At 34.5% G+C, this 72,089-nt stretch overlaps 1 protein-coding gene across 1 annotated transcript; it reads right to left on the reverse strand.

Moving 5' to 3' along the window:
* Positions 1-13,380: 13,380 nt before the first annotated feature.
* LOC128232163 (sodium- and chloride-dependent neutral and basic amino acid transporter B(0+)-like) lies at positions 13,381-49,262 on the reverse strand. The gene is made up of 16 exons (XM_052945568.1): positions 48,717-49,262; positions 44,902-44,967; positions 31,745-31,830; positions 24,227-24,396; positions 20,502-20,633; positions 20,063-20,357; positions 19,409-19,541; positions 19,052-19,186; positions 18,277-18,395; positions 17,328-17,452; positions 16,604-16,716; positions 16,276-16,407; positions 15,095-15,194; positions 14,414-14,514; positions 14,093-14,260; positions 13,381-13,960 (listed from the first exon to the last, which is right to left on the reverse strand). The coding sequence occupies exons 2-16, from the start codon at positions 44,965-44,967 to the stop codon at positions 13,760-13,762; spliced, it is 2,076 nt and encodes a 691-aa protein (XP_052801528.1). The 5' UTR covers positions 48,717-49,262; the 3' UTR covers positions 13,381-13,759.
* Positions 49,263-72,089: the final 22,827 nt, after the last annotated feature.

Consider the following 72,089-nt stretch of genomic DNA (forward strand, 5'->3'; position numbering starts at 1 on the left):
GTCCGTATCTTCCCGTTTCTATTCTTAACCGATGTGTAGAAGTTCTCATCTGGACGACTAAACGTCTCTTTTCTGAATTTCTAATGACGTCCAAATATTGCTCGTTCTCTAAGTTTAATTTCATATGTTTATACAATAAGTATAAAACGATGTTATTTTCTAAATCCCTATGCCATTCTTGCATGAAATTGTCGATCATGGTTTGTTTAAATTACACAATTAAATGATTGCAATTAATAGATTGGGGATCTTCCCACACATATGCATATCCATATCTGCATACTAATTCTTTAATTTTTGATAACCAATTTGATTTAGCATCATCGATACAGTCTTGTAACAAACAGTTATATATAGCATTTATAACACAATTTTTACTCTTAACCACTTCCAACCAATACTTTATAATTCTGGAAAATCTGTTTATATACAATGGGTATCGTTGCAATTCTCCATAAATAGCGGCATTGGTACACGATAATTTAACACCTAAAATGCGTTTACAAAACTTCAAATGTATGCGTTCGATCTCCTTAGATTTAACACTACCCCATATTTCACATGCATAGTTTAAAATTGACGCTACAAATGAGTCAAAGAGCTCACAACAAACCTTAGAACTAAAAGTTAAGTGTTTTGTTTTTAATAACAATGAGTTCATGGCTCTTAATCCTTTACTTGCCACGGTGCCTTGATTCGTACTGAATGTACCATTTGCACTAAACACGCTACCTAGGTAGTTAAATTCGTTTACAACATCTAATTCAACACCTTCATAAAACCATTGTTCATTGTTTAATTTTCTACCTCTCCGCTAAAAAAACTATTATTTTTGTTTTGTCTGTATTGACACTTAGCCCCTAGCTAGAGCAGATAGATTCTTTTATTCCTCCAACAATGGAGAGCATTACATATTTATAACATACAATACATGAATATACAGTTGATATATAATCATAACATAGAAAAGAATAGGAAAATGATATGCATGGCATCAATTTCAGGGTACACAACAATACAAAGAATGGGAAATAAATGACATGTCCCTACATTACACATCGTCCTGCATTTTAGATAGAGTTATGACAATGATATAAAAGGAGTGATATTTATAAGTAAAGTAAGCATAGTGAAATAGATAGTTACTTTTACAAAAAACAACCCAAATGAACAAGGCTTTAAATGAGGGTATGTTTACACACATTGTACATTTACTTACATATGCGGTAAAAAATGAGCCAGTGGCTTGCTGAGAAAATGTAAGTATCGTAGTACCGTCTTGAAAATATGTACTCAACTGCGGTCGCTGAGCGTAAAAGATCGGAAACCGGACATCATTTCTAATAATTGTTCGGAATAATGCATTTGACAAAATTCGTCATACTGATTTACTGTGAACATTAAACTTAATTTTCGACAAAGGCACTGCCTAGTAGTATCGTTCGAACGACAAAATAACAAAACATGTTCTGAAATGAAATACGTTTGATCAGAACATAGTGTGCACTTAGTAACGTAGAGTCTACTGAAAATTTTACTTAGAGCTAGAGCCACCGTCCAGGCAATATTTGACTTGCTCGCGATATATTTGACTGAACCTCCATATAAAACATGGTGATATTTCATTATTTATAGACAGAAAACCACGCAAACTGTCTTCACTCAATAGCCTTGATTGATATTCTGCGTTAGCAACTTCGTAGATAGATTCTTAACTAGGTTTTTCCACGTACACATTTCTGGAAACGTGCCATTTTCTAGACACTGGTTTACATAAACCAAAAAAATGTATTTGCATAATATTTTGTATATGTCGGGAAAAAATCCTGTTATTTGACTTGGATTCTCGAGGAATTCAAGAAGTCTGTATATGAATATTCGTTTAACGGTTTTGCGGGGTCCAGTTTGCAAAGTTGTCCGAAGAAGAAAAGTTTTCTTTTGTCTATTATGTAGCTAATAGATAAAATACCGATAGAGTCTAGTGCTATGTCTGATCTACATGCGCGTGAAAATCCTTTAATACATTGTTTATGGACACGATTAAGGGAGTTTAATTGTGTTATGTAGATGTAGATGGCATCTACAGTAGACAAGTTTCTCCTGAACCCAAATTGTGCATCGGTGATAATATTGTACTTCTCACAGTAAACAGACAAACGGTGGTGAATAACAGATGTAAACATCTTCGCGAAGCAACATATCAAAGTAATACCTCTGTAATTATTGACGTCATTTCGGTCCCCTTTTTTAAATACTGGTCCTATAATGCCGATCATCCATTCAATAGGGAATACTCTGCTGTGTGATTAAACAAATATACTATATGACCTATCAAAATGTCGCCCGCTTCAATAAAATATTCATTAATAAGAAAATCAAGACCACACGCTTTCCCTCGTTTCAATGTTTTCATTGCACGTTTAACATCGTCCACCGTGACGTTAACGTCTAACTCCTCGTGCGGAAGGAGCACGTCCTCTTCTATCACGGCAGCATAATGACCGTTTTCTGTTTCTACTGATAGAGATTTAAAGTATTTATAAAAGTCCGTCAAACTAATGTTTTCTCCCATCGGCGACTTTTTCTTGGAGAAATACCTACAGAAGTCTTTTGGGCGTTTACGTTTCAAACCTTCGATTTCTTTAATTTTATTTTAATGATATAAACGTTTAGTCTTTCGAGCTATGATTTTATACGCTCTCTTCTTTTCACTCAATATATTTCTATTTTCTGCACTTTTAGTTACATTAAAAGTGTGCAACGCAGTTTTATATTCCGATTTTTTCTCACGGCACTCGGCATTAAACCAGTCTGATAGATTATAAATTCCATTGCATCCCCTTCTATTTTTTCGTTCTTTATAGAAAAGTGGCAAAGCAACATCGTTAATTAATTTCGCAAATTTGGAAACACCTTCATTTATGCTATCCTGACTGTTTCTGTCAATGCGATTACATATTGCATTAAATTCAGGCAATGAAGATATTATATTTCTACGAAATTCGTCCTTTTTCCTTTCGTCCCATTTAACAGAATGTGACATATCTGCCTCCGGAGTATTTGTGATCAAGTAATAACAGTTAATTGCAAACATAATAGGGGCATGGTCAGAAAAGGTATTAAACACTGGACAGTTAAACTTTGTTATGACACTGAAGTTACTTTCCTGGAAAGATAATCTATCAAACTGCAGTCGTTTGTTGAGTAATACGTCACCGATTCACTGATCTCTAATCGTTCGTTACAAATACGCATGCTTGTCGCTTTACATAGGTCCATCAGCTGTATACCGTGCGAGTTATGTAGTGTGTCTTGTGTTACCCTTCTCAGGGGCGTATCTGGCACATAGTCATCGGGGTCGAAATTCGATACTGCATTGTCACAAGAATGTAGTCGGCCTTCCCACCGACCCGCGCATTTAAGTAACCCATAAGAGCTACTTTTCCAAACGTCTTGAAGTACAATATATCATTTTCAATGATTTCAAAAAGGTTATGGTCAGAAACATGATATGCAGGCGAGTTATTTCCCCAAACATATGTACCACAAATGTACAGATCTTCTATCAGTCTTTTGTCGAGCCGAATTCATGCTATTGTATTAAAATGCGATTTTACAATATTTATACCAGGCTGTAGCTTGCTTTTGTAATATATTGCAATTCCGCCACTATAACGCCTTGCGTTTCTGTGTTGGAAGCGTCGAGAATAATTATGCGATGTGTAACCATCTATTTCAATGTCGCTACTTTCACAAGTCCATGTTTCATATAAAAATGCGATATCAGTCCCCTGTATGATTTTAAGGAATTCGTCATAATTTAGCGTGTCTTTGGTAAGACCATTACAGTTCCAAGAACAAATTTTCAACTCACCCTCATATCTGTCCTATTGTACTTTACCCTACTTGCCGTCGGTGTACTCACGACCATTCACAAAAAGTTTGTTGTACTTAATGTACGCATCAACTTTGTCTTTTCGTGCTGCCAGCATTATTGGAATTAGTTTTTTCCGTTTTTTCGACAACGTCTCTTGGGTACTGATCATGCATGAAAGTTTCTGTGTCCCTGAGATTATCTCTGTTTGCCTTTACCTTTTCTTTATCCGAGAAGTACCTAAAATTACAAGCACATTTCTAGGTCTATTTCCTTTCGCGAAACCTATCTTCCTGGCCTTTTCAATTTTTATATCGTTTGCATCCTTTTCTGGTATTTTAAGCACTTCCAAAATAAATTTATGCACTGCCTTTTGGGTGTCCGCCATGTTCTCCGTGGGCGCCGCCGCACCGGAAGTTCCATCGTTTCTTGCCGTCCCCTCGTTCTCCCAGGTGGGTATTCCGCCTATGATTAGATTGTTTGCAAGCGCCTGTGTCTCGATAAAATTTAAATTTGCCTTGATACCCTCATTGTCTTTCTTAAGTTTGGCAATTTCTTCATTTTCTGTTGCCGCATGGAATTCTCGTCCTTTGATTTTTTCTTCTAAAGTCGATACTTTTTCTTCACTTTTTGTTACACGTTTTTCCAAATCTGACCATAGTTTTGAGAGTTTTGCGTCAACCTCATTCACCTTTGTTTCTAACTTTTCTAATTTATCGAGCCTAGTATTTACCTTTTCAAAGTTTGATTTAAGGAACTGCATTATATCGCTGTTAGATGGGCTAGTTGGGCTTGCGTTTGGATTGATATATTTGTCTTGTTGTGTATTGTGACTCGGTGTCGATGTCATGAAGTTTGTATTTCCTTGCTGGAGTTGCATCATCGACGGTGGGGGGGGGGGGGGTGAAAACATGGCTGCATAACGGGTTGCAAATTAGCCATGTTAGCCATGTTGACGTACTGTGGTGTACTGCTGTAATTGAGTCCAACTGTCATCCCCGGTGTTTGTGATAATTGCGACATATTTTTATTACAAAGGTATGTACCGTTAGCTGTATCGCTAGCCATTGAATGAAACACTGTATTATCCAGGTTTGACAAGTTTTCACCAGCAGGGAAATGCTGATTAAGTTCGATGTAATAATCCTCTGGTGTTTTTCCCGCTTTTCGCCTCTCTTTGTTTAAATTTGTTGTTTTTTGTTCCTCACCTTCACTGCTCTTTTTCCGCTTGTTTTTTCTTCCTACCATCACATTTTAATTTCCAACACTTTGCACACTATATAAGCTCCATACACATATATTTTTCTGTTCATTCACTACAGTAAGTCCATAGATAAATTCTTCTTTTTGGAGAGCCTCAAAAACACGTCCGATCAACGCTTTCACGGACCTCGGATATGTATTGTGTGTAAATAATCCCAGTAATCCAGTCAATTTTCGAAAAAACAACACTTTCAAAACGAATGAACACTGCAAAAAATGGCGTCGAAAGAAAATGCAGCTGCCGAGTTATGTTGCGGCCCGAATCGAGCTTAATGTAAAACTTTTTCAATGACATCACTCATGACGTCATACAAGCACTCGTTATAGAGGTTTTTTTGAACTAACTGTTTTTTTGCATTTTCGTGACATTTAACAGCCTTTTTAAACACAAACGTTTCTTCAACTGTTCCATCCATCATAAAATCATCTACATTAAAATCAATCAAATTATCGTTGCTTATCTTGTTTTAACTGCTTTACTGCAGTTTTGCATGTCGCCAATAATTTTACTACGATTTCATTGAAAAAAAAAATAGTTCCGTAGTAAATATGCCCAGCCCATTAGTATTATTGCGCCCAATGACAGGACAGAAGTATCGAACAAACGCACGTGATTTCGATGGGAAATGCCATTGAACTTTATACAGATATAATATGAAATTGATAAACAACAACCATCGTTAAGGAATGAAGTGTTAATGTAAATAAACGAAAGTAAACGTCCGCTATTTTAAATCAAGTAATCGGTTGAATTAAAGGACACCCAATCACTGTCACTATCGATTACACAAATCCGTTTACGTTTGTACGTTTGAACGAATATTTATAGGTATATAATAAAATTGTGTATTAATTGACGACTCGAGACGGATCCATATATATATATATATATATATATATATATATATATATATATATATATATATATATATATATATATATGAAACAACCCTCATATGTTTTATCAAAGCCTTTTCATTTTATTGAAAGATACAATCTATCATTATCACAATCCCCTTTAACGGTACATTACATTTTATCATTTAAAATTCATATATCTTATTTACCTTTATATTCTCGATTTTTATCGTTTATTTTTAACATAAAAGTTGCATTAAAGATTATGAGCTAATATAAAAAGAAGTTGAAATGCACTGTAAACTATAACTATATCTAACAGTACAGAATGTTGATGTTAGTATAGATATTATTTTTGAATTCTGTAATGCTATATATTATGGTGTATATACAGGTTTCATATTTAAATATTTGACTATTGGGTTTGTATTTGTATTCTACACATTGTATATGTTTTGCATTATTTAGTAACACTGTAAATTAAACGAAAACTCACATATTAATTGCTATAGAAGACCAGGAAGAATTAATCAAAATCATGAAAAATCATTTGCTTGCAAAAACTTTCACCTAAAAGATAACTTATTCCCGCAGACCAGTGGCGGACCCTTAAATTGATACCGTAACAGTTAAAACGCTGGTATAGATATTAATATCCATACACACATATATATATATATATCCAGTTCAATAATATCCTTCAATTAATACTTTTATATATTGTTAAAAGTCACACACACACACGCGCGCGCGCGCGCGCGCACACACAGGCACGCACGCACGTACCCAGACCCCCCCCCCACACACACACATAGACACACACACGCACATGTGCGTGTGTGTTTGAAACAACCCTTATACTTTTTATCAAAGCTTTTTCATTTCATTGAAAGATACAATCGACCATTATCACCATACGCTTCATCGGTACAGTAAATGTTATCATTAACAATAAATGTTACAAATAGATAATATTCTGATATTGAAATGGAACCGTGGAGAAACTAATTTTTTTCATGGACTACCCTGTATATTACCATTCATCTTTAATTAATCTCAAAGCTTATTTAAGCTTCACTCTTACAGATTTACCATTTTTACAACTTTTTTTATTTTTTTTTTGTCGTGGAAAGAGCATTTTTTTGCGTAAATATTTGCAAACTAGGGATATAAGACTGCTGCCAAAATATCAGGTCGCCGATTCTCCTATTTCCGTTCGAAAAATAATGTTACATGGCTCAAACCGTTACTAACGGTTTAAGAAAAATGCATAAAACATCATTTTTTTAACATAAATATAAATGTCTGCGATCTAATTTTTTTGTCAGCATTCTTATATATCTGGTTTCCATGCATTTTTGCATAAATTGGCTCGTTCCAAGACAAAAAAAATAAAAAAGTTCAATCTGTGAGAGTGCAGCTTTAAACACATTTTAAAAAGAAACCAGTTCAGACGGTGATCTTCGGTCACTGAACGATGAAAAATTGTGACAACAAAGCATCTTTCAGATTCAATAGAACATAGATGCGGCATTAAACATTATGAGCTAATAAATAAAGAAGTTCAAATGCACTGTAAGTAATAATTTTGACTAAAAGTACTTTGAATGTGTTTGTATAGATAGTCTCTTTGAACTGCGTAATGCTATATATGATGGTTTATATACAGGTTTTATATTTAGATATTTGACTAAAGGGCTTGTATTTGTATTCTTTACAATGTATATGTTCTGCATTTAGTAATACTGTATAATATACGAAAACACACGCATTGTTTGTTGTAGAAGACCCGGAAAAAATAATCAAAATCATGGAATGTCTCTTGCTTACAACAACTTTGACTTAAAGATAACTTCTACCCATATTCTTGGAAAAAACATCTGCTTGCACATTTACGAGAAAAAAAGATGAATAACTTTCGCGGTCACCTCATAAACCAGTGTTCTACAAAGTATTTATAGATGACGGTTTTAGAGTGTGGGCAGGATGCTTAGGTTAATTAACACATTTAAAACATATGCTAACTCAATTTATGACAACCTAAAATGTGGAACTTTGACAGTTACTATACAGGAATTTATATAATTACAATAAAACAAACTGAAAAGAACTGTATCTAGATTTACTAGAATACGGGCTTGAGAAGTGGTTGTGCACATAAACTAGTTTACCCCCCCCAGTAAATTATGTACATGAAGTTAGCGGCCTAGCGGCGTGAATTAGCGGCCTAGCGACCTAGCGGCGTGTAGTTAGCGACCTAGCGGCTTTTCTGTATTTCAAAGCAATTGTTTATGCGTGTTTTTGGAAAACAATGATAAATCAATGTTTTTTTATTCATTTATTAACATAGCAGCGTTAAACTGTTTTCAATTCAAAGCATTATTATACGTTTTCTTCTAAAACAATGATAAATTAACTGTTTTAATGCACAAATTATCAACCTGAAGCGATTATAAAACTGTTTTCAAAAAAGTCGATCAAGCAGTTTTACAAAGAACAAATATTTGTGATTTAAGTCCTTCAGTAAAGAAAATGAGTTCGTGAAATATCGTACCGGCACGAATTTTTTGTGTAAATGTCTTGAAACTGAGGAATTGAGATATGTTCTATTCTTGTTAATCTAATATCATTCAATTAAAGGCATTGAAACAAAAATCTTATGTTACTAAGACAAACGTCAAAACGTCAAAACATCTGAAGCTTTAAATCTCATCATCATCATCTATTAAGTTTATTTTAATTTTTAAAGTACAAGTTTGTGTCGCTAGTTTTATCACTCCTTCACTTACACGGATGAATTCGTAAAAATAGATGATATGGCCAATAAATCTAAAACTTGTTTAATTTTGATGTTTCTAAAATATTAAACATATTTTATTTTCAATAAAAAAGATAAAATTATTTCCATTCCCACACCTGCCTGGTTCTGTAAAGCAAGTTCGTAATAAATGTCTACGTGTAATATTATCTTATATATCGCCACCCGTACTTAATTTAGTTCTCAGGTCACCAGGCATAAGTTATTCGGTTATCTGGGTCACTCAAGCACTCACAGGTTGATTTTAAATCTATGTATTCTAGATTTCTTTAGTAAGTCGGTATGCTGAATACTTTAACCACTGTTTTATATAAGATATGATAAACAGTTTACAGAACTTTTTCATTAATTATAAGAAACAGTTTCTGAGGGCTGGCATTAATGTCCTCTTAATAGTATTTCTCTGTTAACGTTTCTTAACTAAAACATAATTCCTAAAAAAGCTATAAGACAGCTCACTACCTGATTGGTAGCTGGATATTCGCGAATAACCAATTGAAAAAAGTCGAGTATCTTAACATCAACTACCTTCTAACTTTACCGTCATATTTTATTCCTTGAAAAGTTATATTTTTAATCCTTAAAAGGGTACAATTACTCCAATACATTTTTTCTATACTACTACTGACTTCGTCTGAAACAGGAATTACTTAAGGAGTCATCTCCGGAAACGTGGGAACGTCATAGAAAGATAAAGCATCGGGCTGACAATATGCAACGGGTAAAACAGCCATGGAGGCTGATAATACGACTAGGATCACTCTCGTTCTTACCAACTCGCGCATCTTATAATCATTATATTCACTGAATTGTGGAAAGACACATTGGCGTATACCCCACTCCAAAAAATGGTATCAGTACCAAAAGAGCCTTTTTTATAAAGAAAATATTTTGTTGATTCAGGATTGCATACCAAAATTAAAGGACACATTCAACGGCGCAAAGGTATGTGCCAGGGTAGTTGTCCAATGTGCGCTGCTATGTCTAATGATGTCTTTTAATGACGCGAACAAAAGAATCGCCTAACGTGAACTGTCGACGCAGAAATGCTATGTATAGTTTAACGTGAAATGAATAAGCAAGTACAGAGTTAGTTGGTCAGACAGAATGTAAAGTTCGTGAAAGTATGTTAAAGCATCTCAGAGAGCATCGGAATAAAAAAATATATCAGTCCATATCGAATATACATGCCGGTCGCATTAAATGCCCCCTTATACTTACACCATTTCCCCAATTGCAAATAAGTCCAAACGGTATTGTTCCAAAGAAAGGACCTAATCACTTTATACTGATTCATCGTCTAAGCCATCCCTACAAATAACATGTAACTCGGTAAATAAAGGTGCGTGGTTTCGTTGGTGCAATTGCAATGCTTCTTTAACAAAATCGCAGCTGTCTTTATTTATTCAAATCATATAATTATAAATAATGCCCCCCTTCGTAGAAAAGAGTAATATAGCTTTGCACATGTCGGTCTGTCGGTCGATCAGTCTGTCGGTCGGTCGGTCGGTCCGTCGGTAAACCAAAGCTTGTTCGAGTGATATCTCAACAATAATGTTGGGAATTTGGCGCGACGTAATGCGATGTACGAGAGTGACGTAACGCGCGAAATGTATTGATACTTACGTAACGTAACTTCCTGTGTGTTGTTATTCTATGTTTTACTTAAAATAAAGGAAACGAACCTACACGACGTGTTTAACAGTGATCACACCCCAAACAAATTCTTTGACGTATGGTCATTAAACTTGACATAAAGGTTGAGCCTGACCAGTAGATGAACCCTTTGATTATAGAGGTCATCGGACCAATGGTCAAGGTCACAGTGATCTTGAATGATAAAAGGATGTCCGAGTGATACCTCGACAATGCCTGCACCCATGGCCCTCAAACTTGACTGTTTTTCGAAAGGGAAGCTTATAAGGCAGTAAATGTCTCCAAAAACAACAACACTGGATCTTAAGAAGAAAATCAAAGGAAAACAAGTGTCTGCATTAAATGCGCTGTTGAAAACTTACGCATTCAATTGTTGTGTGATGGACTCCCACAACTCCTTCTTCTCCTTCCCCCCAAGCGAAGCACCTCTAAAGGATCCAAACAGCTTCTGCCCTTTGGATGAAATTAGCTCAAGAGCTGTGCTCTTTTCTTCCTCAGACCAATTGGTCGAGCGTTTTTTGGCAGCCATACTCGGTCTATGCAGACGGTCCAATGTTATGACATATACTACTGGTCATTCTCCTTTTGAAGAGTATTCATGCCTTTTAAGCGAATCAACGGAAAGATAATCTCGATCAACTAATCACAGCTTCGTGAAATCGGATTAAAACAAGTGGATCAGCTAAATCGTTTAACGAATTTAATCCCGTTTTTAATCCGATCAGTTAATCTTTTTCGAGAAATCGGCCCCAGTAGATAACCCCTATTGTTATTAGGGGTATTCGGATCAAAGGTCAAGGTCACAGTGAACTTTAACGATAAAAGGATTTTAAAGCTTGTCCGAGTAATAACTCAACGTGGCCTAGACCTATTGTCATCAATCTTAACATGATGTTTGGGCCTGACCAGTAGATGACCTCTATCGATTTTAGGTGTCGTCGAGTCAAAGGTAAAGGTGACAGTGACCTTGAAAGCAAACTCGACAATTCCAAGCCATATGGTCAACAAACTTGACATGGTGGCTGGACCTAAACAGTAGATGACCCCTATTTATTTCAGGGGTCATCGGGTTAAAGGTCAAGGTCACAGCGACCTTGAAAGAAAACTCGACAATTCCTAGCCCTATAGTCAGACTTGATATGAAGGTTTGGCCTGACCAGTAGACCTATTGATTTCAGGGGTCATCGGGTTAAAGGTCAAGGTCACAGTGTCTTTGAAGGCAAACTCGACAATTCCTAGATTATGGTCAGACTTGATGAAGGTTGGGCCTGACCAGTAGATGACCCCTTTTGACTTTGGGTGTCTTCGGGCCAAAGGTCAAGGTCACAGTGACCTTTAACGCGAAAAAGTTAACAAAGCGTCTCCAAGTGATATCTTAACAATGTCTTGTCCTATGGTCATCAAACTTGACATGGAGACTGGGTCTGACTAGTAGATGACCCATTGGTTTTTGAGGTCATAAGGTCATGGTCATAACAAATTTTCATCATTAAAATTTCGTCATTTGTACTTATTCCCTGCTGCTTAGAGGATTCATTTTTATCTGCAAATATCAGTCATCATTGGATCTTGATTAAAAAAACGGTGGCTACTGTCCTTACTGGTCAGTACCTTAAAACTGCCTCAAATTTATCCTATGACAATGACTAATCAGCTGTCATTTCGGTCCATGCAAATTTCATTCAAATTATCCTGACAACATGGCGCTCGGGGGGAGGGTGCATAATGTTTGGCAAACATCTCTTATATTACTATTTAAATCAACGCTCTCCTTTCCTTTGCTATTTATCTTTTTTCAGTATGGATATACTGATGTAGATTGCGCTTTTATGTATTATACTGTGTGGTAAAATGCTACAGTATATTTAGAGTTTAAAGCATTGATAAGTCTCAGTGTGAACACCATGTAAGCATTTACTTATCACAAGACAATAATCTAAATTAATTCAGTTAATTTTACCAGCTAGACTGCACTGAAACTGATATCAAATGCTTTTGGTTGTGACACATTGCACGAATGTCATAAAGCGTGTTCACCCACGCCGTTTTAGAAATCCGTTTGATCTATTCAGTACAAAATTGCATTGTGAACTTGCTTCGTATAATAATCTGAAAAGCAAGCAAGTTTCGTTTCGATGCTGCTAAAAGAAAATGATTTCACAGTGTTTGTGTCCAGTTTTATTGCGGCTGTGTAGCTGTTTGGCGCCGTTGCCGTCAACGGCGCTCTGGAGCCGTTCAACGTTCATTCCGCGTGAACAATGGATACTCAATATTTACCAAACTTAGTTACAACGGTTATTGGCATATTATCTCAATCAACAACGAGATCGCAGTATCAACTCAAAAGCTATTGGTATCTTATTTTCGAAAATGACCAGTTTCCTCTAACTTGACACTTTCTTATCCAATCTGTATCAAACTTGGTTACTGAGCTTGTTTCTGTAGTTTCTCATATACATGGTTACAATGTTAATGGGCAATATATCTCGACTAAGATCGATCAATAGACATTTCGCATTACTAAACTGTGTAACGATGTGTAAGGTCATACTCTATCAAACGCATACGATTCACAGTTAGATAACATTATTTATGGCCCTTGAATAACCAGCGTTTGACCCGAATCACTTTGTCCTTCTTCTCCGATCATTTCATATCCAATATTTAGCAAATATGGTGATAACTGGAATGGAAATAAAAACTATATCGTCATTTTGTTTCACAAACGACCTGATCGCGTTATTAGTTGCAGAGTTCTGGTCAAAAAAATGTCGAAACTTCACCAAATACACTTTTCAGCTCTATGACTTGAACATTACATAAAATTATCTAATACTTAACAATTTAAGTGAAAATATTTAATGCATCAATATTTAATGCACACTGCATTTCGACATAAACACAGTTTCACGTCTATGCCATTTTAATAGTTTCTTATACAATCCTTAAAAACTTCAAAGCAATATTTATACTTGTAGGCATGCATACTGTAATTGGACAAGTTTGATAAAAGCCCGCATATTTTAATATTCTCTTAGACCTAACTGCATCAAATTAAATATTGTCATATATCGCTTTAGTTATGTGAGTGGTACTATTAAATCATTATTGTTCAATCACTTCCCATTTCGCGGTTGACATATAATTATACTTATTATAATAACCCATGATGACAAAATAATTGTAAGTTAAGAGTATACATGTAGGTGGTTTAACTGAGCCAATTTTCAACTTGATCAGAAGAGTCTTATAAATTGTAAATAAATTTGATTTTACGCAAACTCATTCTTTTAGGATCTAAGAACAGTCAGTTCATGTTCTAACAATAATTTCATGGCAGAATTATTTGGATATCGACCAAACACATTGAAGTAAAACAGATCCCAGAAAGTTCTCTCCGAGTATTTGATTCTGTTATTCCTGTAGTTGCAATCCATTCCATCCCCGCATGGTCCCCACGTGTCGGTGGGTCTACACAGGGAACTGATTCTCTAAAAATGGGTAAAACAAAGGATACAAAAATATACATTATAACTGAAAATAACTCAATTTATGTCATGTCTTAAATGCAAATGTTTATGTGCATAAATGTTATGGACACCTCCGTGGTAAACGACACCAACCTGGGTAAGGGTGCCTTTGGCCCGGTAGATATTGAGAACAGCGTAGCCGAATATCGGGGCCACGATGATCACCACCATTCCCCACCCAATAGCTTGTGCGTAACCAGGGTATTTATACGACCCGTAGTTTGGGGGAACGTACTTCACACAACTCATGAAAAATATAACCTGCAAAACTAAGAAACTTTACTGTCGACATAGAATAACATCGGATAGTTCTTTAACCCTAAATTATAAAGCTACTTTTTCAGAAAACGTGTGGAATTGGTATTTATGAGTCCTATAATAACACCCTTAACAACATCATAAATGTTTCCTTACCAGCACGATCGAAGGCGACACGAAAGCAAGGAGCAACCTATACACTGCATGAAGAGGCCGGCCAAGCATTAATTGTACATCTTCACTAAAACGGTCCAATCCTGCAAAAAATGGAAAAATGTACATACAATAGATGAACAAGTCGCACAGAAAGCAAACTACAGTAATAGTTTTTAGCACTGCTAAGATAGTTTTTAGATCTTTTTCCACGAGTTGACTAGATAAACTGATTTATAAATATTGAATTTTATCACGTGATATTTCATTCGTACTAAAACATTATACATAAGTTAAGGGACCAAGACTTCCTTTAAAACAGGATCATTATTGCTGTGAACAACTTATAATATTCAAATAAATATGTGTACGTAGTCAAACGGACCCTAACATGCTGATATTTTCTGGTCTTTTTTGTGTATTTATCATTTAACAGTTAAACTCTCATCAAGGTACAAGGACATACTAATATCTTTTTCTTTTCACCTTCAAGATCATATAGAGACCTTATCTCAATAATGGCTCTTGTCTAGGTAAAACATTAGTACATAATGATATGTTTACTTCTTCCTTAAATAAGACAATAACGCATACAGCATGTTTTTAATTAACTTAGATATGAATAACTTGAATGCTTCTTTATACCTATTTTAATGTTAAAACAATTATAATTATCGTACGAACCATATACCCAAGCAACTGCTATGACCTCGATTAAAGCAACGATGGGTCCCGTCCATGATCCGGCGTACCAGTCTACCAGCAAAAAAATGTATGCTCCGGCCTGGGTACAGAACAAAAAAATGTCTTCCGTGGGAAGCATTACACACAGATAGTGTACATCTGTGTTTTGATTTGGTAAATATAAGAACAAGTCCTGCCATGTTTCATTTATTCGTGAGTTAACACGTACATACAGTTAATGTAATTAATCATTGGTTGATATTTATCTATTTTGTTTCACAAATACTCCGCATGACACCAATTTTGATATGTATGGTATTTGTAACAATTGTTTTATTGCATTATCATGTATGTCTATAACGACTGTTTTGCAACTTCAGGTTAACTTAATCGTGGTACCGAAATATTTTGAATTAACCGCATTGCCAAAATCAGTGAAAACTAGTGTTTTCCAGTTTGACCAGCGATATTCGGTTCCACTCAAGTTACCGATTTTCGGTAGAACGATCGGTTTCTGTCAATATCTTAATTGAATTTTTATTCTTATTAACTATTCATATGTTTTGTCAGTTTCATGTCCAACCAATCTATTTTCGATTATAATCGATCATCACAACAACACTAGTGAAAATTAGGTAAGATGAAGATATCACCGGGGCTAAATGTACCTTGTTTTGTACGTTTGATAAATCTATTCACTTTTCTGTCAGTGTAATTCCGTGCAAGTGGCGCCATCAGTGTTTGAGTGTTCACGATAGTAATATTTATAAATTGAGCAAACGCTGTACCCTCTAAAGAAGGTAATGATTATTAATGCCAATATGATAAGCAAAATGACAGTCAAGGGAATACGTATTTTTAAATTTGAAGAGTTTTAGAAATATCAAGTCTATTTAGTATGACGGGAATAAGTAATAAGTACCTATCTTGTTCTATAAATTATGCTTTTAGTAAGACAATTCACGCATTTTTGTATTTTTTTGAATTGGTAAAACATATGTCGACCTTAAACACCTGTACAGAAGTCCACATAAAAGGTTTAATTATCTTTTTATTTCCTTTGTCTCGTCTGTCCATCATTTCTTAAGATATAATTATTTTTCATTCAGCATGACAGGTTAAAGATATAATAAGAATAAAATTCAGTTTACGAGATAAAAGTATAACTGCTAAATACATACGCCTGTGCAAGTCGGAAATGAGAGGACAAACATGGCTGCAGTTATAACAATCAAGGTTGGAATACGGAACCCAGCCTTTAGTCTCGGGAACAAGTCGCCAATCAGCTGAACCATCATTTCAATCGGAATCATCTGCAATAAGCCATGAGGGCCTCAGACTTATCTTACTAACAAAAGCAAGACAAACAAATAAGAACGAATTACATTCTCTTGAAGTATTATGATTTATTTAACCACTTTTATTTATTATCACAGTCATTGAATACTCGAAGTCTAGAAATTTATGAATGTCTTAAGAACTTTGTTCGGTAAAGAAAACAATTTAAACCTGCCCTTCCGTTCCATACAAGACTCCTGACAATAGGAATAGAAATGTCCAGAGTTGAGGCATGGGCAAAGTGCTGAGGGCTGTGATATACGATACCAAACCAGTGGAAAACCCTGGAAGAGGAATTTATGATAAGGACACGTTCAAACGGCACAAAAACTAACTATAACGCTATTCTTTGAATTGTTTTCGAATATCGAATAATTAAAGGTAAAACCGTTGTTGCTGATTTTTTAATGTGAGTCTTTCTCTTTACAATGGTAACACGTGTTAAATATCTGAATACATTTGCCATGGATAAATTTTTGTCGACCTATACCAATTGAATTATGTTAAGAATGCAGATGTCAATTGCATTAAAAAAGTGACATACATGTTACATTTGACTCTAATTAACATGATCTGAAACTATGTTGTTTAGGAAATTTCTGCTAGACATGTGTTAATTAACTTTAATTTTTGGTTATTCATTTGTTATTCAATTTATTCATAGTAATAAACATATAAGTATCTTAGTTTAATCAATTATTCTGTAAAGTAATCATACACAGAATATAACACGATGAAGTATTATTGTTCTTCTAAATTAATTGAATTATACCAGTTCAAATGAATAGCGCACAGTGTAGTTCAGCTCTATCTATCAATTCTATTGCATCCATATAAGTCTGTTCCAATATGCAGTATGTGATGACCTATCAAAACATCTCACAAACATTCCTACCTGCATTGATCACCTCGGTGACCGGGACCTCGAAGGTGTGTGCCATGTTGCCCAGAACGGAGAAGCAAACCAATCCATTAAAAGCAGCCATTCCCACGTCCAGGAAAGTACAAACAAACGCTGTCCTAGAATTGATAATATTTATACACAAAAGAATAGCGCCGCTATGGTATATAATAAACAATAGGTAAAACTTGCCCTATTTTAAGTTTATTGTACATAATTATAATTTTATTAAAGTACCATTTTGATTTGTAAAAATGACAAATTTTATTACCTATTTCATATTGAATTGTAATGCTTGCTGGTAAAGGGCCTTTCACAATACAAATTCGGCTGGTGTCAACATTTCAATTTTCATTCAGATATAGGGTATTATTTTTCGCAAAAATTAAACATACACCCTTTGCGAACACGTTTTACTTTAATTTTTATCTACAACTTTTTTTCAAATATTACGAAATAAAATGTTAAGATTCCGTTGACATTTCATCGAAAAAGTATTTTGAAAATATAAACATGTTGTTTTATTACACAAAATCCAGACAATCTAATCAACAAACTTGTGTGGCGTGTAGATTATGTACTTTGAAATGAGAAAACTTTAGAAAAACATGTAGCTAAATTCGCTTCCTAATTACATTTGTTGATTTTATAATGTCAAGCATTTTGACACCTAAAACTTTACCTTATATTGTGGCCCTTTTGTATTTGAATGCAAATGCTTGTGTTTTAAAAATACTTAAAAGCGTTTAAAGAAAAATCGGTTAAGCTTTCAAAACATTTGAAATAAATAAAAGAACACAGGAAATATGTATGAGACATCAAGACTTTTTCCATATTCTGTATATCTGTCTTACAATCTTTATAATTGGGCAATAATTTTTTAAAGCTCACGTTGATGACAATGCTTTGTCATAATCAAATGTACTTTGCGGAAACGTTTTACCTGTAACTATTATCTCCAAAGGATGCATGTGATCCCATAGTCATGAGCGACCCCCATCCAAAAGAAAGCGTATAGAACGCCATCAATGTAGCCTCAATCCAAACCTTTAACAAGGACAGCTTTAAATATATGTGTACATCGTTAGTTCTTTACATTTTTTTTTTAAAAAATCGCCTGAGTGGCTGTGCAAATGTTTTTGTTTGATTTGAAAGGTGGTAATTTGATTAAATTTGAGCAATTCATTTTTTTTCAATTTAATTCGATATATGATTGTATATATGATAAATACAATGAAAACCAAGGGACCAGCCCTGTTGTCAAATATTGAAAAAGAAACTCTCAGTGGTCCAAACGACACTAAACGAGAGCCACAGACGTAAAAACACCCCAAACAGACGACACACGAATCGAAATTGGTCAACTGATAAACGATGGGATTACCGCCTTGCAACGCCAAACAAAAACTCGAGTTCACTTGAAAATGAGTCTACTTGGGATGTAAATAAGTTTACGGCCATAACCTCACAATTTTCCCAATATTAAACAATAATTAAAAAAAATATGGCTGAAATATTCCTTTTTTTAAACACAATATTCTATGTGTTCAAAGCGAATTGAAGGAAACAATAACACGATCGAAGCTTTAGGGACAAGTCCAGTAGCAGTTACGGTATTGGTTGGCCACGGTCTATGTGTTTGCATTTATTACATTCGCTAATTCAACAGAATCAGAGAGCACAACATGTAACAAAGATAAGCATTGCTATATACCTACCCTCGGTTCCAATAGAAGAGCAAAATTAGGATAGAAAAAATAATATATTCCATCTGATGATCCAGGTAACAAAAGTGACCGAATAAATAACGCCACAGAAAACAGAATCGGAAAAATAAGCGTCACATAGATGACCTGAAATAATAAAACCACGTGCATTCATTAAAACACTTTGTTGGCATTGTACTAATTATTATTTATGCATAAACCATTTACAAGCAGAAACATTTCATTATTATAATTGTTGGAAGTTCTATTTAATCAGGTGTATTAACGGTACGCTGAGTGATTAAGATACAATGAACGTTGTTCGAGTTATAAGATATATAATTATATGTTTGACCAAATAACAAATACCTTTTCAATGGTTTTTATACTTTTGACGACAGTTAACGACACAAATATTCGAAAGACAAACATCACGAGGACGTACTTCCATATAAAATGCGAATAATCGTCGATACCTGATGATAGTTTCAATGCTTGGAATCTGTTGGAAATACATTATACAATAATAATGTCATTATGTGTAGAATTAGTGTTCATGTTTATTTTAATCTATACTACATATATAATCATATAATTGTCTAGTTGATCAACTTCGTTTTCTGATTTAATTAATGTAAGGCATTTTTGATCGAAGCTTTCGGACGAATGCACACTCTGCAAACCGTAACATGTTCATTTTACCGTCTAAACATCTGTATGTGTCCACTTACGACAGTCAATGCTAAATCTCCCAAAAGACATACACACAAAAACTGCATGGAAAATAAGATCATGAATAATGACGTTTTTAATTCTACAGGGTTCTTTTCGGATAAATGTGTGTCATCATTACATGTAAACCAATAGACATGTAGTCACAAAAACTAGAGTATATGAGTAAAATGGAAGGCGCTATTACGTTTAATGACCACACGTCTTAAAACAGGCTTGCAAAATGATATGTTCCCAACTTGTACACGTTCGTGTTTTACGATAACAATGTGCTAATGAAAGAAAACGCACTGCCAAAACTCCTCTGCAGCGGACATTCTTGGTATCTCGATCGTGGATGTATGGACGTCATTCTTCACATACATTGTTGACAAAGTAGTCATATTCATGTTCACCACAGAAGATTCATTGAAGTGTAGTTCGAATGTTTCATTCATGCAAGTTTTTGTGTTCCAATGGTTATTGCAATTTGTAAATGGGATCGGATTATTGAATGTATAATAGGCAAACTCAAAAAACCAGCAACGAAAGATACTTGAACCGACTATGTATATAAAGTACGCCATCGAAACTGCCATTCCCACTCCTGAAAGGAATGTTCATTTTATGTTTAATATTTTTAATAGCAAGCTGCCGAATTAATGCAAAATATTGCGAATTATCAGTTTATCATCGACATGAACTGTTTATACATTGCGACCGAATTGTGTTAACAAGCGAATGCCCTTACCTCTGAATAAGGGACAAAAGTCCCAGACCTGATATGGTCCTCTTCCAGAGAACTTTGATATCGAGAATTCCATGAAATATAACGGAACTCCGCAAACAAAGGCCATGATAAGGAAAGGTATTAAAAAAGCCCCTGAAAAAAATAGCTCTCTAGTCAACGACATATATGAATCTGGAAAACTATTGCAATATGGCATTAAAATACCGAAATAGTTTTTTCTTCTTGACTATAAACACAAAAAGGTTTGTTTTTTATAGTATATCATCTCTGTAATATTGGAATAGAAGGTAAGTATTATGATAATGAAACATTAGGCCACACCAAATTAATAACTTGTTCATCGGATTTCCCGCACCTAGTTCTTCAGAAAAGCAAAAAAATATTTTTATTTTTTTATCACTTGCGCCCGCACCATCTTAAAAAATGTTATATTTTTTACGAGCGCTAATTTGTTTAGTAGAATGTAGCCTCCCCCCCCCCACGCGTTCTTAAATAATTACAATTATCAAAGTACCGGCTCAATCATGCAGCCGCTCTAATTAGACTCAATGAACGATATAGACCCGGATACAAGCGTCTAGATGATCGAGACTAAATTGGCAACAGTTCACTTCCTGATTGTTGAAAATTAATACGTCAACAAATGGCAATTCTACCACCATTTAAAGTTTGATTACATTTTGGACAAATGTGTTTGTTTGAATTTGGCTCCCGCTAAAAGTAAACGTATATGTACTGGACAAGAAGTGCTGAATTTTATCGTGAATGACAGTGATTATCCAAAGTGAATTTGGTTCGGACATGTTTGACGGGAATTCGGATGAACCTTACAGTGAAAAGACAGTTTCCTATCTGTCATCTATACCTACTACACATGTCCAGGTAAAAACTTCAGATGTGAATTTTAACTTCTTTGCTGTTAATATAGCAAATATGATGTGGTTTTTGCATTATTTGTTTCCTTCAAAAATACAATATACATTTTATGATTTATGCATGTTTGTTTTTATTTTGCTACAGATTTGAGTATAGTGTTTATTAAATTCATATGCAATGCATGTAAATTAATAGAAACATAAAGTTTGGTCAAGAAACGAGCACCACCTTTCTTGTGTTATCATCAAATTGTTTTAGTAATGCATACTACATTATATTACAATGAACTTTTATGTATAATATTGCTTATTAAAATTTCAGATTCCTCCGACGCAGCCTAGCATGAAATTCCTATCCCGATGAGGCAACAACGGCATGCTTGGGTAGGAGGCCTTGATCACCAATGAGTCAATGTTCGTGGACAGTAGGATGACCCTAAAAATTAATCTGGCTGACATTCATGTGTGCTTCATTCAATACCATTCACACAAAAAGCATCAAACAAGCTAGATTGTGTATATTTTGTAATTATTAGTCTAAAAGAAAAAAAAAAGGGTCAGACTGCGTGATTGGAAAAAGGTATTAATTACACTTTGTGTTTCGAATAAATGTTTGCAGATTTTTTAGATGTTCATGTGTATATTTAAACTATATATGGAAATCATTCAAGTGTGAATTATTTATGCCGATTGTTTTGTTTTTTTCTATTAAAAAATATTGCATATTTTTGTATTTTCTTGAAATATTTTTTTGCTTTATTTGAAAATTGACACAATCAGTATTTGCAGTAGAACAGAAGTAAAAGTGTCTTTTAATTTTATATATATGTTTTCTTAATTACTTGTCTAAATTTGAACAAGATATCTAAAACAATAAGGAAAGTTTAAAAAAGATAGGCGTTAAATTCTGAAAAAGCCTAATATCAATCTGGCGCTGGCTGGAATTTTTTGTGACATATATTCAGTTGAAAAAATTTACAATACAGTGTAGGTTTTTTGTAAATTCTCTTCCAGAACTTAGATAGCTACCAAGGCCAATGATGTCGTCAATGCAGGAATGATAGCTGTAGTTTATATTTGATTGCAAATGCCTATATTCATTTTGTGAGTTATTTTTCAAGTCACCTTGTCTAGTCATTTCCATGGCATGAGATATGACAATGTATTTTAATAGGGAATTAGTTTTAACCAAGTTTTCCTAAGGAAAAGTGGAAACCTAATAAATAGATTTTGATATGCCATTGGGCAGGCAGATGGCTGTGACCATTGGTGTTTGTGTCCAGGCTTTAACTTAGCCATGCATAGGGTATTTTGAAAAAATAAAATAAAAAAGGTTTAAAAAACTAGAAAACTGGTTTGAAGTTCTCTCATTTATGAAATAGTTTAAAGAAATACATTTGCTTGATCTCATATAGCATTTGTTTGATATCAAAACTAATATTTGTAAAGAATTATCTTTTAGTGTTATCATTATTTTACTGGATGTTATCCTTTTACTATTAACAATATCATTGTTTAGTTAATAAGTGAATAAAATGTGAGCAAAAGTGAGTTAAATGACTATATATATATATTTGTTCGCTCTTCGCTCGCTCCTCTTTTTTGAAAATGCAAAACAAATATTTTTATTATTATTTCGCTCGCTCGCCCCATTATTTTTTTGAAAAAATCCGATGAACAAGTTATCAATTTTGTGTGGCCTTATCACTATAAGCCGATATATAAAATTCAATACATTTATATGTACGCCATTGTATTTCATTATTTGATCACAGGTCATATTGCTATATTTCAAATATGTATTGTGTTGTATATTTCTTTTGAACAAACTTTCTTTTTCTTCTTAAATTATTCATGATTCATGATACATGTAGCATGTGTCTCTTCTGATGAATCGAGCATTTGCACATCAGCCTTTGGTATAATTAATGCAATACCATAGTTTTTATTAATATCAATTTACGTTTCACGCCTTTAATGAATATAAAAAATTATTCAAAATAACGATCGAACATCTGAGTCTCTAAAACAATTCCTTCGTGTCACTTTGCTTTGCAATATCGCAAATGCGAAAGAACATCCATCCTTGATTTTGCTAAACTTATATCTGACTAAAGCCATGAAATGCCATGTCATATTCAAATGTTACTTGTTCAGAAAATGTGCTTTTTGTAAGAGATATGTAAAATTTATTCACTGTTCTGTTTTATTTTTATATTTTCACAATTTAAACAAATGCCAGATGGAATTTTCCAGCACGGCTGAATTCACCGGAAATGCCTATCCGGTGTGCTAGAATTATGTTTAAGTAATAACGACCTTAATCCCTGGATGCCAAAAATGTAATTCCAGCATTGTTTGTCTTATCCGCATTTGAGATCAAATCATCCACATAGATTTCAAATATGGGAATGAACATTTTCATTTGTATTTCTTAATTAATTTTAACTTATAAAGCCAGCAATCCAGACAAGAACTATGAATGTCAACAGTGCTTGTTATTAGTACCTCGATATTAACTCTTGATGTTAAAAATCAATACAGAGCTTTATACTACTTACTGTAGCAATATTGGTTAGTAATATCAAGTTCTTGAATTAGGGAACAGGCAAGGATTCCGAACTATAGTTATAAAGTTCGTCATGTATTCACAGCTGAATCACAGAAATTTGCTGAAAATCGGCCAGAGTCTGCAGACAAAATTTATTGAAAGACGAAGGCAATTAATGTCTAGTCTCATGCCATGGCCATATGGTCCAGTCTGACCGAAGATGGAGGGTAATAGGCATTGCCTTATAAAAGATGTACGGCAAACACATGGAACTCGATCGCTATCACAATACACTTTACCTCCACCGTTCCTGTAGGCTAGGAAAGGGAATCTCCAAATGTCGGAAAATCCCAGGGAATATCCCAGCAATGTCATGTACAAGCTCAAGGTAGACGAGAACCTCACAGCGTCGCGTTTCGGCTGATGTCCGCTTGTAGATTCGCCTGTGCTATCCGAAGGTTCCATGATGCTGAAACATATCATGCTCATGGGCCAAAAGTCGCGTGGTCATCAAACTGAGACAGCATAATCACTCATGAACCGTATGTTATGACACCTACATCGTAAACATCAATGTTCTCTGAATTTGTAGTTTGAGTAAATAGAAGTTGATATACATAATGTAATAATTTGACGATACTACCTATACAAAGTCTATGAAAATACGAACATATGTTTATCCGATTGGCGAGCGAGCTCAACCTTACGATATGGATTAGTTGTTTCTGAAGAAATGTAAAATCCAAGTATGTCTCGGTTGGCTTTAAAGAGACGCAAAAATGTTCGTTCTGATCCTTACAATTAACTTCTTAAACTGTCAGATATGAACATCAAAAACTCGATAGGATTTATTAGTTATATACAAAATAAATGTCAATTTTAGAGGGATGTTTCAATTGTAAATTTAGGGTGCAATAAAAATCTCCTGTAGAGTAAATGTATTTGCTTTCATAATTATCAAAATTTGCCGACAAGCGCTAGTCGACCAGTAAAACATTAAAGTTGCGTTGTAAAGTTCCACGTCGCGTGGAATAGGTTTCAATGTTGTACCCTGGAGGGTCACGTGATCAAAATGGACCAGCCAACATCATTATTGTTGAATAAAACTATAAAATATGTTTGATAAAAAACAACCTTTATAAACATACAATTGTATAAATTGATTAAAAAAAGAAACATTAATACACAAAAACGTATGTCTAAATAACTTGCCTCAAAACTCGTAGGCTATGGTTTTTCTTCAAGCTTGGTTTACGAATTCATCAACGCTCAGAAAAAAAGTTTCGGATGATGTTTTGCTTCTTAAACTAATCTGATTTTTAAAAATCGGGTAAAATTGAAAATTCGATGATAGTCCATTACAGATATAACAGTATGAATGATATAATGTAGAAACTGTACGTTACCCAAATATGTAATAAGCATGGCCGTATCATTTTTTACAAAAAAAAGGGTCTAGAACATACCTATGATGCTTCTGTTATACGAGCCCTGTTGTAGTTCTAACGTTCAGTAAGTTTGTTTATTCAGACAATTGAATTCCTGGTTATTTGTTGAGTATACTTTCAATTGAATTCCATTTAAAACATCATAAATTATCATTTTTTATAATAAATACAATTAAAACTGTTATAATTATTTTGAATTTCTTTTCTCGTGTTTGCTGCTGTTTTTATCATAATACCCCTTATAAACAAAGAGTATAGACTTTCCCTTATTCATCCAAAGCATGTCACATTTAACTAATGACTAAAACATTTAAGTTTCTAAGTGTTAATATTACAGCACCTGACAATTTTATGCCCCAAAGGGTGGCATATAGATATCTGATCGTTTGTTCGTCCATCCGGCCGTCCCCATGGTTTCTAATCAATATATGAAGAACGCTTCGGGCCAGGGTTCTTAAACTTGAAGGCATGTTGGTCATGACCATCAGATAAAGTCTTGAGACCTCGAACTTGGTAGAGGTCCCTCAAACATGACCCTCACCCTAACTTTTTTGACATGAGTTGGTCAAAGTTCATGTTGGTGGTGACCTTTAGCTAAAACTAAAAATCGGTTTTCGATAAATATCGGAAGAACGCTATGACCCAGGGACCTAAAACTTTGTAGGCAGGTTGGTTATGACCAGCAGATGAGCCATATTGCATTTAAGGTCAATGGTTCAAAGGTCAATGTCGTTGTGACCGTAAGCTGAAAATACGCAGTTTCAAATCAATAAATGAAAAATGCGCTTCAGCCTTGAGACCTCGAACTTGGTAGAGGTCCCTCAAACATGACCATCATCCTAACTATTTTGACATAATTTGGTCAAAGGTCAAAGTCGGTCGTGGCATCCTTGAGCTGAAAATCCGAGCTCGTCCAATATCTGGCGAATGCTTGTATCCAGGTATCTCAAACATGGAATGCTGCATCTGCTTCCTTTTAGTCCTGTTTCAAAAACATTCGCGACGTATTTTTTTGCTTTGAATCAAAGTAAAAGTCTTGTTTTAAGTCTTCATTTAGTTTTAGCCCAATCGGGCAGTGTTTTTGACATCTGCGCTGTAAAGAAAGACAGCAGTCGCTTACTTTTGTGCTTTTAGTGGGTGGCGTAAAGATAATATATCAGAACATACATTGTATTAAGACTCATGGTAGCACAACATGTATTTATGGTATAGAGGATATTTGTTTATTTAAGTGAAAGATCGTATTTTATTTCACGAGTGTCATAGAAAAAACATATTTTCACGATTTTCTGTTTCTTTTATGCTTATTTTCCGAGTTTTATAGAATTTTCAATTATTTTCTTAATTACCTCCTTTTTTGAAAAGGGTATTATTTACGCCGCTACCAGTGGGGCGCCTCTCATGCAAAATTACAGCTGTAAATTTTCTATTTCCGGTTTGTTGAGAGGGAGTTCTCTGATATTCTTTTTTATAGTTTATTATTCGCTCGTTTTTTTAGTGTAAATATTTTATGAACAGTTATCAATGAAGTGCATAAGTGCATCCATGTTCCAAAAATTAACGAAAACACTTTTTTGTTTTAAGCGTGTATGAATAAATAACCAAATTACTACGCCGCCATTTATTTAATGAAATTTTGTAGGGTCGATTGTGTTGGCAAAACAATTGCGGATAATCATTGGATATAAAACAGTTTAAGAGTGTGTTCATAATACATGGATATTCAATCATCTTAATGTCGAATACCAGTCTGTTTTGCTTGAAGACAGGTCGATTTCCAGGTAATGATGAGGACCACGCTAGTTTGTTGACACATTTTGAGGCGTGCAGTGGGTGGGGTAAAACATAATTAGTAAATCTGTTATTTGTTATGTGAATTTTCTGGGAAGTTCGTATTACGTATTACAACGACAAACAATTCAAAATACATTTGAACGATGATTTAACATTCTATTTATGTTCGAACAGTTGTTTTCGTCTGTAATTTGCTTGGTATGAAAGCAGACGTTCGAACATTCGTTAAACATTAAACGTTTTTAAATAATGGGATAACCGTTTTTCTAATAAAACGGCAAGTTGTTCATTTCTAAATATATCTTTATTTAAACTTATGTAACTTTTTTTATTTCAAATATTTTGTTTGCAAACATTTTCTGTTGCAAAAGTGAAGTCTTCTGTTTTGATCAAGGGGAAGTAACTACAATGGATTTTAAATTAGTTCTGAAAGTTGATATTTTCACTCCTTATTTTGCAGTGAATATATCAATTATTTTCCCTGTTGTTATTTCACTGATAAAACTCCATATTTCATCGAAAAACATTAAGGAAATACCTCTATACACGTTGACCAAACATGTATGAACATGGTACATACGACATGTATATATATATTTGGTCAACGCGTATAAAGGTATAGCATAAAGACCATTAATCAAACATACATGTTCATGTAATAAGGATACATGCATGATGGTTTTGAAATAATAGTTGGTTATTGAACTAAATATTGAACTAACAGTTTATTCTTGGCAATTCCCATAACAAGCACGCCTTTGACATAATTTGATACTAATCGGCTACCGAACTATTGACTGGCCATATAGCAAAAGTTTGACCGTTGATTTATATAGGAAGTCATGTTATAACATAACATTTGAAACAACCCTCTAACTTTTCATTTAAAACTTCTCATTTTAACAAAAGATGCGATAATATCTGTTATTGTCAATTTAAGTGTTTACGGTACAGTGAGTTTGGTCATTTCAAAATGTAAAAATTATCCTTTTTATTGTTGTTTTCATAAATCAAATGATATGAGCAGATAAAAAAACAATATATGTTTACTATGGAAAAATTAACTTTACCCCATGATATAGCTTTTGTAATAAACCTTGATCACCAGACTGATAACTTGTTTTAATGATTTACAAAGTAAGATAGTTGTTTGAATGTATCGTATTAAAACACGATTTATAGCGCGTGCTTTATGTGTGCTTTATATGTGTTTTTGTACAGTAGGAAAAGGAAACACTTTATGAACTGGTGACTGGTTTATTGTTTGAATAGTTTGATAGAGCGGTTTAGAACTTGAATAGGTCATTAGTTAAAACAAATCCATGGTTTGGCTGAGATGTATGATAGGCGCAACAATTTTTAATAAAGCGAAACGAAATTAATGATGTTATTACAAAATTTGAATGTGCCTTCTGAAAAGAAGCAACGCATGCTCGACTACACTGACGATATAAAACGTAATTAAAGCATTCTTTTCAACACTATGTGTAAAGAAACAGCTGCTCAGTGATAGTGTCAATGATTCAAAATGCACTGTAACAAAAGTACATTCAAACTAAATATCTTATTCGTAGTTTTTCAAAATGGTTTCATTTATTCAACTTGCATACCTCAAAGTGCATTGGTCCATCATTTGCTATCCACAACCGCACTCGTGTACACAATTCCACACGCGATTTTTGATTTGTTCGCACTACTGATCAATGAAGAAAATTATATTCATGTATGGTCGTTTTGAGTGAATTTTTAAATCTTGCGTTATATTTAAGGAAACAAATACACGGATAACATTCTCTTGGATGTGCTGTTTATAAACATGTAACAATTTTAAAAGTGTCATGCAATAACGTACTTTCGTAACAGTGAATCGTATGCCCACATTGTATTTTATATAACTTCAAACTAGACCCAACCAAGATAGGATCTGATTCAAATAGGTATGGTACTTGGTATTCTTTCGACTTATTATTATTTCGAAGCACGGCTGGGCATATTTGTTTCAACTTATGTCGTACTCCAAGAAGTCAACATAGTGCGTGAATTTTTAAAAGTACACGGGATTTTTCAAATCGTCGCACACACTTCTGATATTTATATATTAACTCTAGCAAAGAGTTTTGTTCGACAAAGGCAAACGTGATAAACCAGCTATTTCCTAACTGTATGTTTTATATCATAAAGCACACCTTTTATTCATGAAAAAGTTTTAAAAATCACATTCTACAAATTCATAGATGATGTTAAACTCAATTAGGATATTACAGGTACACGTAAAATGTACAAGTGGAGTTTTACACCTCAACTACAGGGACGCTAGCACTTTACTTCTGTTTGCATATGCACTTAGTGCAGAGTTCTTGTCAGACAGCTAATAAAATCACGATCATAATGAGTTTTTTGCAAAGAAAGAGAGTCCCAACAGTAAGATTTAGCACTACAAAGAGCGTAAAATTAAGGTTACGATTAAATTGACCAGTTGATGTGGAACCAATTCAGACTGTACATGTAGTGATCCTTTGCGGCTATATGAGCTACCCATTAGTAGTAAGTTCCACGTTGATACGTAAATCGCTATCAGTCGATTGACAGGCTATAACATTTGCACTCAATTCGGAATTCACTTTGGCGGAGCAAAAGTCACTATCATTCAAATATCCAAAACCTTCAAATCAAGGGGGAGGACGTAATTGCGTTTCATGCAAACATTAAGTGAGAGAAATGTCTCATGGCAAACAAAATGACGAATTTAGAATAAAAACTACCGATTCAGGTACCAACTCTTGCCTGGTAAGTGGACTTTTTCTTTAAATTTTGAAAAATGTATGCGTCCAGTATGTAGCAATAAACATTCTTCGATCGATATTTTATTTTGGTATCATACCTTTAAAGATAAAAAAATGTTATTGAACAGATTGTTGCTTAGGAGGCGATGTTTACAAATAAACGTGTTGATTTTATCCACATTTTTCGTATTTTCTCGGCAAATATCTGTGCATGTTGTAACTGTTCGTGAATGTATACATTCCTATTTTCCAAACTTCATGGTTATTACTCGACTGTACACGTTTCCTGGTCGATCTTTTGTTCCTTAAACCCCCATTTTGTTTATTGCAAGCACACTACCCACATTTTGGTGAAATGCAAACAAACTTCTGCACAATTGTTTAGCCTTGATAGGATACTTTTCAGTTCTGAGAATCGCTAATGATCACGAGTCTTTCAGTTTGGTATATGATGCGTATCATAATTTGAAGTCAAAGACTTTTTCACTTCAGGAACGGACTTGACCTTCACCATTGCACTATTTAGAAGGCGAACGAGCCACACATCATACAAAAAATCACACAAGACCGCAATGATAAAGAAATCCGTCAATATAAGAACAGAAAATGCTAGCCTGATGCAGATGAAAAAACGCGCTTGTGTGATGACAACCCCCAAAGTAGTTAGATTCTCAGTGTACAAAAAGAGATGTTTAACGTCTTAAACTCTTAACAGAACATCCAAAAGGGCACGATTATTCCCTAGAATTACCACATAAACATAAGCGCGTTTAACGCGCCTGGTGATGTAGTTTTTAATGAAGTCAATGTTGATAGTCTTTTTTATGATGGGCACAAATTACTTAGCCTAACATTAAACTACTGTAAATTCCAGCTGGCGATCTCACCAAAAATGGCAAAATGATGCAGTTCATAACTTATTTTGATGCAGACAGTTAGCCAGATATAAATAGTTTGCTCTCATTGACGTCGCGTGGATCAAATCGCAGGAATTTCAGTTAAGATACTTCCGGTGGTGGTGCTAAAATCCGATATTGGGAAAAGTCGGTATCACAGATTATGGTACCGGATTATGTTGACACACTTTTGACATACTGTAAATTTTGACTATAGTAGCTTTTAATTTGATATTTATTGTGTGTGTTTTCGTGTGTGTTTTTAATGTGATAATTCGGGAATAGATTTAAAAAAAAATATTATAACACTCAATGTTTAAATTAATACAATGAAAATGTGTTTGGATCTTTAAAAGCTGATAAATTAATGTAGTCATGTAAATCTTGAGTATAGTAGCTTTTAATTTAATAATTAATTGGGGGGTTTTTAATGTGATAATTTGGGAATAGATTTTTTTTTATTATAACACTCAATGTTCTAATTTATTTAATGAAAATGTGTATTGATCTTTAAAAATAAATTTATGTAGTCATTTCGTACCCTAGCCATTTCTACCCTCCAGTTTTTGAAATTGTGATTTTATGTCCCATGGCTATCTAGAGATGACACTTATATACACTTATTGTAATACAAAAACTGCAAAATAGAGATTTTTATCCAATAATCATTCATTCAATAGCCAATAAATAGCGGGTCATTTGATACCGAGATTTGTCATCTGATAACATTCCGGTATCACTGGAAAGTGATACCTGGTACCGGGTTTTAACTACACCCTACTTTCGGTTTGAGTTTACCTTTGAGGTCAGTGGGCCAAGGGTCAAGGTCGTTGTGACCGTAAGCTAAAAATACACAGTTTCCTATCAATAATTGAAAAACGCTTAGGCCTAGATACCTCGAACTTGGTAGAGGTCCCTCATACATGAACAGCGCTCTAACTATGTTGAAGCCAGTTGGGCTGAGGTCAAGGGTGATCTTGAGCTGAAAATTCGATTTCTTTCAATAACTGAAGAATGCTTGTATTCAGGTACTTTAAACTTGTGCTTTACATCAAAATTAGTCTTGTACTTTCATTTACATAATAATCTGGATGAAACATTAAATTCAGTAACCAGAAAATTATCTGATGTTTTTCAACAAATTTGCATGCAAATCATTCCCGACGCGTAGAAGTAGTATTCAGCCGTCCGTAAACAATGATAATACTAGTTTTCATGCACATTTATAGTAAATTTCACACTGACCGACCTTGGTTCGGGCTAAAATGTAAGTGTAAGTGGCCAGTCTGATTCAAACAAAACCAAACTTAATAAATATAGCAAGGTTTACAAGAAAACAATTTTTTTACATTAATAGGTATACATATAAAAATGCACAAAAGAATAAAACCATGCATAACGCTGACCCTAAATCTTACTGGAAGTATCTCAAAAATTTGAATTTAATCTCTGAATCTTAAACACATGAAATAAATGAATTTTACGATTTTTTTTTAAAAATTGCCGTTGTGTAAAAGGATATGATGTAATATTAAACTCAGACGAAATATGTAATAAATACATTAAAGAAAATCAGCACTTACTCTTACTTAAATATACTAAACTTTTCAACATTATGATTGATTCTTAAGTGGTACCAGAGTACTGGAAAACTGGTTACAAAGGTAAAGGCTCGCCTTTAGATCCCAATAACAGGGTGAGAAATCATGTGACTTCAACGGGTTTCTCATATGTGTCACTACGGTTCAAAACCGAGGTAAACAAGCAAGAAAGTGACAGTAATTCCTAAATAACTTTTTGAGAGAAAAGATGAGAAAATATTTCTTAGCCTATAAAAGACTATGCTAGATTCTGCTTGTACAAGTGTGAACTAATTTGGATTTCCTTGTATTTTAACGATGCAATCCTTGGCCAAAACTTCAACTCAACGGACTTTTGAGGAACGATGCAACGCTGTGTGCGCCGTCAGTCTTTGTTTTGTATACATTTTTTAGTAATTAGTAATATTTAAGAACTCATACATGTGTAAAAATGTTAATTTTGTTAATTTCAATTCATTAAACGAATTGTTTGTATAATATATTTTAGTTCTTTTAATGAATATCGATATTTCAAGAAAGGCTGTTGTTAATGTGAATTTTATAAATGCTGTTGTTAACGTGAATTCCTCTCATAACATGCTAATTTTATTTAATAAGTGGTTTGAACTACTGTTTCAACTGTGACGATAATGCATTCAACGTTGAACTATTATTCCAAATGATATTTCTTTTATGAAATGAATGTATATTCATCCATTTGATCGATTTTAAAATGTTAAATTTATGTTCTAGGTAGGCCGTCATGGTGATACGTCCAAATCATTGTCCCTCTGTAAGAGACGGAGTCAACCCTCATATGTTCCACCAAATGTTGACAAAATATGGATAAATTCAATTGATGCAGTGATGAATACATTCAAATGGAAGACAAGATATACTCCAGCCAATTCCGTTCCATGTACATCCCCCGGTAAAAGAAAGTCAACACTTAAGAAAAGATTGAACTACGTGTTAATGTACAATTAATCATTAAACTATTGAATAGAAGAAATAAATGATTACATGAGTTGCTGGTTGGATCTATTTTATTTGTGTGTGACGTCATTATAAACTACTTATTTCTTTTTCATGATATAAGCCAAACCCTTTAAATGAAATGATTCAAAACGTCGCGCTCATAATGAAAAATATCAATCCTTTTAAATTATGGATGTAGTAGATGAAATAACAATTTCTTTGATATATTATATGTTTGCATATTACACTATAGTCATGTTGTTGCTTACATAAATATAATCATATTCCATTGTTGATTGGCATGGCCTTTGTACTCTTTTGAATACATTAAACATCGGCAATGTGAACACAAATGACAAAACTATCTTTTTAAGAGTTTTTTAAAATAGGTGTAGTTTTTTTCAAAAAGAAACGTATTTATGGCAGTCTATTCAGAATCTGAAAGTGAGCTACAAAATGACCTGTTGTTGTTAAAAGATTACTGTTATAGATAGAACGTTTTCCACAGTGATATTAGTGTAAATGCAAATAAAACAAAGGTAATTATCTTTTAAAAAGGCTGAAACATTAGGCGAAATTTTATATGTTTGTATCAAGGGCTTGAGTTTGTAATTGTGAATAAATTTACTTATCTAGGAATAGTATTTAGCACTGATGGGTCATTTAGCAAAACGTTTGACAATTGCTCAGGACAAGCTATGAAGGTATTTTTACACGCTTGATTCAGACCTAGTAAAATTTCCTGGTATAGCAACATGCCATTATTTATCTTTGATTGATAAATTAATATATCTTGTTCAAAATATGGTTGTGAAGTTTTGGGTCTATAAGATAGCATTAAGTTAGAAAGAGTTTATTCCAAGTTCTGTAAAGAAATACTGGGTAATAGAACCCAAACTCAGAACAATTTTGTGTATGGAGAACTTGGTAAAATACCATTACTAATTATAGGAATCGTAAATGTGATTAAATATTTATAAGTATTGTTCGCAGACTGTAAGTTGCAGCCATTTTTGTATGCTGTTAATATAGTTAAATTAAGGAAAGCATTGACGAGACCTAGACTTTCGTCACACAGGTAAGAAATTGAGGCCAGAAGATGGCACAAACATTCTCCTATATCTGAATATGAAAGGAAAAGTCAAGTTTGCCATAAAATAGTAGATTAATTTTATTTGTACTTTATTTAGTTATTTAAGAAGACAATACATACATAAATACTATTTAAATAGACCAAATATAACCAAATTTGTTGAACTTTGACAAAAACAAAAAAGACTATTCAAAGGAAAGTAGCAATGTTTATCCCCAGCTATTATATTTATAATGATGTTAAATACTCATTTAAATGAAATTTGTAATCACTGTCACCTTACTATGGTTATATGATATTCTATTCTATGTGTACTATCTATGTTCAATTTGTGTTTCGAAAGTACCTTGTTAGTATAAATAAGTGTGCGTGTATTAATAGATATTGTGGCCTACGATCGATTGATAGAAGTGCATTTAATTATATATATTATGAATTCCATTGATGAACATATGTATCTTCATGGGCCTATGGCCTGGCCTTTATGCATTTGAATTAACTAGGAAATTTTATTATCACAAACTAGGAAATTTAATTATCACACTGTGAGGCGTGTGATTCCACTTACGATGTCTGGTTGGTGATATATTCTTCTATGGCGTCAGAGCTATCACCCTCCCCCCCCCACCCCGATCAGTTGATTCAAATATTTGGCCGTGCTGGACATCCTTATCGTGCTCATGGCTAAAGATAAAAGAATATCCGCAATGAACTACTCTTCTATTGTCTTCACATAATTGCCTCCCTTGTTGAAGACCGTCGTCTGCTGTAACACATTGTCATATGGGATTATTTGAAATGTGAAAACTTTGTAAACCTTGTTTCGGCATAACACACTAGGCTCTGGTTGGGAAGAACCTTTCTTACACGAAAGGCCATGCAAGATACAAATTATCATCTTACGACGGAAGGTCATGTTCATGGTAGTCAATTTCTTTGTCAGTACTTCTTATTATTTCCTGATTTCTTCTGGATAAAGATATTTTGACCATTTTCGAAGCAGGGGATTTAACTGGAGTGTGGGCAGTTTTATAATTAACCTTAGTAATGGCGATTTTGTTACTTAATGTAATCATTTCTTGGCTGTTGAATTTCTTTCACTTTGGAACGTACATGGGACGGGTTTGGCTGAAGTGTACTTTGCCTTCCATTCTATTGTATTTATTACTTCATCCATTTCATTTATCTTTGTAAACATTTGGTGAAACTACAGAGGGAAATGGGTATTTGAAGTCTCCCTTTAATGGTCTTCAGGCAACATAATTTGAACATTTTCAAATCGATCAAATTGATGTGAAATCATACCAATAATAAGAGTTTTGGATATTATACATTCTCGTCACAATTGAGAGAGCAATACAAACTATAAAATAGAATAAAATAAGCATGTTATGAGACGTTTGTTAAGCATACCGATTAAACATAGTCGGCTTTATTAAGATGAAAAGAAGTTCACGTTAGCGGCAGCACATATAACATTCACGTTTACAACCGAAGAAACGTTCTTAAAAAAGGGATTAATTGGAGCAAGTTATTTGATAAAACGTTGATGGCTCATTGTGTAAATATGATAACAAAGACATATTGTTGAGCAGTTGTCATAGTAGCCTATGTTTATGTTTATACACGAAGACTTGCCTAGGGGCCACGCTCCTCGGTTCTCTTGATAGCCCCAGGGCATGATTAAATAGAGGGACATCAATCAATTGTACATCTAACATAACGGAACAATAGTGTATTCAAGATGTCAACCGATGAAACGGATCTTAAAGTACTGGTAAACGAAAGCATATTGCGCATTAAACGTGAACGGACTGCTAGCCAGTGCAACAGCATCTTCGAGGATGACGCTTCGTTCGAGGACCCTGATGTTGATTTATCACAGCCCCCGCTTCCCCAGCAGTTCTTTCAGGAACTTGATTACAAACTCGCTAGATTGTGTCGTGAGGATTATATACGTGAACTATTAAGATTATGCTGCAATGATTATACAAAGATTGATGAGTACAGGCCTCGGCTTGCGGACAGAGCACGTGCACTTCCGGATTGCCCGGGCACCCGCCTTGTAAACCGTAGGAACTCGTCGCAAGCCACCAGGGAAAAGAAATACGCCAATGACTGCTATGTGATAAATGCATACTTATGCGGAGAACAAACAAAGGAAATTTCTGAGATATTTGCAAGCGCTGGAAATGACACTATAATCTTGTGTAATGACTGTCCATCGCCGAAAGAAAGCATCGTCCAACCTGACTTATTAGCACTCATTGCAAATATGAATTCTGAAATTCTCAAGATATCGGCACAACAAGCTAAAGACTCAGTGCTTGTCGCAGCTATTCAAACTGACATGGCACAGATAGCGAATGCTTAACGGAACGTTTAGAAGTGTACTTGCGAGGCTACCGGAAGCAACCGCTACTTCCGAAATCAGTAAGCTTCAGACTGAGGTGAAGCGTCTTGGCTCTTCCATAGCGACCGTAAATCAACGACTTGTCGACGGTGCTTGGAATAAAACCGATGATACATCCGCGAGCTATAGTGGTCACGATGCAGGAGCTGACGCTGTTCAGCCAAAAACATACGCCGATGCTATTACGCTGGGAAGTGATGTGCGCTCTAGGAAGCAGGACATGCATACATGTATAACTTCAGATAACTCCAAAATGACGACACTAATCACACAGGACAATACGAAATCATTGCCGTCAACAAAGCGACAGGGAGCAGCGCCCTTAAAAAGCTCTATACAGCCCGAATCGTACGCCGATGCCATTACGCTCGAAAGTGCCCTGCGCGTACCGGAACAGGAAACACGTAAGGGTACTACGACCCACAAGACTACACGAAACCGTCGTCACCAGAGAAGCATCAGGAAGCAGCGCCTGCACAACGTTCTAAAAAAGAAAACGAGCATTCAAACGTCGACGCAACAAATAGACGTGAAAGGTACAGTGCACAGTCGAGACAGGAAGCACCCGTAGAAGACGAGTGCCAGAAGGAAATGAACTTCAGTGACGAAAATATGAATAAGTTCATATCTGTGCGAAGGCGGCGTAATGTGTCATATTTCATTGGTAACATTGATCGTGACGTTGTAGAAAAGGACATATACGAATACTTTAAACAAAACAATGTGTATCTTTCGTACACCCGGGTTTTCCACGGTAAATCAGGCTCATCGGCAAAGTTAAACGTACCGGAGGAACTTGAGCCAATCATAGACGATGACAGGTTTTGGCCGGACGGGATTACCTACCGGAAGTGGGTTACTAAGGAGGAGTGGGATGACCAGCGACAGTCCTCGCGAGTGGCCTCTAGGCGTGAGCGCCGTGACAGACGGTACCAACACAAGAAGCGGGGCTTCGCGGCGACGCGTTACGATTACGAAAGGGATTACAGGCTCGACACGGGAAACGACGTTCGCTACCATAGTGACGACCAGCATAGCACACGGTGGGACCAGCGTAGCGAAACCCGGGAATAAGACGATAATTGGGACCCAACGGGCGATTATTGGAGGTCACAAGAAGCCCGGGACGACTGTTTCGAGAGAAACCGATACTAATCGTGGTTTCTTATTTTTATGTTAACGTTGTATATCACACCTAAATACGATGGCTAAGTTTATTATTTTGTATGCAATAGTTATGATAGTTTATATGTTATGTTGGAACTGCCGTGGCATTATGTCCTCGGCATACCCGCTTTCTGAAATGTTAGACAAAAATGACATTGATATTTGTTTAATCACTGAGCATAAGTTACTTCAACGATCTGTATCTTTTTTCGACTCGATACATCACAACTATAATTCTTTCGTAACTGTTGATAAAAGTACAGATCAGTATGGACCCTTAAAATGTGGAAAATCTGGGGTTGCAATAGTGTGTAAAAATCTCTCTCATATTGTATAGAACGAATAGAAACTATTATGAGTGAAAGAATTATTGGCATAGAAGTTAAGTGTACTAATTCGACCCCATTGTATATATTTTGTGCGTATTTACCAGCATGTAACGATTTAGATCTTTATCAGTTTGAACTGAGTAATTTAGAGTCATTATTATCGCATTATACCAAGGTGGGGAACGTTATTGCCGCAGGTGACTTTAACGGACATTATCTAACGAATGGATATAAAGGGAACGGTAAATCACGGCTTCTTACAAATTTCATTGCCAAGAACAATCTTTTATCTGTTCAACTATCATGTAGCAAAGGAGATGTTTACACATTTGTGCCAAACCAGTCTATATTGGACTATATTTTCATTGAGGGAACATTCTTAGAAAATGTCAAATCATTCCAAATAACGAATAGTGCTGAGATAATGACGTCCGACCACTAACCGATGATAATGAAATTTGCCATTAAGCCGCGACTGCAGGAGATAAGGCTTAACAGGTCGGGCATAGCATGGAACAAATGTACAAATGAAAATATTGAACGCTATAATTGTGCAATTCAAGATGGCCTTAAGTGTATCTTAGACACAGAAATCGACAATTGTAAACCGGACTTCTTAAACGCACTGATCACTGATACGTTACATACGGCATCGTCTTGTCTACCAGTCAGCAAATTTAATAAGCGTGCGAAACCGTATTGGGATCGTGAAGTAAAAGCCTCTCACACCGCTGCGCGAGGATTACGAAGAATCTGGATGGCAGCAGGGCGACCAAGAGGTAACGAGTACGATACCTATCGTGAATATAAGCAGGCTAAAGCAAAGTTCAGGAACATTCAGAGACAAAAACAAAGAGAAAGTGAAAACAAATACTTAGATGATCTGAATCGCACCGCAGAGCTTGACTATAGACAGTTCTGGAAAACATTAAAGAGTAAGAGTGGGAAAAATACTGAAATTTGTAACGAACTGATATTTGATGATGTGAAATATTCTGATGAAAATGTCGTTAAAGGCTTCCAAAAATATTTTGAAAATGTGTTCGATCACAACTATCATCTTTCGCGTGAAGATGAAGCAATAAATATGCGTGTACAAGACTTTGCTAGCAATGACAGTCGCCAAGACATAATGCTGTTGTGCGAAATACTACCAGTTGAGGTCGAATCAGTTGTAAAAACGCTTAAGAAGCAAAAATCACCAGGAATCGACAATATACTAAATGAACATGTCATACACGGAGGGAAAATGTTACAAACCGCCCTCTTGAAGCTGTTTAACTCAGTCCTGCGTAACGAAACAATACCTGAGACGTGGAAGACAAGTATTATAATACCTCTTTATAAGGGAAAAGGAAAAGCAAAGAATGATCCCAACAGCTTCCGGCCAGTGTCGCTATTGCCTTGTTTTTGTAAAATCTTTGAACGAATCTTATTGAACAGAATAAATAACCACATCAAAATGCATCGCCTACAATTTCCGTCGCCACAGCAACAGGGTTTTCAGACAGGACTCAGCTGTCTCACAACCGCCTTCAACTTCCAGGAAACAGTCTACACGCAGATAGAAACCGGAAGTAACGTGTACACGGCGTGTTTAGACCAGAAAGCCGCGTTTGATTCTGTATGGCACACCGGTTTGTTTTACAAACTCGGTCAGTTAGGACTTACTGGAAAATTTCTACGGATCATTATGAGCACGTATGACAATCTGAAATGTGTGGTACGCACAAACGGACTGAACTCAGATATCATTAACGTTCGCAGATCAGTACGCCAAGGAGGAGTACTTTCGACATTTCTCTATCTTGTTTACGCCGAACAGTTGTTATTGGACTTAGAGAATAGCAATAGCGGTTGCACGGTGATGTCCGTAAAGGCGGGAAACCCATCATTCGCAGACGACATTGCGCTAGTCGCTGTAGCCCCCCTCTTTCTTCAGATTATGATCGACATTGTTTACAAGTATTGTAAAACTTGGAAGATGTACATTAGTGTTGCCAAATCGAATATCATCGTATTTTCAATGCGCAGGTCCATACCTGTCGCAGGGATCATATACGGAGACAAATTATTACAACAAGTAAATAACGTGAACCACTTGGGTATAAGGCATGACTCGAATTTGAACTATACCATGCGGATACAAGATAGGATACAAAAGGCCAGAAACGCGTTCTTCTCTATGGCAGCTCAAGGTGTCAACCCGTATGGTGCAAACCCCTTAGTTTGTGTCAATTTGTTTTCAAAGATAGTAAAACCAATTGTATTATATGGATCTGAGCTATGGTGTAATTTAAATAAACACAACGTGTACTTGATTGACAAATTCCAACATTTCATTGTTAAGAAAATACAGGGATTCCATGTTCGTACAAGGTCAGATATGTGTGAATCAATGGTTGGGTTGCACAAACTTAGTTGTGATGTTACTGTAAGGAAGCTTATGTTTCTACACAAACTTCTAAGCCTAGATTGTAAATGCACCTGTCGTAACATCTTTATTCGACGATACTTGTTATTTCTATCATGAAATACAAACGTGCGGTACGGATTCGTACCCGATATATGTAACATTCTTTGCCAACTTGGCCTCCATTCTCTTATTAATAATGTTCTCATCAATCCTTCTTCGTTACCTACCAAGTTGTTGTGGAAAAGGACTGTCAGACAGCTTGTGTTCTCGGTGGAAGCTCACAGTTGGAAACATAGGGTAATGACGGACTCCGACTTTGCCTACTTCAGGGTACTACAGCCTACCATCACTCCATCTATTGTATACAAAGTGTGCAACAGGGCTGACCATAGGAACATGATGCATGCGGTTGCTAAAATATGGTGCCGTGGAAATCAATGGACGGACTTGGTCGTCTGTGAACGCAGCAACCTCCAGATATCGGACACAATTGTGCATGTAATTAGCGAATGCAAATCGACAGCCTTATTGAGGTCTCAACTACTGAGCGGCAGTTTGTTTTGTGGCAGTGACTTTGTATCAGGGTTATTGAACTTGAGCCAAACTATGTTTGCGTTAAGGCTCATGGGTGCTCCGATACAGCCATTACTTGAAGATGACGCGAACATGACATTCTTACTGATATCATTTCAGTACATCTCCATATGTGTTCATGGAGTTTAAGTTGAATATGACACATATGTCACTCAATGAACAGTACATATGGAAGACTAATCACCCTAATTGGGCACATGTTGTACATATTTGTAATGCTCCATTATAATTTTGAATATTGACTTTTCTATGTGTATATAAAATGCATATCTCCTGCAAGGAGGAAATAAAGATATTGAATTGAATTGAATTGAAGAAAGGCTGTTGTTAATGTGAATTTTATAAATGCTGTTGTTAACGTGAATTCCTCTCATAACATGCTAATTTTATTTAATAAGTGGTTTGAACTACTGCTTCAACTGTGACGATAATTCATTCAACGTTGAACTATTATTCCAAATGATATTTCTTTTATGAAATGAATGTATATTCATCCATTTGATCGATTTTAAAATGTTAAATTTATGTTCTAGGTAGGCCGTCATGGTGATACGTCCAAATCATTGTCCCTCTGTAAGAGAGTCAACCCTCATATGTTCCACCAAATGTTGACAAAATATGGATAAATTCAATTGATGCAGTGATGAATACATTCAAATGGAAGACAAGATATACTCCAGCCAATTCCGTTCCATGTACATCCCCCGGTAAAAGAAAGTCAACACTTAAGAAAAGATTGAACTACGTGTTAATGTACAATTAATCATTAAACTATTGAATAGAAGAAATAAATGATTACATGAGTTGCTGGTTGGATCTATTTTATTTGTGTGTGACGTCATTATAAACTACTTATTTCTTTTTCATGATATAAGCCAAACCCTTTAAATGAAATGATTCAAAACGTCGCGCTCATAATGAAACAATCCTTTTAAATTATGGATGTAGTAGATGAAATAACAATTTCTTTGATATATTATATGTTTGCATATTACACTTTAGTCATGTTGTTGCTTACATAAATATAATCATATTCCATTGTTGATTGGCATGGCCTTTGTACTCTTTTGAATACATTAAACATCGGCAATGTGAACACAAATGACAAAACTATCTTTTTAAGAGTTTTTTAAAATAGGTGTAGTTTTTTCAAAAAGAAACGTATTTATGGCAGTCTATTCAGAATCTGAAAGTGAGCTACAAAATGACCTGTTGTTGTTAAAAGATTACTGTTATAGATAGAACGTTTTCCACAGTGATATTAGTGTAAATGCAAATAAAACAAAGGTAATTATCTTTTAAAAAGGCTGAAACATTAAGCGAAATTTTATATGTTTGTACCAAGGGCTTGAGTTTGTAATTGTGAATAAATTTACTTATCTAGGAATAGTATTTAGCACTGATGGGTCATTTAGCAAAACGTTTGACAATTGCTCAGGACAAGCTATGAAGATATTTTTACAAGCTTGATTCAGACCTAGTAAAATTTCCTGGTATAGCAACATGCCATTATTTATCTTTGATTGATAAATTAATATATCTTGTTCAAAATATGGTTGTGAAGTTTTGGGTCTATAAGATAGCATTATGTTAGAAAGAGTTTATTCCAAGTTCTGTAAAGAAATACTGGGTGTTATAACCCAAACTCAGAACAATTTTGTGTATGGAGAACTTGGTAAAATACCATTACTAATTATAGGAATCGTAAATGTGATTAAATATTTATAAGTATTGTTCGCAGACTGTAAGTTGCAGCCATTTTTGTATGTTGTTAATATAGTTAAATTAAGGAAAGCATTGACGAGACCTAGACTTTCGTCACACAGGTAAGAAATTGAGGCCAGAAGATGGCACAAACATTCTCCTATATCTGAATATGAAAGGAAAAGTCAAGTTTGCCATAAAATAGTAGATTAATTTTATTTGTACTTTATTTAGTTATTTAAGAAGACAATACATACATAAATACTATTTAAATAGACCAAATATAACCAAATTTGTTGAACTTTTACAAAAACAAAAAAGACTATTCAAAGGAAAGTAGCAATGTTTATCCCCAGCTATTATATTTATAATGATGTTAAATACTCATTTAAATGAAATTTGTAATCACTGTCACCTTACTATGGTTATATGATATTCTATTCTATGTGTACTATCTATGTTCAATTTGTGTTTCGAAAGTACCTTGTTAGTATAAATAAGTGTGCGTGTATTAATAGATATTGTGGCCTACGATCGATTGATAGAAGTGCATTTAATTATATATATTATGAATTCCATTGATGAACATATGTATCTTCATTGGCCTATGGCCTGGCCTTTATGCATTTGAATTAACTAGGAAATTTTATTATCACAAACTAGGAAATTTAATTATCACACTGTGAGGCGTGTGATTCCACTTACGATGTCTGGTTGGTGATATATTCTTCTATGGCGTCAGAGCTATCACCCTCCCCCCCCCCCCACCCCGATCAGTTGATTCAAATATTTGGCCGTGCTGGACATCCTTATCGTGCTCATGGCTAAAGATAAAAGAATATCCGCAATGAACTACTCTTCTATTGTCATCACATAATTGCCTCCCTTGTTGAAGACCGTCGTCTGCTGTAAATTGTCATATGGCATTATTTGAAATGTGAAAACTTTGTAAACCTTGTTTCGGCATAACACACTAGGCTCTGGTTGGGAAGAACCTTTCTTACACGAAAGGCCATGCAAGATACAAATTATCATCTTACGACGGAAGGTCATGTTCATGGTAGTCAATTTCTTTGTCGGTACTTCTTATTATTTCCTGATTTCTTCTGGATAAAGATATTTTGACCATTTTCGAAGCAGGGGATTTAACTGGAGTGTGGGCAGTTTTATAATTAACCTTAGAAATGGCGATTTTGTTATTGAATGTAATCATTTCTTGGCTGTTGAATTTCTTTCATTTTGGAACGTACAGGGGACGGGTTTGGCTGAAGTGTATTTTGCCTTCCATGTTATTGTATTTATAACTTCATCAAATTATCTTTGTAAACATTTGGTGAAACTACAGAGGGAAATGGGTATTTGAAGTCTCCCTTTAATGGTCTTCAGGCAATATAATTTGAACATTTTCAAATCGATCAAATTGATGTAAAATCATACCATTAATAAGAGTTTTGGATTGTATACATTCTCGTCACAATTGAGAGAGCAATACAAACTATAAAATAGAATAAAATAAGCATGTTATGAGACGTTTGTTAAGCATACCGATTAAACATAGTCGGCTTAATTAAGATGAAAAGAAGTTCACGTTAGCGGCAGCACATATAACATTCACGTTTACAACAGAATTTCTTGAAAATTCGATATTTATTGAAAAAAAACTATAAAAACATTTAACAAACAATTCGTTTTATGAGAGTAATGAGCAAAACTAACTTTTAACGCATGTCTGATTGCTTATACTAATTACTAAGAAATATGTAGAAAACAAAGACTCACGGCGCACACAGCGTTGCATCGTTCCTCAAAATTCCGTCGAGTTGAAATTTTGGCCAAGGATTGCATCTTTAAAATACAAGCAAATCCAAAATAGTTCACACTTGTAGAAGCAGAAAATAGCGTTGTCCTTTATTGGCTAAGAAATATATTCCTATCTTTTCTGTAGAAAGTTATTTAGGAATTACTGTCACCTTCTTGCTTGTTTACCTCGGTTTTGAACCGTGGTGACACATGTGAGAACCCCGTTGAAGTCACGTGATTCCTCATCCTGAATAATTACCGCCAGATAACTATATTTAGTTGCCTTTGAAAAGTATTCACCGCGGTCCGCAACGCGCGACTCATAAAGTTAAGTGCCCTCGACCAAAGAATCAATCAAAATCACGTTGAAATTATGAAAAGCTATTCTATTACCGACAATGTTATTATGTTGAATTATTTGATAAAGTTATTTAGATCCCAAAGCAAAAGTTGGGTACGTTGTCTTTTCTCGTTATGTTGATGCAATCCCCAGTGTTTTCATTTTAAGCAAAATGTTGCCTTGCGAGTTAGTATATATGACGTAATTTATCACGTGGTATACACACACTGATCCAAGGGGCCTTGAAGAAAATATTTAATTGCATTGAGAAAATTCACGAATCATTTTGACGCAGAATCACCTAAATCCAGAAAATCTACACCTGCGCACATGTTATGTGCGTAGAAAACCCATCTCCCATTAAAATCATTATTCAGGCTAGCATGATTAATAATTGGAATGAATTAATTTTAGGTGATGTTAATAAGTACTCTTTCTTTGTATATATTGAAATGCATCACTCCCCTAAACAATATAAATGGTTAAATACAATAAAACAAATATACCAAAAAGCTCAGTAAACTCATATATGCATGAAAGTCACCTCCAATACGTAACAAGAACATAAGCAAGATTATTATACTTCATGTGACAAAAGCGATTTGGGAGATCGTTTCCACTACCTGCTTGTCTGTAACATTTTAAATGATCAACGACTTTAGTACATTATTAGACATTTCCGTACGCATCCAAATATATTGCAATATTGGGAATTATTACAATCAAATAATCCTATAGTTCTAATTAAACTGGGTAGATTTGCCGAGCATTTTATTGAAATTTTCAAATAGAACTTACTTTCAGTATATCCCCGATTTCGTGTAAATTTTCGTGGATAAAAAAGAAGAACATCACGACCAAATGATGCGATTTGCTTACTCATCTGAACATGAAACACTAATCGATGATTCAAATCCAACCAACCGACGTGTATGCGTTTACGTCCACATACATTTTTCTGTTTAGTTCGTTCTTTTCATTTTCTTTTTTCATTTAAACATTCGGTAGCTTTGCATGATTATTAAATTTAATATAATCCTAACCTGTCAAGGCATAATGTCCCATTCATTTTATTCATTAACTATTGAAAGTAGCCCGTGGTCTCCTGCTTTTTTTGTTACGATTTACTTTTGACCAAACATTGCGGCCAAACATTTACAGATACTTGATTTGCTGTATGTAGTTTTTATACGTGTTTTGTTTTAAGAATTAATCATAATGTATGTCCATTATGACAGACAGACAGACAGACAGACAGAAAGACAGTTTATTTCCACTTGTACAACCATCAACACATATGTTTATAATTATCAATGTCAAAGTATATGCATAATTACAAACAATGTAATAGAAACGAGTATATATATATACAAAAATCTATCTAAATCAGAGGATGAACAAATTTTACAATATTAAGTTCTAACATTAATTATTGTGGATCTCACTTTCAGGGAATCTTTAACAAACAAACATACGGTTTAATAAGCCCTATTCTATTATTTGATTGCAATAGTTGTAAACATTTAAATACAGACGGTCTTGTATAATAGCGTGTCTTAATATATTTCTTTCTAAAATCATTAAAAGCTTGACACACAATACAGACAAAGTGAAATTCATCCTCAATATCATTGAAATTACAACAAAGACAATATATTTGGTTTCGTACCTTATTATCTAGTGATATAAATATAAATCTAGCGTATCTACCGGTCTGAATATAAAGTGGGTTCACAGAGAGTCGTAGTCTACAAAAGAAAAATCGTAAACTTTGGGGTAAAATGTCTAAATGACTTTTATATCCGAGTTTAGCCTTAGAATTTTGATACATATCTAGCACTGTGCTTTTTTCTAAAGTACCATACCAGGAATCATGTGACTTCACCGGGGTTCTCTTATGTGTCACCATTCTTGTTTCAACGCGCCATGTATTCTACATTTGAAAACTGTTCAAAATCTATTAACATCAATATTGTAAATATCATTATAAACGTTACTTAAACCAAAATCATTCAATAGCTTTCTTATGTTATACACCCAGTTACGATAATCTTTATCACAATCATTTTTAGCTGGCGTATATATAGTTTTAATAATAATATTATCAGTGGTAGCAACCTTAAACCAATATGACAATATACGCACATTTCTTTGGATATGAGAAGGGTATCTTCCTAATTCGCCATAAACAGTGGCGTTGCAAGATTATGTAACCTGTAGGATGTCATATATGTTTTATTGAATTAAAATAACCATGTCTTATTGTAAATTAATGCGCAATATAATGCCAAAGTATAACTATAAAATCTTAGTCTATATCAATTACCTAACGACTCCTGATAATAACGCAAATTTGATACCGTTTTATTTTCATTATATGCAAAATGTAACACCTGAAATTTAATACTTTATATGAATAATTATATTTTAACCATATTAAAAGTAGTTCTCACTGTTCCTGTAGGGTTTTAACTGTTTTGGGGTTCTTTAATGAAGTATAACAACAGTGATGTTTCTGTACTGAGTTTATTATAGCGACTGAATACATATGGCTATAGGTGGAGTATATATCTCTGAGCATGCAGATCATATTACATTTACAGCTATAGACAAATACTGGACCATTAACAATTCTACTTGTGTAAATGAAATGTAGTTTATTAGTTTATTTATGTCGTATCTGTGTGTCTTTGTTTTGATATCCCATGTGACTATTTTAATTATAGCAATCATTTGCTGGTTCGTTATTCTGACCGTCTATGCAATAAAGACATGTGTTGTTGTTGCTGCTGTTGTTGTTGTATACTTTATTTCATTGAACAAATCCTATAAAATTATCTAGAACATTTATAATATATTATATTGCAGCTGTCTAATAGTCTGATAAACACCTAGTTCCTGGTGAACATATATGTTCGGTTGCATTTTCTTTTTTATATTTTACATTTTCAAAAATTAGGTGTGGTAAATCATTGGAACGAAACATCAATTTGGTGTGGCCTTATAAATAGTTATAATTCTGAAGTTTGTTGCCATAGATTGTCTTTTGTCATCGACCAGCTCATACACATGGAGGAAATAAAAGATCTATCTATCTCTCTAAATAACAATACTTTCGATTTATCTGTAGACACTTTAATATAAACTTCGTCACAAAATAGTGAAATGTTGTTTAATAAGTCTCTGTAAATAAAAAAACCCAGATGCGCTGTCAGCATACATAAAGGCGTGAAGTTGGTTAGTATCGTTTGTTATAACTACAACGTTGTTCATTTAAACTCTTATACTCGTACATATAGCTTATTAAATCATTGATAAAGAGATTAAAGCCGGGGAACTCAACATCCCTGCTTTATCCCAACCTCACATTGAAAAATGTCATTGAAGCGATTATGCAGTTTGACCCTTGCTTACAGTGTGCTGTACATTGAGTGAAACATTTGCAAATAATTACCTCGTATATTGTTCCTTGTTAGACATTTCCATATATTCTGATGCTGGCAACTATCAAACGGCTTTAAGTCATCAACATCAAATTCATAGAACCTTCCGCGTTGTCGATAAGTATACTTCTGAATGCCAGATTATAGATTATCAATGGTTGAGTAGGCCTTTCTGACTCCTGCTTGCGTTACATCTATAATAGTGTCGTTGTCGGGCCAGTTGATGTGTTTTAGAGAAGATCTGCATCAGTATATAACTCAAACTGCTGGATAAATATATTGCCCTATTATTAGGCACTAATTTTGACCCATTTTTGTGAACCGGACAAATCATGCTTTCACCCGATGCGTCCGAAAACATTCCACTTTCAATTATTAAATTAAACAGTTTAAAACGATAATGTTTTATTTGCAGTTACAGTTCATTACAGAGTCCATCTTCATCTAATGCACAATGTAATACTTTCAGAAACTTCACAATCAATTATTGGTTATTTAAAGTATCCGTACTTGTATCCCCTGCTAGCTGTTCAGTTATATAATAGTCAAAATGTGCTTCGACATTTTTGGCTCCCGAGTCCTAATCAATACATAGGGATACGCCGGTCGTAAGATGTTGTAATAGGTAAACTATTGTTTATCATCTAATATTTAATCTACATTTAATTAATTTTGTTCTGCATTGTTAATTTTAGGATCATTACGACAGTTTAAAAGATCTTCGCGGCGATTTATCATCATTATGTGATGTTGTTGTTTTTTTGTTTTGTTTTGCATAGCTGCCTTAACGGCTTTTGTTTTTTTATATAATGATTTAAGTTATATGTGGTATTTGTGAACCTGTATTTTCGTAGGCTATGATATCTTGCATATTTTATGTGTTGTCAGTCATTATCCCACCATTACGAATGAATCGACCGCACTTGCTAGCTAGCACACTTTCTGATAGCTGGAAAAGCGTGGTAAATTGTTCGAGTTTAAATAGGCTATTATTTTGGCCAATTATATTGTGTATTTTTCTAAAACTTGCTCAAACACTGTGACAAATGAAATTTTTATAGTCATCGTTCAATACATAAGGATACGCCGGTCGTAAGATGTTGTCATTTTGAGCAAAATATTATGCATGTAAAGATAATTGACATTTTAATAGGAAATAATCTGATATTATTCGCATCCTATTTCAAAACGTGAGATGGATTGGAACAAATATAGTCTACTAAACTGCATCCATTGTTTGTCGTTAACGTAAATTCACTTATTTCATCTCCATTTACTCTGCCATTTAAGTAATGTATATCAAATGAACAGCATTGATCTGAATCTGTTCATAAAGGTATCTTTGTTTCGTTTCCGGATGTAAAAGTTATCGGACGGGTAATCAGTCTGTCCGAAAATAAAAAGCCGTACGGGATGTAATATTGTAAATCGCTTATTGTTGCGTTCATATCACCGGCCACTTGCAATCTCGCTGAAGGGAAATTAGACATAACACACGTAAGTTGTTAATTAAGTGTATATAGACCATCTTGCTTACACTATCGACGTATATCTTTGAAAGTTCATGTTAAATGTAGGTAAAAGATATTATAAGGTTATTGTCATACCTCGTATAGTGCTTTGCTATGTGTAAAATCACACACTCTTCAAAATATTCAAACATTCGGGTACAACTATTCGTTTATTTATCTTCCACGTTTCTTCAAAATAACTTATCCCCTGTTTATCGAAAGATGTAAACCGTTAAAAATGATTGAATTCCTTAAACCCAGTAGAGTACATGAAAAAAAAACCTCATTGAGCTTATGTACTTTGTTTTCATATACCCGACTTGAAATAAAGATTCTTGTATCTTGTATCTGAAAACAGAGGGCTTCTAGATTTTTAAAGCATGCCTCTGTTTTGAAAGAATTGTAATTAATTAGTTTGTCAATAAAAGAAGACAAAAATAATAATGTAACACATCGAATTTAAAGCTGATAAGTACGGGAACCCGTTAGGACTATCGCCTGTGCAAGTGGTGATCTGAAACGCGATACTCGATATAACGATGATAAAAACGCAAAATCACGTAACAACGATGACGAAAACGCGACGGCACGATGATGAAAACACGAAAATACGACAGTACGATGATGATGCGATAAACTATCGTGTTTTCATCATCGTACTGTCGCGTTTTTACCATCGCATTATCGTGAGTTGAAAAACAGAAGAAAATGTCAATTTGAAGGGTCCAAATACAGTGTAAGGACAAAGTGATAATGCCATGGACAATATTTCATTGCATTCAATGTAAACCAAGACATGTTTGTCCTTATGTGTATTTAGCTACAATATTTGTGTATTGTGCTAATAAGTTGAATATCACTGCCATGTTTTTTATGCACAATGTGATGTTTGTATTATAAGCACAGGCGTCTGGCTCATTGTTAGTGCTAAAATGTTGATTAATATCATTTTCGGTACATATAATGAGATAAACAACACATCTGAATATATTTAATGCCTGTGATATACTAGAAAGAAACAAAGTTATTTAGGTATGTAACTCAAACTTACCGGATTTCACGGTAGAGTCCCGTTTTTTTTGTTGTTGTTTTTTTTCAAATTTCTTTATCAACATATGCAGATATTTATTTGTTGGTATTATTCTTAACAGAAACCTTTACTGAAAACTTCGTAGGGACGAGTCTATTGACGTTGCAAACGTTTGTCTGTAAACTGTTTTCCTTGGTATATTGTCATTTAAGTTTGGAAAAACGTGTTGCCATTTAACTTCAGGTGGTGGTTTGAAAATATCTTTTTGCTGTAGTGTATAAAGAAGTATTTATGTTTAATCATGACGTTAAAACATCGTTAAGAAAAGTTCTCACTAGCGATTCGATTGATGATTCGTTGGTCTGTGTCGCATTAAAAAATTAGGTTATTTCCATAGTTTTTTAGATTTTCGTGCATAAAAATCTTCCAATCCCTTGTATTAGATGGGTCTAGATATCGTTATATCCATTGTGTTTTAAGTGTGCGAATAAAGTTTTCTATATCAGTTAGTTTCGTACCACCGTATTCATGGTTTTGATGTAATACTTTTCTTTTGATTTTTTCAGGTTAATTGTCCCATATAAATTCTACATGTATGATATGTTTCTGTACATATGTCTAACGAACTCATCCGTGAAATATATAATCATCTAATAGTACCGTTACTAGTATACATTACACATATAATTACCAAATTTGCTATATTTTATACCTCGATGCAATCTGCAACTCCGTGCATCCGTTCATCCAGGCTCCACAGTTTGCAACAAGCGTTTTTCCTGCGGTTGGTGGGCCGTACAATACCGGTAAATTGAAGTGCCGAAGACTCTCCAGGATCCACCTGTACCTATGCAAGATGAACATGTAATCCCACGCCATAGCGGCATCACCAAAGTTGTCACCCAGTACCACAACGGCATTGCGCAGAAATTCCTGAAAAAAACATTTAAAACAATAACACTATGAATGAAGTCGCCTATATGTTTCACCACTCCTCATAATGAATCCAAAGCATATCGGAAACTTGACATTGACATAGATGGCAGTCGTAATCACCTGTTATGTTTGATAATGATACATTTACAGTACCTTTGTAATTGACAAGTGGGAGTGTCAATCAAGGTATACATGTATGTCTTACCCTCAGAGGTTTAATGGCGATTGGCAAACTGATGTGATGAAAAAGGTCTGCCCTCGGTTCATGTGTCCCTGGCCACATGGTGAAGAGGGTTGAAGGGTCGAGCTAGAAACATGGGTTCAAAAATATTGTTAAACAACATCTTCTTTGACATAGCGCTCTAATTATACTTTTGATAACGATATCTGAATTATACCGGTTCCCTTATTTTTTTTAGGTTGAAACACCATCTCTGTATAGCAAATTTTAACTTTAAGTGCGTAAAATGTATGAAATAAGAAAATGGCTAAGTCCCTGAACGTGTCAGACAGGGCTCAGACAGCTGTCAATTATAATTGAAACAACTTACTCAATAGTTAGTTGACTACCTTTATACGTACCATTTTGGCGCTGGTGAGGTTGAATACCTGGGTGGTACTCAGGTGTATTTCATCACCATTCAGATCCGCCGTTCTCAGAAGTGTCCTGTCGCAGGCCAATTCATTCACCCTGGCCGTTTCCCACATCTTCTGATGAAGAACAGCTCTCTGCCCTTCAAGTAGCACTGCAGACCAGCGCCCTTGAAGGACCTGTTCAGTGCACACTAGAAAGCATAGCCGTTGATCGTATCTTTGGAGCAGAAGTACGCCAAACTGAAATGAAGTATCAAGATTCATTAGTTTCATTTCTCCACTACAAATGATTTGTTATTCCACTGAACATGTCCGGTTTTAGACTCAATACGTATGGTAATGATGACCAGAACGTAATGAGTGCTACTGAGTTTTGATCGTAATGGTGGTGAAAATTAAAATGCGTAAATGAATGCGATGTTGGTATTACACATATTATGTTTAAGTTATTTTGTTGCATATAACGTGGGTTTTGGAAAAACAAAAACCAACATCACATTCAATTAAGCATTTTCAATTTTTTTATAAATATTATCTAAGTAGCAAATACAGCTTCTAGTTTGAAATAGACTGTAGATCAACAGTAAAACATATATAAGTTTTACTGTCACTTAGGGCCCACCAAATTAATGTTTAGTTCCTCGGATATTTGCCAAAAAAAATTGGAGCGAGCGATCGAAAAAAAAATAAAAAAAATTTTTTGTCAGTTTTCATAAAAACCGAAGCGAGCGAAGAGCGAAAAATATATTTTTCCTTATATTCAATATAAATAAGAAAGATTGTTCAAAATAATTGCCCTTAAACCCATTTTAATGCCATCTTGAACTGAACCTCTAATGGACATTGGGAAAATGTTTGAATACCTACTATTTATTCATCTGTGTTTAGTACAAACATTATATGGATAAATCTAATTTCTTATATAATTAAAACGTACTTTAATATGACGATCATTCATAATAATAAATAACCCTGCTTTTAGTAAAAAGTTTGAAACGACTTATATAAATCTACTGTACCTGAATCAGTTTAACATCATATGCAACTGTATTTAGACATAACTTAGGATTGATTTTGGATTTGTAGAAAATGATGAATTACACAGGCATCATCAAACATCAGACTCCATATAACATAGACTAGATTTTGTTTTTATTATCACAGGAAATGCGATGACATGTGCTTATTAAAACAACAAGAACAAGGGTATTTTTTCAGAGTACTTTTTTTGGTTATTTAGATGTTTTTATTCACCAGCCAATTGTATATGACCCCCCCCCCCCCCCAGTCCGGAATAGCGGGGACTTTGCCTTCCGGTCTCTCAAAACCCGGGTACCTGCATGGACACACTGCTGGTAAAATCCCTGCCAAATGGCCCCGCATTCCCGAATACCTATGTGAAGCCCATTCCCGACTATTTTCAATATGAAGACAAAACAACATCCACTAGGCACTGCGGGGCCACCTGAAAGGTAAAAACACAGCCCATTGCCTCTGCTGTTCCCGGTATACCCCTGGAACAAGGGCGAGGTGTGGTGGGGCAGTGGTTACAATTGACAAGTGTATTACAATCCCGGATTATGCTGCAAATAAAAACAAAATATAAGGTGATTAACTTAGGCTTACTTATGTTGAGGTATATCCAGACCAGTGTTTATATCGCTATTTGTGAAAAGATATTTGTTCAAAACTGTTGTTTTGTCAGAATTTGATCAAAAATGAACTTGATACATCAATTTGGACCAAACAATGACTCATGTTCCAGTTAAGTTGACCTGTCGGATTTCCTTTCAAAACGAGTCACTAATTACGCAATATAATCGCTACCAGTCTCAGATACACATGCTTTATTGCATAATGATTGCTTTAAATAATGATCCTTTAGTGCATGAGACGATCAACAATGACTTCAAGCATGCTCAAAACATATTTATTGTCAAAAATAAGATTTAATTTCCAAACTTCGAGCCACATTGTTTATACCGGAAGTCGCCATTTTGATTGAATTTATTGAAACCCATGCTAAACCGATCGATATACAGTATAAAAACACTACGCATCGGTAACTTCCCTTTACAAAAACACGAAAACTAGCGTAGTAAAATTATACTTGATTTTTTTAACCTTTTAATAAATTATTACCTTAAAAAAATCTGCTTGGCGATCAAAATGGAGGTGCGGGCGCACAAAAAAAATAAAAATATTTTTTTTACATTTTCAAAAAAATAGGAGCGGTAAATCCGCGGAACGAAATATCAATTTGGTGTGGCCTTAGTATGTAGTAAATTCCAATTATTATTGAAGAGTGTTTCACTCCGCGTAACTTATTAACTCATCGTACTATATTCGGCAAAATGCGTTATGGAGTTTGCTCGAACACGGTGATTTATGAATATGCCTCAACGCTATATGCACCTGTTGATTGTTTCCAAATTTTTTGTTTGATATCAACTGAAATAATAAGGAATGAAATTTAAAATTTATTCTTGATTTGGTTATACCAATCTCCGGATGTTAGGGTCAAACACTGTAAATGACCCCGAGTCCTTGTGAAAACGTCGGACTGAACATAAACCGCGTTGTTAGTATCACTTAAGGATGCCAGGGGCCTGCTTGTTGAAAGCTGAAATTATATTCAATACTTTCGTGTGTGTGTTTTTGAACTTATTTGTTTTTATTTCAACTTAAAAACAAAGTTGAGGAAATAATTTTTTTAACTCTGTCGTCATCTGGAGTATTCCAACAGACTTAAGTTTTTCGAAGATACGACTAAGATTCTTTCGTGAAACGGGCCGCTGGTATGAAAAGGAGATACAGAAAAACTATCACGTACTTAATTTAACCGTTATGTTTTAGAAACCCAAGTTAGAAAGAGCTTATTGATTTGAAGAAATTGAAAAAAAAACAATGTTTAACCAGAAAGTAAACTTAAGTAGTCTTATAAACGTTTCCACATCACTTTGGTTGTTTAAATTGTCAGTGTGTTTACAAATTGTGTCATAAATGCTACGTCGGAAGGAAATATTTTGCTCTTAAAGGAGACTTTCAAGCTGCACTCTCACAGATTGACCGTTTTGACAACTTTAAAAAAAATGTTTTGAAACAGATGGTATAAGACTGCTGACAAAAGATCAGATCGTAGGTTTTCATATTTACGTTCGAACATTGATGTTTTTTTTGGCTTAAAGCGTTACTAACGCTTTTGGAAATACGAGTTTTTCTGTAGTTTTCCAAACAATTGAGATCTGTTCTATTGTGAGTTATCGTATATGACTGGATTGAACACATTGATTCAGCTGATTCTGAGACAAAATGAATCAATAATAGTCTAAACAATCAATCTGTGAGGGTGTAGCTTTAAACAAAGATTACTTTTCCAGGCATTCAGTTATCAGTGTGTGTATAACACGTGATAAATAACGTCATATTTGCTGCGTCGAAAGGCAAAAATTTGCTTAAAATGAAGACTTAAATCAAAGATAACTTTTCATTTACAACACCATTTTAAATGAAACAAAGGGCAGTCTATGCTCCTTAAAGGACTCCGAATTTGTTTTATTTCCGAAATTCGATGAGGTCATTAGTTTCATCAAACACTTCGACAAACCTGTTTCCAAAATAATGTTTTGACAGTGCTCCGTCAGACGGCCGTATTGTGAAAGGTTTGTCGAAGTATTTTAAGAAACTAAACTCGCAATCAAATTCTGGTAAAAGACCGAAGGTGGGGCTCCGTAAGCGGCATAGACTGCGCTATGTTTCATTTAAGATGGTGAAGAAATAGTGAAGTTATCTTTGTTTAAAGTCTTTTTTTCAAATCAAAACATTGCCTTCCGACGTAGCATTTATGACGCAATTTATCACGTGGTATACACACACTGGTTATGACGTATATGCACATTAATTATTTCTGGATTAGAAGGTATCGGCCCAATATTCGGATACATATTTATGGAGTATTCGATATGCAAGTGGAAGTGGGGTTACACCCTCTCTTATGATTCTGACAACTCTGAACCTGCATAATTATTTTAGGGTTACAAGTACAGGACCACATTAAACAGCCACCACTGTTTGTTATTTTCACTGTTTGAAGTAGCGAAATTTCATTTTTATTTCACTGATAAATCTCAATAAATCACAGGAAAGCATAAAATAAAATCGTTTTCATGATAGAAACAAAGATTCATTGCAAGAGAATGAGAAATGAGAAAACGCAAGTGTGAATGCCTGTATATATATTTGCATTTATTCCGCAAATTGGTTCCTTGCGTAACCAATGAAACCGTCTCATTGATTATTCATGATTTTACGAGATTTCCCTTCCCTAATCGCCGACGATTCACAACGAAGCATAGCAATCAGTACTGACTGTCAACTTCACAATGACTGTACATTAGGGTTGTTTATACAACTGACTTTTTCTAAAACAAACATTCTATTTAAAACAATTATTTGTTAAAGTTTGTTAAAACAATGAGACCTCGCGTGTGTCCATTATTGAAACAAAGATTCATTCTAACAAAAGGGATTCTCAAATTTGTTACGGTAAAACCATTACATACTGGGATGAAAATGTGACGTATTACATTTACAGAGTTCTTGAAAATTTACTGCTTGAAGTTGAACGACAAATTGCCTTAAAACATTGCATACGTTTAAACTCAGGATACAAATTGAAGCCATCTAAAACGGTTCGAGGACTGAGATATATTTTAAAATCACAATGATCCAAGCGGCTTTATATTTAGGAATGTTTGTTAAAATGTATGCTGCTATGGAAATGACGCAATACCAAAAGGTTGCTGGAACAATATCTGGAAATAACCTGGATCATACCTCTGGAAAATTAGATATAAGTCGCGAGCAGTGCCTCTTTGCCTGTTCAGGAGAAGAAAATTGTGAGGCTGTTCGATATGGACCAAGCACATCCGAATGTCAGATGTTTAGTGACGTCATCCCTCAATGGACCGGAAATGACGCTAACTGGTTGATATATCAGAAAATTAAGGTGCGATTTATTTATAATCTATTTCTCAACTCGCTTTTTAATTTATACAATTTTTTATGGCGATATTTCTAAAGCACAATATGAACGATGCAAATGCACTATTTCTGCAGCGCACAATGCCGATATCTTGTAGAACCATCTTCGCAGCAAAGAATAATTCGAACTTTAATTAAAAAGGGAGATACATGTACCTTACTTTTTGACATACAAATTTTGATAAGGAAAATTTTCTTTTTAGCGCATGCACATATAAGTTTTATTAATTAATTATAAGCGAGCTATTTCGGTTGTTAGATTGTAAGTTTTAGTCAACCAGACTTAAAATGTGTTACATCACACTTTAGAGCCAAAGGGATATGAAAGTCACTGTAATTCCTAGCTAAAGAACTTCAGCGAATACGTTATATATTACCTTTTGGATGTTAAATGTGTTGTAAACATCAAAACATTAGATATCAACATTAAAGTTATGGACGCCAGAACTATGTCATTCCCAGTGCCATTGAGACGTTCAGAACTATTACTAACAGTCTAATAATGTTTTTATTTCGTTTTATAAGTTTTATAATTTTGTGAATAATATTTTTGTATAAATAGTACTCTCTTTCTCCTAGGAGTGGTGACATTAGTTAAAGACGTGTGTTCAATAGAATAAAAAGAAGAAAGGTTAAGGCTCCTAATGAGTTTGCGTTGTTTATCCGCGACTGATTAGTAAATGTTAATGAGCTGTCTTTGTATTTCAGGGTTGCCCCGAAGGGTGGGTCGCCTTTTACAAGTCGTGTTACTTCTTCTCTACTAATTTGGCCAACTGGAACAATGCGGAGGACCACTGTATAAGCTTGGGCGGTCATCTGGCGACTGTCCGCACCATAGAGGAACATCAATTCATCGTCGAGAACCGACCTTTGCCGAACCGGTTTCTCTGGATTGGAGGGAAACGATCTTCTACAGTTGTTAGCACTTTCGTTTGGGCCAACGGTGAACCATGGGATTTTCATCATTGGTCACCATTCGAACCTAGTAAAGAGGAGGAAGAATGTGTGGATATCTATAATTACAAAGCAGATCCGGCTCAGTACGGGGATACTTGGAATGATCGTATGTGTTCTGAACTTGATCCATTTGTATGTGAGAAACTCGTATTATTGGGATAAAAGTTGTCTTGTTAGAGAACTAATTGCCTTAAATACATACGTGATGAACAGTTCTAGCAATCATGTTACAAGTGTTATATTCCATATTAACATTGATTGATCCGGTTAGTTCTTGATTTATTACTATCATGGTATGTTTCGGTTTACTACGTTTACATGAGTAAATTTATGAGAACATATGTATTGATGACTATTGGGCCGAGTGTTCAGAACTTGGTTGAGTTAATCACGTTGTTAACGGCATCGTTGTTAACTTTAAAATGTTAACTGCTCTGGAAGTTTAATGAATTACTTATGATCTGAAGTGTTTGTAATAAGCTTTGAGACAGGTTATACAGCTGTACATGTTTTATTTAAATATATGAGCATATCATCAACTATTTCAGGCTTAGAAATGGATGAATACAGCAGTCGGTATTCACGTTGTTTACTTTTACAAAGTTCTAAAAACTCGGCCAATTGAATATCTGTTTATTTGATTCTGTAATAACGATAAAACAGAATTATAAAAAAGGCATGAACTTACATGTACTTTCGATATACACATATATGTGGATCAAATGGGATTGAGAATTATTCAGATATCGCTTGTTTTTATTCATTTGAACATTATTTAGTCGAAGACTATATGTTATGAAACGAATTGACCTACAATCTATCTTGTTTTGTGAGTTTTAAACTTATTTTTATTGTCAAAAGTGTGTAGATATGGTGAGTTTAAACATACGACTATTAAAATCTGGTTTAATGTCTGTATGACGTCATTGGATCGGAAGCACGCGATGACTCACAAGTTTGAATACAACTCGATTTTAATTGGTCAACAAATATTAGCTTCGTAGTGATACCAAACTAACATTCCGTAAATAGGCATAAAAAACTGACACACCGTCCGTATTCCTTAAAAGTGAAAAACGTAGCCGTTAGATACGGAATATATTAACACTTTAAAAAGTTAATGAAACACACTTAAATAGATATAAGCAGGTGTAGAAGTGTAAGAATAAACAAGAGCTGTCATAAAAAAGTCACAAATGCCCCGAAAGAAGGCCGTGACAGTTGGATAGAATTTGTATATATGTTGAATAAAAGGTTAGATCAAAATCTATATTAAAACAAAACAGTACTCACACTTTTGTGAAGGCTGACTTATGCAAAAACAGTCGAACCCCGTTGGCTCGAACTCGCTTGACTCGAATTCTTCGTTTGCTCGAACTAGATGTAAAAGACCGATTTCTTAATACTGAAGGAATACAATCCCGCTTGGCCAAGGGAGTTCGACTGTAAATGCATGTAGCTTGAGACTTATGGCTGAGACACGAACTGGTGCTATGAAATACATTATGTGCGCTATTGAACTACAAGTATGACATTGACCTTTCAGGTAACAACACGAATATGCACGTCCCACACTTTTTTAGGATGTTCTACAATTATGTGAAGTTTGATTGAATTTCTACTTATGATTTAAAAATGACAAAGACACGAAGTATTCCTTTGCAATTCATAAAAATATGTATTAACACTGACAACCAAGTGCCCACTCTCTCGCCGACAAGGTCAGTGAAAAGAAGTGAAAATACAAATACCAAATGTTACAATGTTGTCAAACCCGGCAATTACAGACGAATCTCATCCCCGGCAAAGTCGGACGCATCCTTTTGAAAATAGTGCGATAAGAATGTGAAAATAGGAATTTGTAGCAGAGAGAAATATATGAAAGCTATATAAAAATATATTGATCAAAGCGCTGATGGCGCTATGGGGACAGGGTTTTAACAATAACCAATTGAGATAGGAGACTTGCATGTTTCGGTGTATATAAAAGCATGCACCGGTTTGAATTTGTTCCGCCGTTTTCCTTGAGATCCTTTTTCACGAATTTTTCCGTGATGCAAATTTCCGCGGGAAGAATAGTGTGGGGTTATTCCCAGTACATGCAACAACAATATATCGTCCGTCGTCGAGTTAAATGTACCTATTTGTTGAAAATATTGGAAAAGGGATGTATTTTTAGCAGCAGACAATGGCGAAAGTGTGTAGGGCATACATATTTCAACACACTCAAATATCACATAGCTTTCTTGCGAAACAATGTTGGAGAATAATAAGGCCGATGTTTCTAAAACCGCAACAACAATTATATAAAGCTGTCATTCAAAATGAGTTTTTTGTGAGGGTATTTTAAAGGAAGAGTAACATACGATTTTCACATTCGGAATGTTAACAATATACAAAAATGTGTTCGCTATTTACTTCAATCTTTTATCTTTATTACCTATCGCCATTATACATTACTGAGCAACATGCAAAATTTAAAAAAGATTATGTCTGAGTAGATAAAACATCAGATGAAAAATTAAAATAATATAATATGTAACAAATAAAAAGATCTCAAAAACAGAAATAATGCGAATATACGTCATCATTGACATTCACCCAATAACGGTAACCTTTTTCATTATAACAAAACAACATCCGCTTAATTGTCCTCCAGAAGACAAAACTACAATGTAAATAGATTTTTAAATCGTCTGCTTCCCGTCGAGGTACAAATATTCACTTTATAGTCGGAAATGGTTCATTTGTAGAAAATGGTGGCATTTTCAGATTTCAATTAAAACACATCCGCTTAATTATTCTGCAAAGGGCAAACCACTAGATACCAATCGCCACTACTTTAAACTTGATTGAAAAAAATCGACATGGTAAAGAATATAAGTGAAATCAGATGCTATGAAAACATTTCGAGACAAATATTTGGAATCAAATATTTACAATACCATTAGTATGTACCATATGTACCTATAATACTTCAACAAGAACCTCACAGTACAAAAACATGTACAGACTAAAACCAACAAACAGATACTGTATCAATGTAAGCTGAAAAACTTATTACAATTCTGTTCTGAATATGTGGAGACAATGGAACACCTTTTCTGGGAATGAATGCTGATACCAAAAGTGTTGGTCAATAACATTTGTAACATAAACATTTTGTAACTCCCCATTTGTCTTAACATGTTAAACTTATTAAAAGAAAAGATAGCAAAAATTAAATGAAAAATAGCTTAAATAGATACAAGAATGGTACACTTTGACTAAAACACAGTTTCAAGTCACGCAATTATCTATTTTCACTTTGTAAACAAGGAATCGTTCAGCTTATACACTCAACTTTTTTGTTAAGGCCTCTAGAAACATAGATTAAAAACTGAGAGAGAAAAGTGATATTTTTTAACTTGCGTCCCTCCATCAGAACCGAAAATTATTTGGTTTAAAGTGTTGGCAGGGGGAGGGGTGTTTTCCCCAAAGAAAATCTTAACAAATTCCGAAGTGGTGCATTTCGGGCGTATTCTATTTTTCTATTTTTTTATTGAACAAACAATCATACTTGAACGATTTTAGGAGGTCGCGCGCCGGTATCCCCCTGGATCCGCTATTACTATGTAGTCTCTGGTCTGATTTGCCTTTATAGTGCAACACATTTTGTCTTTGTCAGGATGGCTTCTATTCAAATTGACCGATGGAACAATTTCGTCAAAACAAACAAACAAAGTCTTTCATTTTCGAAGGCATCTAATTTATGTCTTTTCAGTATACATGAAACACATGCATATACATTAACGGATTCATAGCGGCGCAACGCAGTGTCTCTTTGGAAGCAAAACAATTATTATTATCATGTCTGCGTAATTATAATCAGCTTTTTATCTTCTCAGTAAATAAATAATATTAGCTTTTAAATACCAATATAACTGTAGAATATATTTAGTTTGTGTTTAAATAGTGCCTACCAGTTTTGGAATTACATATGGCGTTGCCATTTTAGGATTTCTAAGATCTTGTCATGTAAGAATGTAAATGGTTGAGGGATCAAAATATAAGATATCCACTGCCAGATTGCGCCGCCTTATATACTCGACAGTCGGTTTCGATTTTAGGAATTAGGAATTCTGACCAATCAAAAAGTCTTTAGGAAATTACCAGCCAATGGCATCGGTGCTTGGAATTCCTAATCCTAGAAGGCAGTACTTCGGTCGAGCAAACAACAATATTATGCATAAATATCGAGTTCAACATACAAATATTAACAAAGGGCAATAACTATCGTCATGGAAATATCAATTTAATGCTTTGTGACCTTAGTTCATTTGCAAAAGTCACAATCAAAATAATTTGCATAACCTTGGACTTCCGACTTAGGAACGCGCGGATGTTACAAAATAGTTAAAAAAAATATCAGTTCAGAGTAATGCATCATGTGATGCATCTGTTGAATAACGATTTGCTCTTAACAAATAACATTATAAGACAGTTTAAAATTACATTAAAAGTTGTAAATAACATTCATGTTCTGAAAATGAACCGATGTATCATGCCGCACTTGCAAGTTCCCAGATCTCAAAATGGCGGAAATGACAGTTCCATGACAACTTTAGGAATTCCTAAAATCGGTACATACGTACAACTAATTGTTATTTCACAAGATAAACTATGAATGATTACTTGCATACACTAGCGTTGTATTATATTATTTGTGGATTGACATGTATACATAGTGTTTATGAGAATGAAACAGCAAATAAAGATGCACTTGTGCAGAGTCAAAATGTCAATGCAGTAATTTATTACAATAGTAAATATATCCCGTTTGTGTAACAATAACTTCTTTTTAGAGTTAAGAAGAGTAATACATTTTAACATACCAGGTCGGGTTTGATAATATCTAGGTATATAATGAATTCTCAAGTGTTATATCTTTCACATATTAGTACAAAATGATATTCATCTTCAATGTCATTCAATGAACATACATCACATCTCCTTTCATGTCGGGTTATGTTTCTATAACGGCCTTCTTCGATTTTAAGCCTGTGTGAGGATAATCTTAATTAAACGCTTAACGCATGTCTGTGTTTCACATTGCCAACGACGCACAGGTAGCAAGACTTTTCAAAGTGGATATCACTGCACGAAACAGAGTAAGACTTGTTGACCTTCATTCCATTGTGTTATTTAGATATCTTTCAGTATTAATTTTAACTGACTTGTAAAACATGGTATATTAATCACTGGGTCTCAATACAACCAAATTTCATTAAAACCGGCTGATTGTAATAACAGTTTTACTTTGGTTTACCAATTTACATGACCTTTTTCACATTCGTCTAAAAGCATTCGGTAAGTCACATACAATATACAATTTGGATTAAAGCTGCTCATTGGCTTAAACCAATATTTTCACTTTTATGTTTATTATTAATCGAAAGCGTCCAGCTTCTCCATATAACGACAAATTATTAGTCGTTATTTGGACATTTAAAATCTGCGTAAGGAACTTTTTGTATAATCGTTCCAGACTTTCAGCTGCAGCAAATCCCCATAACTCTGAGCAATATTCGAGCACAGGGAGTACATATGCGTCAAATAAATCAAACTGTATATTTAATGGTACCCTTCAGAGGTAATGCTTTTAAGTGACATGACTGATTGTATATTTTTACTTGCCACAGCGTCTAAATATTTGAGAAGAGAACCGTTTGAACTTATAACTAACCCTATTAGAGTACGGGTATCATAAAAGATCTTTAAAATAAGTGCACCAACATTATAATGATGATGATTATGATTATGATTATGATTATGGTGATGGTGATGATGATAGTAACAATGATGCGACAACGACGACAATGTTTATTATAATAATAATCATAATCCGACGACGACGACCAAGGTTATGATAATGACATAATGTTGTGACACGACTACAACGATAATACTAATAATGATAATGCGACGTCACGACGAAGATAAGGATAATTATAATAACAATAATGCAAAGACGACAATGCAAATAATTATGCTTCGACGATGATGACAATGATGATAACGAGATAATGATGATGATGATGATGATGATGATGATGATGATGATGATGATGATGATGATGAATTCAAAATACGTGAATTCTTCAATTGAAGACATGATTCAAAGACTTAATACAAGCACCCTTGAAACCGACATTTTGTCACATGGATGGGAAATTCTTTTATGAGCATGCGCGCCGGAAGGCGATAGTACAAGAATGAAATCACGACATTATGATAATGAAAACACGACAGTACGATGATGAAAACGCGATACTACTTTGATGAAAACGCGACAGTACGATGATGAAAATGCGACAGTACGATGATGAAAACGCAACTGTACGCTGATGAAAACACGACAGTGCGATGATGAAAACGCGACTTTACGATGAGGAAAACACGACAGTATGATGATGAAAGCGTGACAGTACGATACTACGAAAACAACAACGCGAAATCACGAAACTAGGATGGCTAAAACGCGACACTACGATGGTGAAAACACGATAGTATATCGCATGTTTTTCGATGCAATGTGGAGTTTTATCAGTGAAATAATGACAGTGAAAATATCAATTTGATATTTGCACTGCAAAATAAGGAGTAAAAAAATCAATTTTAAGAATTTCTCTTAAAATCCATAGTAGTCACTTCCCTTGATCCAAACAAAACACTTCAGGTTGAATCAGAAAATGTTGCCAAAACAATAATTTGAAATTTAAAAAAGGTAACATATGTTTATAAAGGTGTATTTTGAAATAAACAACTATTTATAGTTAAATAAAAAAAGTGTAATCCCGTTTTTTAAACGTTTTCTGGAACTTTGAATCTGATGTCTAACAGTTGCTTTTATACCAAACAATTATATTTCAAAAACAATAACTGCTCGAACATAAATAGAATGTGATATAATCGTTCAAATATATTTTGAGCTGTTTGTCGTTGTAATACGTAATACGAACTTTCTGGAAAATTCATACAACAATAAACAGATTGACCGATGTTGTTGTTTTTTACCACATCCATGCCTCAAAATTTGTCAACAACCTAGCGTGGTCTTCACTCTTTACCTGGAAAACGATCTGTCTTCAAGCGAAACAGACTGGTCTCTGACACTATCCACTTTATAAAAACAATTAATAAAATTAGAATTGGTAAACAAAATTGACGAAAGAAATATTACATTAGTATTAAAACAATATTTGCTTGATTTGAATTGATATTTTGCTGGGTTCGAGGATGGGTATAGATTATTTTAATTATTTATTGTGTTCCATTTCTTAAAAATATTGGGTACGCTGTAATTTTGAGCGATCAAAATTTGGAATATCGTGTATAGAGAACGCATAATCTTTCCTTGCCGTTATTATAATACAAATATTGATTTTTTCCTGTAATGTGTGCCTCTTGCATGGGTGGGTCTAGGATTTGACGGGTTTTTTGTTTGTTTGTTTGTTTTTGTTTGTTTGTTTGTTGGTGTTGTTTTTTTGTTGTTGTTGTTGTTTTTTTTTTTGTTTTTTTTTGTTTTTTTTTTGGGGGGGGGGCCTTTAGTCTTTGATCATTGTGTCTTTAAAAAAATAAACACAGGTAGCGAAACTTCTCAATGCCAAATCAAATAAAAGTTGCATGTGCTCTGACAATTGCGTGTCAAAATCTAGTTCGACGGGAAGACAACTCAAATAGATGTTAACAAGTTTAATAAACGTTGAAAAAAACAGTACACCGGTTAAATAAAACAACGAAGAAAAAGGCACAGTATGCAATAACTTGATAGACACAGGTAAACGCTTTATCATCGTGTTTCATGTTTTTCTGAAATAATAATTTTCCGCGCATGACTAAATGCAGCTATCGCGGTATTAATTTATTATAAATAAAGACTATGAATACTGCATTGAGTTATCAATTAACTCTGCGAAATAAAATGTGAATACAATCAAATAATAAAACGAAATTGAGCCGCAGAAGTCGTCTTTCACACGGACTTGAAATTCAAAAACGGAAATGATTAAGAAATATCGAAATTATCGGAAATATATTGATAATCACATCGATTTTCGGTTATACTGTGTCTTTACCCAAGTTCAACAGGTTTGTGAGCAATACATAATCCAACAAACAAAAGACTAATAAAATCTGAATAAAATGGATGGAAATAACATGGAGCGTTGTTAGTTACTTGTGTGATTTGCCATTGACCAAAACAGCAACAATACATATGATACGAATAAGATAAGTGCACATATTTCTTAAATAACAGTATACATATCCTTGGCATATAAATTTATTTACTTGTTACGACAGTAAATAATATAAAGGTATGTCTGGTATCATATAACGACTCATATTCATAGTCTGAATGTCTTCAAAGAGCAGGAACGTTGTACAAACATCACGTGGTATAATTGTTTGTTACCAAGCAGACACAGTTTTAGTCCCTGATACGGGGATCTTGGCATTAACATATATGAATTTCTAAATGAAAAAAACATCAGAAAGGAACAAAGCGTTATAGAAAATTACGAAATAGCTCTTAAGGAAGGTGTGCCAATAATGCTACAAAGGAATGTATCTTGAAACAAAATAGTAAATCAAAATAACAGTTGATTCAAAGTATACTTCTGTCTTTGTGGTTTCTATTGATGTATTTAGATACATTTGGATAAGATTGACCATATGAACATATATATATAAGTCTCAGCGTAAATACATGTGTAAATGTATTCATTACTGAAAAAAAGTTCAATAATATTTGCATACAACATAATGTTCAATTATCATAATAAAAAAAATGAAAGAAATTAATGCATTGTGCCCACTATAATTTAAACAAAAAAGAAAATGTGCAATTAGTTTCTTCACGTCGTGGTCCGTTTAAGTACAGGAACAGGAGCAGGAAAGTATAATACTACACCATAAAACAAAAATAAAGATAGATTGAAAACAAATAATGATGCTGAAAAACATTATAACAAACTACTTTGGATGACATGTGTATCACCAGAATAAAAGTGCAATGTAAACCGAACAAGTTTGTGTTAAATTTATAATGCAATTAAACAATGGAGCATTTTATTATAGCATATTATTTTCCTCGCTCAAAAGACTGAGCTCTTGGGGAACATGTGACATCATGTCCGAATTCTTTGGGTATCTTCCAAGCACATTATAGCACATCAGATCACGAAGTGTTCTATTAGCGTACTGCTTTTTGTGTTCTAGGTAATTGTTAGCATGACCAACCGAGGAAGGACCCCATGACTCTGTTGGTCTGAGCTGAGACTTAACTCGCTGAAAGATATTCCTCATAAAAAAATATACTCTTTCAACTTTCTCTCTAAGTTTGACATAAGAAGAGAAATGGTTTATTTTAAGAACAGTTATCCAACTGAACAAGACAAACTATCCTATCACAGACATGCATAATGATCAAATTATAAGGTAATTTTGAATAATTAGCGGCATTTAGACAAGTAATTATGTTTATTAATTATATTCATTTCGGCAAATAGTGTTTATACCTGCGTTAAGGTGCCATTGGCCCGGTAGATGTTGAGAACGGCGAATCCGAGTATCGGGGCCACGATGATCACCACCATTCCCCAACCCAGGACTTGTGCGTAACCAGGGTAATGATACGACCCGTAGTTAGGGGGAACGTACTTTACACAACTCATTAAAAATATCACCTAAAGTATAATCAGAATTTTATAACGCGTATGAAATCATTATATTATTAAAATTATGGTCACCAGTACTATAAACAAGAGCTGTAAAAGGATAACGCGCTCGACTATACGCCGCTTTGTCTTAGAAATGAAGACAATAATAATGGAACATGTGCCTGTCAAAAACAATAAAAATATTTAAAATAAAATAAAATATAAAGACAAGAAACACAGCAATGCGACAGAACCAGGTTTTCAATGATTGACAGAAGAGCTTCAGCCGTCTTTGTGAGATTTAATTTTGTCGTTTTTTATTTATTTTGAACTTCACCCTAGGAACCCTAAATGCAACCCAATGTTAAGCCTCCTTAAACACATCCTACATTTTTCAGTTCATTTTTTTTTATCTATTTTTAGCAACAGTAACCTTGACCTTGACCCTATTAGCCCCAAATGCAATCCAATAAAAGGTCTCCATAGACTCTTTCTTTATACCAAGTTTGGTCACAATATGTGAACATTAACTATTATTTAAGTGATTCAGTACTAATCATTATTTTTTTAGTTTCACTGACCTTGACCTTGATTTTGACTCTCTGACCCCCAAATACAATCCCATGAAAGCTATCTTTAAACCTTTCATATTTGCTTGGTTTGCAATATGTCAAACGTTATTGAAGTTATTCAGTACCGACCACTTTTCGTTTTATTAGTAACAGTGACCTTGGCCTTGATCCTAGGGGCCTTTAACGCAATCCCATGAAAAGTCTCCATAATGCTCTTCCTTTTTACCAAGTTGTCACCATTTGTCAAACCTAAATAAATTTATTCCATATCATAGGTGAGTTTGAAACCGCCCTCATGCCAGGCCTACCCAACAACAGCGTACACCATTTCATATGACCGGGTTTCACTATGGTTAATAAACATAACAAGAGGGCCATGATGGCCCTAAAACGCTCACCTTAGCAAAGGGCCACAACTCTGTGATAAAGCATTAATAGAAATGTTGCAATTTAAACATGAAATTATCTTTACTGATGACGATGCCTTGTTTTATATTTGTAAAGGTTCATGTAATAAAGCTACCTGTAAAGTGAATTTGGCCTGGTAGTTTCAGAGATTTTTCAAAGCAAAACAGTAAGTCGGTCATTTTGTTGTTGTTGTTGTTGATCAATCTCAATGCCAGTGTCTGTGAATTTGGCCTGGTAGTTTCAGAGAAGATGATTCTTAAAGCAAAACAGAAAGTTGGCCAGATTGTTGTTGCTGTTGATCAATCGTGACCCTTGTTGTATTTTCGTAGAAGGTTACCTAAGGAAGCTTCCTGTAATGTTTCATTGAATTTGGACTGGTAGTATTAGAGAAGATGGGTTTTTTAAGCAAACAAGGAAGTTGGCCATTTTGTTGTTGTTATTTTTGTTGTTTATCAATCGTGACCTCTTGTTGTATTTTCGTAGAGGGTCAACCAAGGAAGCTTCCTGTAAAGTTTCATTGAATTTGGACTGGTAGTTTCAGAGGCGATGATTTTTAAAGCAAAACTGGAAGTTGTCCATTTTGTTTATGTTGTTGTTGTTGTTGTTGATCAATCGTGACTCCTTGTTGTATTTTTGTATAAGGTCTCAATGAAGCTTTCTGTAAAGTTTCATTGAGTTTGGACTGGAAGTTTCAGAGGAAATGTTTTTTAAAGCAAAACAGGAAGTAGGCCATTTTGTTGTTATTGCTGTTATTGTTGTTGTTGATCAATCGTGACCCCTTGTTGTATTTTAGTAGAGGGTCACCCAAGGAGGCTTCCTGTAAAGTTCCATTCAATTTGGAATGGTATTTCCAGAGGAGATGGGTTTTTTTTTAAAGCAAAACAAGAAGTTAGCCATTTTGTTGTTGTTGCTGTTGTTGTTCTTGTTCTTGTTGATCAATCGTGACCCCTTGTTATTTTTGTAGAGGGTCACCCCAGGAAGCTTTCAGTAAAGTTTCATTGAATTTGGACTGGTAGCTTCAGAGGATATGTTTTTTAAAGCAAATCAGGAAGTCCGCCATTTTATTGTTGTTGTTGTTGTTGATCAATCGTGACCCCTTGTTGTATTGTTGTACATGGTCACCCAAGGAAGCTACCTGTAAAGTTTCATTGAATTTGGAGTGGTAGTTTCAGAGGAGATGTTTTTTAAGCAATTGTTGACGGACGGACGGACGCCGGACAATGATCGATCACAATAGCTCACCTTGAGCTCTGGTGAGCTAAAAAGTGCATGTCAAAACCAATAAAAAAGAAAAGAAAAAGTCAATCAAGGGTGTGAAGTATTATGTCAATTTAATGATGTTATAGAAGTAAGTAGTGAAAATCCAAACTTGCCTATAAACTATAACCAGACATGTGCCCTAGAACGTTATACCTAAGTTCCAAAGTCAATTCAGGACCATAACTTATATTAAGGATAATATGGAGTTATGAAATCTCAAAATTATTAAGTAAATGGAATGAAGGGTAATGGAGTTATAAGTGAAAATTGAAGCTTGCCCTAAAACTTTTACCGGACGCCGACGCAAACGCTTATGCCGAACAGATAATTGCTGATAATTACCAGAACTATTGCAGGCGAACTGAATGCAAGTCCCCATCGATACACAGCAGGTAAGCGCGTGCCAGTCATTAGCTCAACGTCAGCACTTAACCGATCCAACCCTTTGAAAGGAACACAATTTACAGAGAGAATAGGACTACATTCGGTAGAATAAAGATTTTGCACTTGATTTCAAAGACATGAAACATCCTAATTACAAACATTTACTTGAAATGCTTAGTGTAATAGCTTCATTTATATGTATAAACAGAACTTTTGTCGAAAAAAAAATCAAATGAAATATAGTAAAATTTAAGCATCGACTTTCTGAGTTTGAGCATTAAACTCAGGCTCCAGACGTTAGACGTAAATGAATATAGGCTCCGCTGTCAGTTTCGTTGTCGGCGTCGTCGTTCAAACCAGGGTGTTTACTTACCGTAAATCCAAGACACGGCTAGGAGTTCGATCAACACCATAATTGGTCCGGTCCAAGAGCCAGCGTACCAATCTACCAGCAAAAAAATGTAGGCACCTGCCTGAAAAGTATTAATAAACACCTTTATAAAACTCAAGCTAATAACTGAAACAGAGACCTTGGAAATCGTTATCTCTTAATGATAATTTAAACAAAATACGACGAAGTCACAGCTAAGCACAACAATAATAACAAATATATTTGTGTGTTAAATATTATTTTAAATACATGCAAGAATTTTTTATACTGGATATAAATTATACATCCGATGAAATCTTACCCCAGTGCACGTTGGTAAAGAGAACAGGAAAATCAGAAAGGACACCGTGCAAAGGACAATCATCCTTAGTTTAAATGTCATATTTGGGAACATATCACAAATCATTTGAACAGCCATGTCAACCGGGACCATCTGTAAACGAAACAACATCGTCTAGGCTGTGCATCGATTTCAAACTCCATACAGCGGTTACTTTCGTTTGCCGTACATTAATCACAGCCATAATTCTTAAAAGCTATGCAGATTTCTTTTTTGTTTTGTTTTAACTTTAAAAACATCGATATGTAATTTACATT

This window comes from Mya arenaria, chromosome 4 (genome assembly GCF_026914265.1).
Source record: "Mya arenaria isolate MELC-2E11 chromosome 4, ASM2691426v1".
In the NCBI taxonomy this organism is placed as follows: domain Eukaryota; kingdom Metazoa; phylum Mollusca; class Bivalvia; order Myida; family Myidae; genus Mya; species Mya arenaria.

What these genes read in the sequence shown, in the direction of transcription:
- LOC128232163 (XM_052945568.1), bottom strand. Translation starts at nt 44,967, where the DNA reads ATGCAATCCTTGGCCAAAATTTCAACTCGACGGAATTTTGAGGAACGA. An exon ending in TGTATGGAACGGAAGGGCAG is followed by an intron (nt 16,408 to 16,603) that starts GTTTAAATTGTT and finishes GGCTTATTGCAG; the next exon opens with ATGATTCCGATTGAAATGAT. An exon ending in TGTCGCCTTCGATCGTGCTG is followed by an intron (nt 14,261 to 14,413) that starts GTAAGGAAACAT and finishes TTAGTTTTGCAG; the next exon opens with GTTATATTTTTCATGAGTTG.